The sequence below is a fragment of the Leptodactylus fuscus genome, chromosome 2, assembly GCF_031893055.1.
Source record: "Leptodactylus fuscus isolate aLepFus1 chromosome 2, aLepFus1.hap2, whole genome shotgun sequence".
Classification (NCBI taxonomy): domain Eukaryota; kingdom Metazoa; phylum Chordata; class Amphibia; order Anura; family Leptodactylidae; genus Leptodactylus; species Leptodactylus fuscus.
The window spans coordinates 194,404,304-194,476,392 of NC_134266.1; positions in this window are offsets into that span (position 1 = coordinate 194,404,304).

Below are 72,089 nucleotides of genomic sequence, written 5' to 3' on the forward strand. Positions count from 1 at the left end.
GCAGTGGTAATAGTAACACTCTGAGCCAATGTGGAAGCCCAACACCCAAAAAGCCTACCTGGGGCAGACATACTGGAGGTTTTCAGGGTGTAGGTGCTGACACTGTTGATGGTAGTGGCAGACACATTTCCATTGCTGCTGGTGTTGGCGGCAGCAACTACACATGGTCATCTCCCATGGGGTAATTTTTTTCTGCATTGCCAAATGATAAATCTTGCAATGTGCAAGATCTGCAAGCCATGAAACTTTTCCATGGCAGTTTAGATACAAATGTAAGAATAACATACACTCACTGAAATGAAAAGGTATAAGCATTAGAGATGAGCGATTAGTACACCCCTTGGTGTTCGACCACTTACATGCATTCCTATGGCAGCGAGGTATTCGATCGAATACTACTCACTCATCTCTAATAAGCATCTAATTTGGCAATGGACAAGTGATGAACACACAAGTGCACAGCGAGTTATAGTCACAGCACAGCATCAGACAACTGCAGGGTAACAAGCTTTGCACTTCTGTGTCCATCACATGACCATGGACTGAATATCACATGACCATGGACTACATTTCATCCACTTGGTGTAAGCAGAGTAAATGACAGCAAGTAGAGATCTAGAAAACCAAGAGGAATTGATACAGAAAGTATATTAGAAAATTGTATTTCTTTTTATTATAGAAACAATAATATTTGTCTCTCGATAGTGCTTTGAAAGTGGTCAACCCCTTTTAAAGGAACATGTGCACACATACAAAGCCAGGTGGTTCGGTTTTCAAGGAAGTGTACTATGCCAGAAAGCACAGAACATTGGCGCTACAAACTAAAACTGACCTTTGAAGACAATTATCAACTCCACCATTTACCGTTTTCCTCTGGTGAATCTGTACGGGACTTACAGATGTACAAACATAACTTTTTGTTGATTTGAACATTTGTTGAAAACAGTAATCAACAAAAATCAGTGTTTGATTGAATGATGTCCAACATAAGTTTGGTTATATAGAATTACCATCAGCAGAAGCGTAAAGAAAATGAAAAAAAAACAAAACATGTTCTTCAGAATAAACAAACAAAAAAAATGGACCAGGAAATATGCCAATAATGTAGTAGATAAGCATCGCTTTTTTTTTCCTCATTAAAATTTTTATTGAGTTTTTAAGAATAATATAAACATTAAAATGAAAAATATCAGGTGCTTGATATCAAATACAAGATAAGGGTAAGAAGAGGGAAAGGGAAGATATTAGGTGGGGGAGTCATACATCACTTGGGAGCAATAGAGGGGTAAGGGAGGTAATGGGGGAAATAACACGCTCTGTTACAGCAGAGTAATGAAGAAATATGGGGGGGGGGGGATAAGTGAAGTATCAGCCGAGGCTAATAAGAGAGGATGTCACACTAAAGGAAATGTCTCTCGAGGGAGAATAAGAGGTAAGTTGTAAGTCATACAGGGGTTTAGGGGTCATAGGAGGGAGATTCAAGAAAGTAGGTGAAGAGGAGAGAGGTACAGGTTCTAGGGAGGAGGTATAGGGAAAACGGTCTATAAAATGTTCCCCAACAACCTCACCTGTTGGTAGGGGGCCATCATCATTAGAGATGAGCGAGTACTGTTCGGATCAGCCGATCCGAACAGCACACTCGCATAGAAATGAATGGACGTAGCCGGCGGGGGGGGGGGGGGGGGTGTTAAGCGGACAGCCGCCGTCAAAGCGGAAGTGCCAGGTGCATCCATTCATTTCTATAGTGCGTGCTGCTCGGATCGGCTGATCTGAACATTACTCACTCAGCTCTAATCATCATGTCTAAGTTCCACAAGGAAGTCCTCCTGCAGCCTTGCTGATATAGAAGAGGTGGAGGTGGTTTTCCATAGCCTAAGTATAACTGATCTGGCCGTTACAAGCAACAAACCTAACAGTTTACTGATGTGTTTATGCAATTTATAGGGAAAAATGGAAAGGAGGAGAGGGGCCAGGTCGTCTGCCAATACAATTCTGGTGATCCTCTCAGTTATGTGACAAACCTTGTTCCAGAAGGGGATCAAGCGGGAACAATTCCACCAAATGTGTAGCATGGTTCCAAGATCAGTGGAACCACCTCGTGTAACACATGGAGAGGATTTTGTAGTTCGTTTTCTGCTGAAATGGAAAATTTGTGGCAAGACAAAAGCCAGTGAGCCACACATTTGGTGTGGAAAAAGCCCCAACTTCCACTCCCACTGTGTTGGATATGTTGGTATATTGTTGTCTGATGTGTCTGTGAATAGGCTGCATATTAAAGAGATGGGATGTGTTGGTGGGGAGGGGGACATGCAGAGGCATTCAAACAGAGTTGGTGATCTATGGAGATTACATGATTTCTTCAAAGAAGAGTAAAAATGATATAACTGCATGTATTGCCAATGTAGGCGGAGGTTTCTGGTCTCAGGGGGAATTAGGTCAGTGTAAGGGAAAAGAGAATTCGAGGATACTACCTGACGGAACTCTAAGGGTGGGTGGTTGGAGGTGGGAGGAAAGAATGGGGGGGTGGAGAGCTGGGAAGTCTGGATTGCCCATTACAGAGGTCAGCAGGCCATTATTCATAAATAGGCGAGTGGCAGCACTTGACACATATAGGGCAGCTTGTGTGTGGCCTTGTCCATCCAATGATGTCAATGGAGCCATGAGAGACAAGAGAAGGAGAGCACAGGAACCTCTTCAGGGCAACCCAGAGTTTGGTGTAGACATAGTGGTGCAAGTCTAGAATGTGTGGCATGACTGCAGCCAGGTAGTGCTGTGTGCAGTCTGGGATGGCAATGCCACCTCTCTGTTTTGACCTAATCATGAAATGTTTGGCAAGACTAAGTGGTTTTACAGCCAAGATAAATTTAAGGATGGATTTTTGAATTGAGGAAATAAACTCTTTGGGGAGTACTATAGGAATCGTTTGAAAGAGGTAGAGTAGCCTAGGCAGACATTGATTTTCAAGGGATTTATGCGGCTGAACCACAAGAAACCTTTCATATCCCAGAGATTAAAGTTGGATTGAAGGGTATGTTAGTTAGGGAGGAAGCTCAGTGCATAGATGTCTTTTAGGGAGCTAGAGAAGAGGGGGCAACCCTGTTGGGTGCCATTATGAATTGCCGGGGGAGGGTAGAGCATGTCATTCACCCGTATTTGAGCTTTTGGAAAAGAGTACAGGGCACAAATGCAAGATAGTATGACCATATCTGAGTTAGGGCTGCCAGTCCACCCTATTAAAAGGCATTCTCAGCGTCCAGGGCTAGTAGCATCATCGGGTTACGCAAACATTGGGTTTGATAGATAGCGAAGACCTTCAAGTTGTTGTCCTGGGCCTGGTCAGGGTGTATCAAGTCATTCATATGAGCTCCCTGTATGTAGGGTGTGTTAGGAGAAACTGCATTAAATGATAATTTGATAAGCAGAAGGGAGAGTTCAGTTTTCAGTGATTTCTAAACCAGACTATGACCATGATATTCCTAGATCTAGTTCTTGTGGGGTAAAGGGTGTGTCTATATGGGACACCTCATCGGCTGTGAAAGTGGGGAGAGCAGTGTCAGACACACATTGAGAGAAGAATGGCATAGGGTCAGTCCTCATATTCAAGGTATGGGGAGGGGTAAGTTGTAGAGGAAATCATAGTCGCGGAAGGCCTAGGCTATGTCAATTGTAAGGTGAGAGGTTTTGCTACAGGTTGTTTGATGGACATGATGTTGACCCACCTTGTAGCCCCATTCATACAAGGAATATTGTGCCAATTGGCAAATACACTGTTGCTTGAGCTCAAGGCATGTCACTGTCAGGGCGACTAAGATGGAATGTTGTAGAGTTTGTTTATGCTGAGCCTCCAGTCTGCTGTACGAGTCATGCACAGGAGAATAAAAGGAGTAATCCCTCTCATCTAAATGTAAGAATTTCCGGAGTTTCTTAAGGGAATTGTAGGAAATCTGCATCTTACCAGAAAATGAGTCAAGTAGAAGATTGTAAATTGAGGTCGCCACACAGGAAGGGATGACCACATTGGACAGATTTGATTGCTGCTAGGGTTGTGAGGAGGAAGGGGACCTGGACTGAATTAGGAGAGTATAAATTGGCTATGGTATAGGTATCTCCATAAAGTTCACATATGACAAACAAATATAGGGCATCAGGGTCTGAAAAGGAATCAAGAATTTTAACCAGTAAATTCTTGAGAAATAAGATGGCTACACCTTATAAAATGTAAGAACATTTTTCAGGCATGTTAAAGCCTTTGGTGTTAAGAGATGATATTGAAGTATCTACCATTATGAGGAGGTTATGGTAAAAAGGGATCGGAAAAAAAGGGTAGGGAGACGGGGGAGGTGATAGAGATGGAAGTTAAAAGGGTAACTGTTAGAGTGGAAGGAAGAAGTTGTAAGATGACTGAATTAGGGAGAGAAGAGTGGCAGAGTGGTTGCCCTCAGAGGAGATGCTCCTGTCATAAAGTGGATGGCAGGTGAGTTGGCATAATTGAGAAGAAGTTCCCAACCTGTGAGATGTAGAGTAGGTAGATCCAAGGCTTTCAGCAAGGTAGGGAGGTCCTCTGGCGAAGAGAGTGAGATCAGTCCCTCTTTGAGTAAAACCTTCAGAATACATGGGAAGCCTCAAAGATATAGGATCCTGCTTTCCTGGAGCAGAACAATTAGTGGTTTCTGCATCATTTGTTGGCGCAGAGTATGGGGAACAAAGAGAGTTAAGTTCCATCAAAGTCAATAGTTTTGTGTTCTCTGGCTTTCTGCATAATCTCATATATGTACAAAATGTGGCACTCCAATGAGATATCATGCACTTGTGAATTTATTAATAGTTTTGCAATCCAAATATTCAAAACACAGTTTTGGCTCCATAAGCAACCTTCATCAGGCTATTTGCAGTAGTGAATAGGAAGTCCAAGATAGATGGCCAGATAGATGGCCAAGGGAAACACTTGTGGCAAAACTGTATGGGTCCATTGGAGTGCCAAGTTTTGTATATACTGTATACATTTATCTATATGGAGTGGAACCCTATTTGCTGTACCCAGATGCCAATGGAGTGACATGTATCTTCTAGCATTTCTGCATAATCTCCTCCTTGAGAGCATAGTAGTGAATCCTGCAGATAACATCACAGGATTCCAGATCAGAGCTATGGAGTTGTGGGGATCGGTGTGCACAATCTATTTCGATGCGAGTGTCTGAAGGGTGCCCCAAGACGCCCCATGATGTGTTAAAAATGCCATTGATTGTGGGGATGAGGTGAGAGAAAGAGGTGGCTGAAGATTGCCATCGACCATTCAAATGGTGTGGAGGGAGGAAGGGAGGGAGGGAGGAAGGAACCAGGGTGTGCTGTTGGGCACTCACTGGAGCAAAGGAGTCCCTGGAGGTATGAGGATTGTGAAATGACTGATGATGTAGCACCATGATGGGCTATTCCACTGGAGGTGATAATCAGAGATGTTTGGTGCCGAGGGAGTGGGGAAGATGGCGCCCCTGAACTCGCTTTGCGCTCTGCAGAGTTGTGTGGTTCTCCTAAAGGGACAAAGTAAATAGATATCGGCATCTCGGGTTTGTTGGGTGTTACGGGAGCCAGTCTTCTGGCCCTTGTTTTACCCATCTCCTAGCAGTAAAGTTCCTTTTTTTTTTTTGAACGCCTGATGTGGAGATGTCAGGCCACACACCCTCCCCTCCAAGGTAAGCATCTGTTTTAAAAGACAGATCTAGTTACAGGTATTATTGCCCTTACCCATTTACTACCCTTCCCAGAATTAGATTATATTCACATAACTCTAATAACACTGAAACTCGCATTTGCGCCGTATCTAAAGACCCAAATTTATGCCGGTTGAGGGATTACAAGAATTATAGTTATGTATGCTGCTAGAAGTCTCTGCCTCCCAGCAACATACTGTTCCATAGTGATTACAGTAGGGAACAGTATTTTGCAGGTAAGCAGGAACTGCTAGCAGCATAATAACTATAATACTTAGAAATAATACACACATACAGATCAAGTTTCTGGGAAACAGTTTTTTTCAAAAATGGCTGTGTGACTGTAGCCTTAGTCTAAGTCTCAAATATGAATTGCTTTTGTTTCACACCTTCATATGGCTTTCCTTTTTCCTGGTCAGGTGACCAGAATAATGAACAAATGGACACCAGTGGTTCCTTTCTATGATGGACATGAGAGGAGCCCAATTGACTCATAGCATTTTAGGTATTACTTTCTGTGCACTAAGCCAGACCCCTGCTTCAGTCACCACCATGAGCTTCACTTCTGTTCTCATGATTCCATAGATTGACCCACCACCAATAATTAGTTTATGCAATATTTGAGCCATATCTCATAACATTATGTGAAGAAATAACCCTTGACCTTCAATAAACACATTCAATAATATTCTTAAAATGCACTCCCATCAGGATTTTTTTTAATTGGAGTATGGCTGATCAAATTGAATGTATCTTAATGCTGTATTATGGGATTATTTCCTGTTACATGAACGTATTTGTTATCTATAACGCAATGGAAGCTAAAATATAGATTCCTAATTCAGAAAAGTCCAGACAGTTTTCCTAAAAAAGTGATCCGTTTTTATTCCAACCTGTGATGGTTCAACTCTGTAATTTTTTTGTAAGCAATATATTGCATGTGGGAATAAAGAGGATCTCTTTGTTTGGAAAGCTGTCTGAAATTTCTAATATTGCATCGAGGGGCTATTAGATTGTGGCCTTAAGGTTCTGCATCCTGTATTTTAGATAATACCTGTGCTGTTGCTATTTCTATAAATTTTTTTAGACCCCCTCCAGGGCGTGAAGTCTAATTTACCAATTCACATTGGGAACTGATTTAGATTTCCAGATTAGAACCAGAGCATATAGAATAGAAATTTCTTCCCTAAGACCATGGAAACAAAATTACTCTAAGTTACAAGGTTCTTCTGGCATTTCTCCTTTTATTTTAAAAACTGTTTTGCTTGTCTTGACATCTTTTATTTGTCTTTGTCACATATAGCATTTCCCCATGGGTATTAAATCATTACATTTAATAGTACTTTGTGCTTGCTCTATGAAGCCGTAGCAGTTTTTGAAGTATGCTTGCGTCTGACTGTTGGGAGCACTAGCGTCTGGCATCCCTATTGATCCTGATTTTGAATACAATATATGGTGGAAGCATGAGTTTGGGGTGCGTAGATTGTTTTGTTGGTGTGATTTATGCTCAGTTTGCATCCTGGGTGAAGGGTGAGTGCAAATTTGAGTCAATAGAATGAAATGATCCCTGACAACATCACCCACGTCACTTGGTAGGATGGTGTGTGTGTGACAAATTAGTGAGGACAACCTCTAAAAAGAGTTTTCTATGTTCTCCTGTTTCCTCCGGGTACTACAGTTACCTCCCATACTCCAAAGACTTACTGATAAAGGAGTTTAGATTATGAGCCCTATTTTGGATGGTGTTGACAATATCTCTGTATAGCGCTGTGGAATATGATGGTGCTATATAAGTAAGCAAAATAAATAAATAAATAAATATGTCCAGGGCAAATGAGAAGGAGCATTTTCTCAAAATTAATTTTAGTTACTCTATGCCAAACCAAAAACATGCCATTTTATATATCTTTGCTAGTTGTTACTCACCACTAGTATGATATCTGCTAATAATATTTTGGCAGCACAGGAAGCACCAGCTATGTCTTATACCACTGTCTTACACCCTAAAAAAATATACCACATGAAAAATTTTTATACACAGATCTAGCAAAGTTAACCTGACACTTATAACTTGCTCAGTGTTAGAATAGGGTGCTTAGAATTTATTCTGGTGCCCACCCAATAGCTTATAGGAAATGATCTGCATCATGGCTCCTTTATTGAAATCTTGCACATGTGATTACTACATGTACATGTGCACTACTGTTTGTTTTCTCAGTATTGTCATCCTCTATAGTACTGTGCATATTCCCATAGCTCCATGGTTGAGTCATGTACAGTACTGTAGGATGGATGACACAGCAATGGAGCAGTGGGTGCATGCTCAGCTATAGCACATAGATAATAATAATCTCTATAGCGCCAACATAATCCGCAGCACTGTACAATTTGTAGGGTTCAAGTACAGACTAAAAGATACAGTACAAAGAAATAGTCACTTCACACAATGGGACTGAGGGCCCGGCTCACAAGAGCTTACAATCTATGAGGTAGAGGGGGTGACACAAGAGGTAGCAGAGGCGGCATCAGAGGTAGCATTATTTATACAATGGTCAGAAAATTTTGTAATAGAGGTTACTGTCATTACACAAACATAAAACTGTATGAGCCATCATCAGTCATATCCTGTAATGTGCAGATGGTGACTGGACATATAAAGTTAGTCTGAAACCACATTATATCATGTAGGGTAATGTGGGAGTGGGAACAGAGGAGGGTTCATTTTAGGGATTCTAAATACAGAGGAGGGTTCATTTTAGGGATTCTAAATACGGTACGGAAAATAAAGCTATGACCATGCATATTACATATATAAATATGTAATTGGGTGAATTTTAATTTAAAGGTATAACCATGCCTTTATGGAACATATATAATGGCACTGTGATTAAGCTTATTACATATGTATTTAATATAAAGGCATACAGTGATCTACATTGGCAATAATCTTCCATTATTTAAATATATATATATATACACTATGACCAAGTATGTTCTCCTACCCCACCACTCATAAACCCAATGTGATCAGAGTCTTATGAATGTTGGGATAGGAGAACCCTCTTTAAAGTTGCATCCACATGATCTGTCAGCTTCATAGACATGTTCAAGTGAAATCCCAAGATTATATTTAACCAATTAATACATCTGTAACTTAGTATTTCCAAATCAGTGCTTTATTAAAACCATATGGTGTTCAAAACCAAAATATCATGAAGGTGTCCAGTATTCACACCACAGATTAACTGCAGAAAGTTTTGCGACTGTCATTCATCCCACAAAGCTTGCAGAACTCTGCATATGCTGCCAAAACAACCACTTTCAGATAAATGGAAGTAATACTTAATCTCATTAATGTCTATAAAAAATCTACCACTGTGAATATGGGCCGATACAGTAGCAGCAAGACTTGTCATTTGTGAAAAGGAAGACTGATTATAATTTGCTCATAGACACAGATGTACGTACCCTAAATTAACCTGAAGTTGGATAAAGATTCCAACTTCTCATGAAATCAATGAATACAAAATTTCAACATGCTAGAAAACCTAGAAAATGTCTGCATAAAACAAAGAATGAGTAGCCATATATAGATGGATATCTGTAGAATACCACTTTGGGATACAATATCACAAAACAATTTTATTTCATGACATACATATCTGGGCATGTTAGAGAAAAAGTAGAGAAGGAAACTCCTGTACTTGGCAGGCAAGTGTCAGAAAATAATATTAGGCAACAAAGAATAATTGTGATACCTTCTCTTTATACAGTCACAGTTTTTATAGTGTCTTGTTTAGAGTCTTGTATATGTTACCGGCAATGTATGAAATCCGGCAGTCTATACAATGCCTAGGCATTGTATAGAATGCCGAAAACTAGCTGGCAATGTATGAAACGATTCATCATTTCACATATTTCCTAGGCAGTCTATAAACTGCCGAATGGGAAAGCAGCAAAGTATGAAATACATCTCCAATTGCTATGTTCCGAAGATGATCACAAAATGAGAAAGTGACAAAGTATGAAATACATCTCCGAACACTTCGTTCATTCCGAAGACCACGTGGCAAGGCATGTGACTTTTAACCCACACAATACAGTCGCCTCAGGCTTGGAGACTTTGAACCTGCATGATACGGTTGCCTCAGGCTTAGAATTGGTTTGTTGTTTATGGATGTCCATGAAAATGGAGGAGGAGTCAGCTGTAATGTTACAGAAGGACATGAAACAATGATTCAAAGATGAACTGTCCAAAATTCCAGGGAATGCTGCAAAAAACAATATTTTCTTAACCAAAACTACTTACCAGAAGTTAGTAAATGATGTCCAAAAAGCCAAAATGACTACCAAGAAGGAACCCAGGGACTATTGGTTGCTGAATCGCTATGGTGTTATGCTTGTAGAAAACAAAAGTAAATGAATTTATCCTGTTAAAGAAGGAGTCAGTACTATCCAGTATTACATCACGGACTCCAAGTAATTTCACGTACTTCATGAAGCTCATTTGGCTATTGGACACAGAGGACGTGATCGAATGTTGAAAGAACTTTAAACCAAATACAAAAACCTTACACGTCATCATATTGAACTGTACATCCACCTTTGTGAACCTTTTTGCCGGAAAAAAAAAAAAAAAAAAATAGAAACCAGAAAGGTACTCATTATATTTTTGTTTTTCATACTTTGTCTAAATAGCATGTCATTATATACAATGCCTAGGAAAGTATGTAACGATTCTCACATTTCATACATTGCCTAGGCATTCGATAGAATGCCGGCTTTTCATACATTGCCAGTAACATATTCATTCTGATTTCTTTTCATTCTGATTTCTTTTTTTTTTTTTTTTTTTGGGGGGGGAGGGGGGGTTGGGGGGGGTTGTGCAGCAATGTTTCATATATGTGGTTGGGATACTATTTTAACCCCAATGTAATTTGAGTAATCCCTTCTGGTTTTCTTAGTATACAAAATATCAAGATATAAATAAATTATATCCTTAACCACTTCCGGACCGCCCATAGACTATATACGTCCGGGAAGTGGTTGTCTAGTTCTGCCAGGACGTACCTGTACGTCCATCAGAACACAGCAACTGCACGGAGATCGTGTAGCTGCTTTCACTAGGAGCCGGCTGTAACTTCAGCCGGAGCTCCCAGAGAGAAGACAGGGCAGATTTATTACCTCCCCTGCCTTCTCGGTCGCTGTGTATACAGCGCTCAATGAGCGCTGTATACACAGCTATGGATGCAGCCATAATTCAGCTGCCCTCTGACTCGGCGGACATGTGATCCGCCGGGAGCAGAGTCTTACCAGAGCTGCTGGGTCCTACAGGACTCAGATCAGCTCAGTAAGCTGTATATGCAGCATGCAGGAGGCTGTATTCCTCCTGTATATGAGGCTAAATGTACCAGCCCCAGTTATAGGAGAAATCAGCCTCCAGTACAAAAAAATAAGTGATCAGATGTCCCCAAAGGTCTCTTATCACCTTATGGGGACACAATCTGAAAAAAAAAAAAAAAATATAATAAAAAAGTTTTAAAAAAATGTAAATAAAATAGTAATAAAAAATAAATAAATAATACGCTAATAAAACACCGTTATTAAAGGTTATAGCCCCACCCCCGACGGCACCATACAAAATAAAAATTACCATAACGGAGAGGAAAAACTATATTATAAAGTTTTTCAGTGACACTTTGTGTTATTAAATTTAAAAAAAAAATAAGAAATTGAAAACCAGACACAATTTCCCTCCTATTTTGTTTATATTTTCCTGGATATAAAAAAAATTAAAACACATTCGAAAATAAAGATAACATAAAAATAAAGCCCTATGTGTCCCCGAAAAAAGACGCAAAAATTAGTTGACTGAGACATACGGGAAAAATGTTACAGCCCTCAAAACCGCACATACAAAATAAACCTAAAATGTGTCTGGTCCTGGACCACAAATTGGCCCGGTACTGAAGTGGTTAAGAGGGTTGTCCGGGATAAACTGATCTTTAGAATCTACGCTAACCCGCCTACTTTCTAAATTACTTACTGTACAACATTTTTTAATTACCAGTGTGACGACCCCAGCACATTTTTAAATTTTTTGGTGACATTCCGTTTCTCCGTTTCTGGAAACAGAACGTCACCATTACTAACCCCTCCACTCCATCATACATACATGTCTTCCTGTCCAGATCTTCTGGGAACAGGACATCACTTGTTCTGGGTGGCCAGCACATTTTCTTCTTAACATCTGCCTGCTGCCCATGCCTGTGCAATAGAGCCAGAGGGGGAGCTATAAAGCATGCTGGTACAGAAGAAGTGAAGTCCCATGCCGAGAAGGTCCTGTCCAGAAAACAGTGAAGTATGATGGGGTGAAGAGTTGAGTTAGTTAGGAAGGGCTAGTAGTGGGGAAGGCAAACAGAGAGGGGGGTGTGAGTGAGAAAAGGAAGGAGTGAGAGAGGAAGGGGAAGGGAGTCAGCTCAGAGTCAAGTGTAAGACATCATGGTAGTTCTAGGAAAACAGAACAGGAAGATGTCCATGTAAACAAACGTAGAAGATGCCAGGAGCTCACAGAGTAACCCAGAACTAAAAACACTGCTAAAGGTATTTGGTTGCACTTATTAACCCATTAGTGCTATTCAAAGACCTTTATTGAAAAATATTTTTTTTTTTAAATAACTTTTAAACTAAGTTAAGAACAAGTTCATAAGACATGAGAATAACTTATCAATGTCCCTGAAGTATTTCCTAACTGCACAAAAACGGAATGTTGTTCTTATATAATATGAGAATCTAGTTCCTACATCAGCATCATATGGGCATTGCATTAATGGAAATGTTTCTGTCATTTATCTGTCAAGGATTTTGATTAGAGAACTAAATTGAAAGTGAACATATCTATGCCATTAATGCATAACTTTTCAGTTTGCTTGAGAGAAATGAATATTGTGGTAGATATCTATACTATCATGTCAATAGCTTCTTCTGACTTACAGTATAAAACCACTATTTAGTTTTGAAAACAAACTAACAACCAAGTAACAAGTCAAGCAAAGTAGCAACTCCAAGACTAATTCTGGAGATATTGTATTCTTACACATTTATCATTTTGTTTCTTCAGTGTTAGTATCAACAAAATACTTGCCTGGATTTTGGTATAGAAGAGGAAAATATGATGTAATGTAGTCTGGGAGTCCTTCATGTGTTTTTTGCCAAACTCTATGTGGGCTTTCATATGTCTTGCACTGCTGAGAGGTATCTCTGCCATAAAGTCCCGAATGATGGAGTGCTGCAATGATATTTGACTTTGTAGAACTTTATCCCATCTCCCTACTGAATCTCTGGAGCTCAGCCACAGTGATCTTTGGGTTCTTCTTTACCTCTCGCACCAAGGCTCTTCTCCTACTTTTGCTTAGTTTGGCTAGACAGGTCTAGGAAGTGTTCTGGTCATCCCAAACTTTTTCCATTTAAGTATTATGGAGGCCACTGAGCTCTTAGGAACCTTGAGTGCTGCAGAAATTCTTTTGTAACAATTTTTTTGCAACAATTCTGTCTCTGAGCTCCTTGAGCAGTTCCTTTGACCTCATGATTCTCATTTGCTCTGACATGCACTGTGAGGTCTTATATAGACTGGTGTGTGCCTTTCCTAATCAAGTCCAATCAGTTTAATTAAAAACAGCTGGACTCCAATGAAGGAGTAGAAGGAGAAGCAGAAGGAGAAGAAGCTTCAAAACATATCCCATTGATTTCAATGGGTGCCGGCTTACGCGTGTAACACATTGAAATCAATGGGTCACAAATAGAGATGAGCGAACAGTGTTCTATCGAACACATGTTCGATCGGATATCAGGGTGTTCGCCATGTTCGAATCGAATCGAACACCACGTGGTAAAGTGCGCCAAAATTCGATTCCCCTCCCACCTTCCCTGGCGCCTTTTTTGCACCAATAACAGCGCAGGGGAGGTGGGACAGGAACTACGACACTGGGGGCATTGAAAAAAATTGGAAAAAGTCATTGGCTGCCGAAATCAGGTGACCTCCATTTTAGACGAATAGTGGATTTCAAATCCGGGTCATATGAGAATGTGAACTTTGTGACTATGATACAGGGATAGCTGTACAGGCAGGGATAGCTAGGGATAACCTTTATTTAGGGGGGAATGTTATTAAAAATAACTTTTTGGGGCTCTATCGGGTGTGTAATTGTGATTTTTGTGAGATAAACTTTTTCCCATAGGGATGCATTGGCCAGCGCTGATTGGCCGAATTCCGTACTCTGGCCAATCAGTGCTGGCCAATGCATTCTATTAGCTTGATGAAGCAGAGTGTGCACAAGGGTTCAAGCGCACCCTCGGCTCTGATGTAGCAGAGCCGAGGCTGCACAAGGGTTCAAGCGCACCCTCGGCTCTGATGTAGGAGAGCCGAGGGTGCACTTGAACCCTTGTGCACCCTCAGCTCTGCTACATCAGAGCCGAGGGTGCGCTTGAACCCTTGTGCACACTCTGCTTCATCAAGCTAATAGAATGCATTGGCCAGCGCTGATTGGCCAATGTATTCTATTAGCCTGATGAAGTAGAGCTGAATGTGTGTGCTAAGCACACACATTCAGCTCTACTTCATCGGGCTAATAGAATGCATTGGCCAGCGCTGATTGGCCAGAGTACGGAACTCGACCAATCAGCGCTGGCTCTGCTGGAGGAGGCGGAGTCTAAGATCGCTCCACACCAGTCTCCATTCAGGTCCGACCTTAGACTCCGCCTCCTCCGGCAGAGCCAGCGCTGATTGGCCGAAGGCTGGCCAATGCATTCCTATGCGAATGCAGAGACTTAGCAGTGCTGAGTCAGTTTTGCTCAACTACACATCTGATGCACACTCGGCACTGCTACATCAGATGTAGCAATCTGATGTAGCAGAGCCGAGGGTGCACTAGAACCCCTGTGCAAACTCAGTTCACGCTAATAGAATGCATTGGCCAGCGCTGATTGGCCAATGCATTCTATTAGCCCGATGAAGTAGAGCTGAATGTGTGTGCTAAGCACACACATTCAGCACTGCTTCATCACGCCAATACAATGCATTAGCCAGTGCTGATTGGCCAGAGTACGGAATTCGGCCAATCAGCGCTGGCTCTGCTGGAGGAGGCGGAGTCTAAGATCGCTCCACACCAGTCTCCATTCAGGTCCGACCTTAGACTCCGCCTCCTCCAGCAGAGCCAGCGCTGATTGGCCGAATTCCGTACTCTGGCCAATCAGCACTGGCTAATGCATTGTATTGGCTTGATGAAGCAGTGCTGAATGTGTGTGCTTAGCACACACATTCAGCTCTACTTCATCGGGCTAATAGAATGCATTGGCCAGCGCTGATTGGCCGAATTCCGTACTCTGGCCAATCAGCACTGGCTAATGCATTGTATTGGCTTGATGAAGCAGTGCTGAATGTGTGTGCTTAGCACACACATTCAGCTCTACTTCATCGGGCTAATAGAATGCATTGGCCAATCAGCGCTGGCCAATGCATTCTATTAGCGTGAACTGAGTTTGCACAGGGGTTCTAGTGCACCCTCGGCTCTGCTACATCAGATTGCTACATCTGATGTAGCAGTGCCGAGTGTGCATCAGATGTGTAGTTGAGCAAAACTGACTCAGCACTGCTAAGTCTGCATTCGCATAGGAATGCATTGGCCAGCCTTCGGCCAATCAGCGCTGGCTCTGCCGGAGGAGGCGGAGTCTAAGGTCGGACCTGAATGGAGACTGGTGTGGAGCGATCTTAGACTCCGCCTCCTCCAGCAGAGCCAGCGCTGATTGGCCGAATTCCGTACTCTGGCCAATCAGCACTGGCTAATGCATTGTATTGGCTTGATGAAGCAGTGCTGAATGTGTGTGCTTAGCACACACATTCAGCTCTACTTCATCGGGCTAATAGAATGCATTGGCCAGCGCTGATTGGCCGAATTCCGTACTCTGGCCAATCAGCACTGGCTAATGCATTGTATTGGCTTGATGAAGCAGTGCTGAATGTGTGTGCTTAGCACACACATTCAGCTCTACTTCATCGGGCTAATAAAATGCATTGGCCAATCAGCGCTGGCCAATGCATTCTATTAGCGTGAACTGAGTTTGCACAGGGGTTCTAGTGCACCCTCGGCTCTGCTACATCAGATTGCTACATCTGATGTAGCAGTGCCGAGTGTGCATCAGATGTGTAGTTGAGCAAAACTGACTCAGCACTGCTAAGTCTGCATTCGCATAGGAATGCATTGGCCAGCCTTCGGCCAATCAGCGCTGGCTCTGCCGGAGGAGGCGGAGTCTAAGGTCGGACCTGAATGGAGACTGGTGTGGAGCTATCTTAGACTCCGCCTCCTCCAGCAGAGCCAGCGCTGATTGGTCGAGTTCCGTACTCTGGCCAATCAGCACTGGCCAATGCATTTCTATGGGGAAAAGTTAGCTTGCGAAAATCGCAAACTGACAGGGATTTCCATGAAATAAAGTGACTTTTATGCCCCCAGACATGCTTCCCCTGCTGTCCCAGTGTCATTCCAGGGTGTTGGTATCATTTCCTGAGGTGTCATAGTGGACTTGGTGACCCTCCAGACACGAATTTGGGTTTCCCCCTTAACGAGTTTATGTTCCCCATAGACTATAATGGGGTTCGAAACCCATTCGAACACTCGAACAGTGAGCGGCTGTTCGAATCGAATTTCGAACCTCGAACATTTTAGTGTTCGCTCATCTCTAGTCACAAAGCCTCCCATTGATTTCAATGTGTAGCGCGCATAAGCCGGCACCGATTCAAATCAATGGGATCTGTTTTGAAGTGCCGTGCTCTGACACGTGTATATGAGTCTAAATGTGTGGCGCGTTGCTCCGTGAGAACGGAGCCTAAGAGCGGGATCAGAAGGAAATGGACAGCACGTGAGTTAAATATGAGTGTCACAGCAAAGGGTCTGAATACTTATGACCATGTGATATTTCAGTTTTTCTTTTTTAATACAATTGCAAAAATATCTACATTTCTGTGTTTTTTTTTTTCTGTTACGATGGGGTGCTGAGTGTACATTGATGAGAAATAAAATGACATTTTATAATTTTAGCAAGCTGCAATGAAACAAAAAGTGAAACATGTAAAGGGGTCTGAATACTTTCTATGCCCACTATACACTCACCGGCCACTTTATTAGGTACACCTGTCCAACTGCTCGTTAACACTTAATTTCTAATCAGCCAATCACATGGCGGCATGTCAGTGCATTTAGGCATGTAGACATGGTCAAGTCAATCTCCTGCAGTTCAAACCGAGCATCAGTATGGGGAAGAAAGGTGATTTGAGTGCCTTTGAACGTGGCATGGTTGTTGGTGCCAGAAGGGCTGGTCTGAGTATTTCAGAAACTGCTGATCTACTGGGATTTTCACACACAACCATCTCTAGGGTTTACAGAGAATGGTCCGAAAAAGAAAAAAACATCCAGTGAGCGGCAGTTCTGTGGGCAGAAATGCGTTGTTGATGCCAGAGGTCAGAGGAGAATGGCCAGACTGGTTCGAGCTGATAGAAAGGCAACAGTGACTCAAATAGCCACCCGTTACAACCAAGGTAGCCAGAAGAGCATCTCTGAACGCACAGTACGTCCAACTTTGAGGCAGATGGGCTACAGCAGCAGAAGACCACACCGGGTGCCACTCCTTTCAGCTAAGAACAGGAAACTGAGGCTACAATTTGCACAAGCTCATCGAAATTGGACAATTGAAGATTGGAAAAACGTTGCCTGGTCTGATGAGTCTCGATTTCTGCTGCGACATTCGGATGGTAGGGTCAGAATTTGGCGTCAACAACATGAAAGCATGGATCCATCCTGCCTTGTATCAACGGTTCAGGCTGGTGGTGGTGGTGTCATGGTGTGGGGAATATTTTCTTGGCACTCTTTGGGCCCCTTGGTACCAATTGAGCATCGTTGCAACACCAAAGCCTACCTGAGTATTGTTGCTGACCATGTCCATCCCTTTATGACCACAATGTACCCAACATCTGATGGCTACTTTCAGCAGGATAATGCGCCATGTCATAAAGCTGGAATCATCTCAGACTGGTTTCTTGAACATGACAATGAGTTCACTGTACTCCAATGGCCTCCACAGTCACCAGATCTCAATCCAATAGAGCATCTTTGGGATGTGGTGGAACGGGAGATTCGCATCATGGATGTGCAGCCGACAAATCTGCGGCAACTGTGTGATGCCATCATGTCAATATGGACCAAAATCTCTGAGGAATGCTTCCAGCACCTTGTTGAATCTATGCCACGAAGAATTGAGGCAGTTCTGAAGGCAAAAGGGGGTCCAACCCGTTACTAGCATGGTGTACCTAATAAAGTGGCCGGTGAGTGTATATATATATATATATATATATATATATATATATATATATATATATATATATATATATATGTACACACACAAAGCACAGAACCAAAAGTTTGAACACAACTTCTCACTCAAATTGTAGATTCACACTGAAGGCATCAAAACTATGAACTAACAATGGAATTGTTTACTTAACAAAAAAGTGTAAAACAACTGAAAATATGTCTTATATTCTAGGTTCTTCAAAGTATTCAAAGTAGCCACCTTTTGCTTTGATTACTGCTTTGCACAGTCTTGGCATTCTCTTGATGAGCTTCAAGAGGTAGTCACTGGAAATGGTTTTCACTTCACAGGAGTGCCCTTTCAGGTTTAATAAGTGGGATTTCTTGCCTTATAAATGGGGTTGGGACCATCAGTTGTGTTGTGCAGAAGTCAGGTGGATACACAGCTGATAGTCCTACTGAATAGACTGTTAAAATTTGTATTATGGCAAGAAAAAAGCAGCTAAGTAAAGAAAAACGAGTCACCAGCGAGAAGGGGATAAAATAGAGGTTCTAGAACAACCATCATTGGTATTTTATAACACATCCCATGCTCTAGATTATTATTAATATTAGAAAACTAATAAAAATACACCTAATATGTTCATGGAAGTGTTTGGTGTCTGCTAGTATTCTGTTCATATATGAAGTACTATTCCATGTTTGTTTCATATTTATATGTTGTAATTATTTGATTTATTTGCATTAAAAGCTTTTGCATATCTATATACAGAATGCAATCTGTCATATCCGATCACATCCATCAAACATACCATATCATTGCTGATATAAAAAGACATCAAACCATATTCTGCTATATGACAACCCTAGAGGAAGACAATAGGCTAAGCATGAACCTTTCAGGGAACAGTAATGGTTTTACTAATGACTTTATTCATGCATTTCTACAATAGAACAATCCTGTTAATGATTTACCCTTGCAGTAGTTCATTGTTGTTTATTGTATATACAGCTCTTTGTATTGTGACTCCATGAATTGATTTAAACCCATCAAGGATTTACAGAGCATTGTATATACCCTCTTTAGTCATCTGAGAGAGTGTATTGTTTTCGGCTGGTGCAGAGTCTGTTGCTATCTTTTTTCAAGGTTCAATTCTGTTGCATTCACATGGACTATTGATTATAAAGTTCACATATGAATATCACCATGAATCCATGGCATTTCTGTATAAAAACATGTACATGGATTTCTCTACAGTGTTCCCTTTGGGAAAATACTTGTAGCACCCCAAAACAAATTTAAATAAAAGTTAACCCTCAATAGTAATAGTTAAAATGATGTAGGCTACAAAAATATACGGTAAGTTAAAGGGGTTGTCCAGGATAAACTGAGAATTAACCCCTAAACTAAACTCCCTCCCTCCACCTAACTTCTAATTTACTTCAATAAAAAAAATCTATAATTACTCATATCCCTGGAGCGTGGAAATCCAAGCGTTTACTCTATAAATTTAATAAGAGAAAAAAAAAACCTGCAATTATTTCTGACATAATTTGTGCCAAATTTTAAAAATGGTGTAAATGCTGTGGTGAAATTTGCACTGCCCAAATGTAGCAAAGTTAGGCCGGTTGAAGACGATTTTGCTGCAGCCAGCCTCCTGTGATTTAAAAGCATGGGCTGCATATAGGTGACACGGGGATGTCCGCATGTGCCACCTGTACACAGGCTATGATTCTGCTGCTCCTTCGTTAAATGAATAGGAGCCACGGAAGCACAGGACGCAAAATAGGACAGGAATAGAACCTGACCTATCTGATGCGGCCCAGACTGTTGGCCCAAACCCAGGACTGTGAAAATCATGGTCATATGTATGGGCCCATAGAAAAGAATGGGTCAATGTGCCCTCCATGAAATACACGAAGAGCTCACTGACCCAAAGCACGGTCGTCTGCAAGCGGCCTTAACTTGACTTTTTACAGTGTGATAACTTGCTGCAAGATGATATATTATCACAGAGGGCAACAAATGCCATGTCTTGACTATCTTCTTAACATTGTGTGCCACAACGTTGTGAACAACTTAAGTGTGATTTTAAAGTTTGCTATATCTGTATTAAAACAATAAAAAATAGCTGCCTACGTGTACTCTAAAAAACTAGAGGTTGGCAAGAAATGCCAGCAAAATGAGAATACTATTTTGAGACCCATTCTGAATAGTTTGTACAGATAAGTCTCCATAAATGTTTGTTCTTAGCAGCAAATATGCGGTACTAAAAGGACAGCAAAAATAAAAGCTTTTATTGGTTGCATTTTTATTATGGAAAATAAACTCTTCTCCATTATTAAATGACAGTACAGTACAGTATGTGCACATTTCTAGAAGGAAAAGAGCAAAATGCAGCGCTTTCCTTTCTCAGCAAAATATTCCCATTACTCTGCAAGCCTGGCCTTGAAAAGACACTCACAGTTGAAACATATATGCATTTTTTTAGTTTAAATGCTGTTTAAGTACTACAGGATTTCAATTAGTAACCTAAAATGCAGAATAAAAGTAGAAGCCAACCACACTTTAAGCACCATACTGAATGGCTCCTAGGCAGTAAGTCACAAGGCCATTTTGTCGGAATCTATAATATTGAGCCAATAGACTGCATATAATGTACCTCCTTGGACATTTAATTGGGAGCTTTGTTTTAATTGATTCCTGTATTATTCTGCCATAAAAGTGTTTATTCTAAGGGACAATATGGTGACGTACGGAGCATCATATGGCACCAAATAGAATGCCTAAGGTTCTACATTATGGAACCATAGGAAGCCTATGCGCGTCTATTTAAAATTTATGCCCATGGTGGCAGTGAGTGACACGTTCACATGGCAGCCATCAGGACAATTAATGAAAGTTTATTGTAGGAAGTGAAAAATGCTCTCAAATGTGAACAATAGCCATAGCAAAAGCTTTAACAAATATTTAGCAACATTGGTATAAAAAGATTTCATATTATGGGAAAAATTGCACTTATCCATAATTTTATTATTTGGTTTCTAGAAATGTGAAGAATATTAACATTATATTGTATATTGTATTAAATTAGCATAAGTCATGAAAAGGGATATATCAGTTTTTAGGCAACTATGAAATATGCATTACAGTATAGAAGCAATGATCATTCTGGCAGAGATAAGAAAATGTATCTCCCCAGTTCACTCATTTGTTTAGTTCTGCAGGGCACACAATACAATAGATGAATGAATTCATGTTTTTATGTTTTGATTTTTTTCTTTAATTTATAGTAATTAAAGCCATATCAGTTTCCCCAAGCTAAATGTATGGAGAATGTAAATAGATACAAAAATTAGCATAACTTAAATGAGGCAAAAATGTTCTCATTCTAAAACTTATCACATATTCTTTGGCCATATTTAGGGATGGGTGAACCACTGAAGATTCATTTTGTTTCAGGTTCAGATGGTTTGATCCAAAGATTTGATTTAAGTAGACTTAGTTTGGTAAGAACCAGAGCTTAAATTGGCTTAAAAACTAGTGTATAAAAAAGTTAATATAATAAATTTATATAAATCTATATATGCTGAGACAGACCACATTAGACTCGTGGAATCGCAACTCCTCACCATGTGGCAGGGCAAACACTCCGCCGACGAGTATTGCTTAGAGTTCTGTAAGTGCAGTGTGTGTAACTGCAGGTTGGTGTGAGTTGGCTCTAAAGCCTTATTTTCAACAAGGTCTGTGTGATTGTGTTAAGGACGTTTGGGTTGGTCACCCAGATACCCCCACCTCTTGAGCAGGCCATGACTTCAGCCGTCTGTATCGACTGTAGAATCCGGGAAAATTTTAAACAGAGAATAGAGCCTGTTTACTCAAAGTTTTCTATCACTTCTTCTCTCTCCTGAAAAACTTACATTTTCTCCCATCACTCTTGGTGAGAAATCCATGCAACTGGGAACTGTGGACGCCAAGACACGATGAGAGCATCGTCTCCGGAATAACCTGTGCCTGTACTGTGGTGCTTCAGGTCATATTGTTATGACCCGGTCTCAGCAGTCTCAACCTGTTAGGTTCAGGCGCAGAGTGTCCGGACGGCATTCAGCGCGTGAATCACCTGATGCACGGCAGGGGAATGTTCACACCAGACATGCTGTTTCTGCTCTGGCACTCGGGCATGGCTTACGTGGGGAGTTGCCTGGTGGATCAGTGCCTGGTGTGTCTTGGTCTCTGAAGGGGTTAAGTTCTCTGCAGTGCTGAATACTTTACAGGCCATGGGCGAGGCCTTCTCTTCACTATATAAGGCTGTTGCACATGCTATCTGATGCCGGTCTTAAACTTCTGTTCCTGTGCTCATTAATGGTCTGTTGTCTGAAGCTGCTACCATCTGCATCCCGGCTCGTCCAGTTTCTTGCTCCTGTTCACACAGGACTGGTTCGTTAAGTATTGAGCTTGTATCCAGACATAGTGTTCCGGGTGCAGCGAGCCCTAGGTATTTTTCTGTTTGGAAGTTTGGAATTTTGGTAGGGGTTTTTTGTGTGTGATCCTAAGTTCTGTTTTTTCCTATCCCTTGCTTAGTTCAGTTTTTCTGTGTTTCACGTTTATTCTCTGCCTATGCTTTTGTGTTCTCATGTTCACCGTTAGTCCGCGTCTGGACATCCGTGGGGGGCTTGTTCTGTATCTGCCTCTCCTTCGTAAACGTGAAGCTAGACAGGGGCTCTATTTCCCTTGGTAGGTTAGCTACTTCTCCGGCTGTGCTCGTGCCCATTCAGGCAAGTTAGTCGGGCCCACGGCTACTTCTAGTTGTGCGAGGCAGGGTGTAGGAGGATCCACACTAGAAGTCCAAACTGCTCATACTTCTGATTTTGTTTTCTTTTGGTGTGTTTTTCCTGTACTGTACTGAGAAGTTATCAGTCAGGGGCCAGTCCGTGGTCAAGGATCCCCAGACTATAACACATATCATCCAAGACTGCACAATCAGATCCTGTACATCAGTGGAAAACCTTCAGTGCCTGAATGGTATTCAGAAGAACCACTCAGGTGACCAGGTATTTACCGGAAATAACAGTAAGATGTAATATATGTCTCTGTCCTCTGGGGACAGACCTGTTTCTGGCCAGGCCCTAGTTAACTCTAGGGCTGTGGCAGACTTTGAAAAATTTTCATTTGTCTCAGCCTTAAGCATTAGAGATGAGCGAACACTAAAATGTCCGAGGTTCGAAATCCGATTCGAACAGTTCGACTGTTTGAACGGATTTCGAACCCCATTATAGTCTATGGGGGGAAATGCTCGTTTCAGGGGTAGGCAAAATTCAATAAAATTATACTTACCAAGTCCACGAGTGACGGTCGGGCTGGATTCTCTTTGAAGTCTTCTCCCGGCGCAGCGTCCCCGCGTCTTCTTCTGGCTGGAATTCACTCTGCCTAGGCATCGGGGCCTAGGCAGAGCCGACTGCGCATGCAAGGGCATGCCCGCGCATGCGCAGTCGGCTCTACCTAGGCCGAATGCCTAAGCAGAGTGAATTCCAGCAGGAAGACGCCACAGGGACGCTGCACGGAAAAAACTTCTAAAGGTAAGAGAAGAACCAGCGTTGATTGGCAGAATGTATAGCATTCTGCCAATCAACGCTGGTTCTGCATCGAACCTTAAACTTTGAACAGCTAGTAGTGTTCGATCGAGTACGAGTATTTTGAATACCGTAGTATTCGATCGAACACCTACTCAATCGGACACTACTCGCTCATCTCTATTAAGCTTTTGCTGCTCAATACTCCGCTGTCTGTTACTGGGGCGGATTTTGCCCAACTGGCCAGGGGTAAGGTCCATTGCAAGACCCCCTTAATTACATTGCTAGTGGGCTCAGCACATTAGGAGGTCATAAGCTTTTTTGTTATGGAGCATCTGTCTTCTGATATTATTTTAGGGCTCCCCTAGTTGAACCTCCATAACCCTATTTTTGATTGGGCTAAAAGGGAGTTGGTAAAATGTGGAGATCAGTGCTAATCCCACCGTATTGCTTTGCACATCTTAGACTATGTCAGTCTCGGCAACGAAAGGTTGGGAACTCCCCCCCCAGCCTTAAAAGCCAAAAATATCGGAAACGCCAGGTGAATAAAAAACGTTTGCCTGGTCCTCAAGTGCCTGATGTTGTTGTTCGGGGAGATCTAGAATACAAGGCAGAGAAAATTCTGAATCCCTCTAAATTTACTTTGTCTGGTGAGGGTTTGGTCCAATCTCATACAATGGGGGATACTGTAACGTCTCTGCCAGTTCAAGTCTCTGCACCACCCTGCGGTGTGATGTGATCAGTTTGATTGTTTGCTTAGAGTTTTTTTGTTGCTCTGTGTGAAAATTTCTCTATTACCTCTCCTCTGTAATTGAATTTCCACCACACCCATCTTCTGCACCTTGTTTTCCTCTGTGCATCAAATAGTTTTAGCCTTGTCTGTTTGATTGACTAATTGATCTACTAATCATGTTTGGGGCTGGTCCTGGACTTCCTAGATACAGGTCATCAACCCACACATGTTTGCTGGCTATTGTGACTCTGTCCTGTGACTTTGTCCCTGCTAAGCTCCTCTTTCTGTTACTATTGTACTACTGACCTCTGGCTTCCTTTGTGACTATTCTTTGGATTACGATTTGGTACTGCTTTGTCTCTCTGGCTTTGACCCTTGGCTTGCTGACTTATCTGTGTCTTGTTCTGTGTGCCATTTATTTCTAGGAAGTGTTTTGCTGCCCAGTTGCTCCTGTCATAGGGACAGTGTGGCAAATTGGTAGGGACAGGAGCTGCTGCACCAGAGCCTTAAGCTCCTATTTCTCTCCCTCTTTTGTCATCACTACTTCCCATGTAATGTACTCCACGACCTGTCACTGTTATAGAAGCTCTTTTCATTTACTATGCTTCTGATGTATATGGTTTAGAAAATTTTAATAAAAACCTTTAATGTTAAAAATGGATCAGCATTACTATGTATGGTATTTTTCTACGCTCTGGTATAATTCATTCTTACTCCAGCCTAAAGTTCTGTACCTGTGTTTTATAAAATATCATCTCAAGAAAAAAAAAAAAAAAAGTATGGTCTAATTTTTCTTTATTTAAGTCTTACTATTCTACTATTTTCTAACTTTACATTTGCTTTTGTTAAAAGTGTCCTTGAATTTAGGATACATGCACAGGAAATTCATTAAATTATACTGTATTACCAAATAAAAATAGAGAACAATACAAAAATATGGCAACAATTTCATTAAAATTAAAAAGACTGGATATATGGTTGCATTTATGTAATAAATTAAATCAGTACTTTATTGTATATGTCTAATAGCTTAAAAACTCAGTCACCTTAACAAATGAGCACATATTCAAAGTAAGTGCACGCTAACCTACAGTATGAGTTATACTTGGTTGTGTTTTAGTCTGATTAAATAAACTAAATCTTACAATTTTAATCTGCTAAAAAGACTTTTCTCTCCTAAACAATATTTTTTTACTTCTTATGATTAATTTACCTGGTTGCTAAAATAACAGCAATACCACAAACTATTTTTGAAAAATTTACAACTTTTACTACACAGTAACCTGACATTAGATAAAACAAATTAAATCACAAACATTTTATATTTTAATTCTTAAATCACATTTATCACATATAAATTACATTAGTAAACAGGTCCAAACTTGTAGGCCAAATATATGTAAATGATTCTGTAACAATGGATGCAGCAGAGGTGCAAAATGACCATTAGGCTGAGGCTCCACGTTGCGGAAAAGCTTTTTTTGTTATTGCAGATTTTGCAGCTTTTTTAAAGTCAAGGTCAGGAGTGGATTGAGCAGAAAGAAGAAATCGAAGTGTTTCCTAGAAATTTCACATTTCTTTTGTAGCCACTCTTGGGTTGGACTAAAAAAAAAAAAAAAAAAAAAACTGAAAAATCCCTAAATACAGACTGTATCATCTGTTTCTCACAGAATATAATAATATAATCATGTGCATGTAGCCTAAGGCTCTGTTGACGAGTTGTTGAGATTATATATATGTATATGTATATATATATATATATATATATATATATATATATACACCTACACATATATACACTGTATATATAGTAAGCCAATGGCTGGTCAGGTAATGGAGGGGGTGTGCATATCACCCAGACTACTAAGGTGGGTGAGATGAGAAAACATCAGAAGGAATGTTTTTTTCTGAGCATTTTGGTAAATGCTCAGTATTGGGCTGGATTTTTAGGAATGGCAGGTAGGTTGGTAGTGGGACCTGTCATTCCACCCCCTCCAGTCCACACTTTGGGGATGTTCCGGCAGCGACTCAGCTGCAGAGAGTCTGCTCATCAAGGGAGCTTAAGAAGCTAGCTCCAGCAGCAGACTTTGGGCGGAGCTTGGCTGGAGAACTAAAGAAAGAGGTCATATTTTTGGAGCTGTGTCCTGAGTGATTCAACTGGCTTTTGGATTTCTGTTATTCTAGGTGAGGTAACCTATTCTATGTTTAGTTAGAGCCTAGCTGGGCAGGTATTTATTTTTGTATTGTTTCCTTTTGTTGCTGCACTACCTTTTTGACTGAGAATAAAAAAACTCTACCTTTGTTTTGGACTAAAGAAACTGGACTTTTGTGTCTATGCTACCTCACCAGCAACCCCAGACCCTGACAAAAAAAAAAAAAAAAAAAAAAAAAACCTCGATTTCAGGCACAAAATAAACAAAACACAGCCTTAACTTCAGGCAAAAACAAAATAAAAACCTGCTCGTCTGAGCAACTAACTAAACAAAACTGATAACCTAACTATATGTGTGGCTTACTTCCAGCCACATGAACAAAACAGGAGCAATATTGTCTCACCAGACTCAGGGTTACAGGACAGAACCATACACCTCCTTTCACTCCATGGAACTGCACACAGTGCAAGAGCTGCAGCCTTTTCTGGCTCAGTAATGAGCACAGGAATCTACACCTGGGCTAAGGCCTACTCCAGATCCGCCCTGGACCACACATATGTCAGAAACCTGGGGCTGATATAAACAATCCGGTCTGTCAGCAACTTGTATGGATGGAAAAGGCACTTGACAAAGGTGGACCGATACATGGTATACGGCTTTTTCCAATAAAAGGACATTTTCCATCCATACAAGTTGCTGACAGAACGGATTGTTTTTTCTATTGCAAACCCTTTTGCCTGGAGAGGGGTTTCTGCCGTGCAATTTGTGGGATAATCCCCAGATTTGCTGGTGCTGCTGTGATTATTTTTCTTTGAAATTATATATATATATATATATATATATATATATACACACATACATATATATATATATATATATATATATATATATATATATATATACACACACACACACACACAGATTTATCTATCTATGGTAAGCCACCAGATGACTTCTCTACTTTTTCTTGATCTACTACTTATTGTCATATTTTTTAACTTTGCATATCCTAGCACTTGCCAGAAAAATAGTATAGCAATAGAGTAGCAGCATAAAGCACTAAAGGAGATCATGTTATGGCTATGTTATGAAGGCTAACACATTTGACATGAATAATATGCAGGAGTTTTTATGGCATCCCATTTTAAACAAAGAGCAGCATGGTGGCTTACCGGTTAGCACTATAGCCTTGCAGTGCTGGAGTCCTGGCTTCAAATCCTACCAAGGACAAAATCTGCAAGGAGTTTGTATGTTCTCCTTGTGTTTACATGGGTTTCCTCCCATACTCCAAAGATATACTGATAAAGAATTTAGATTGTGAGCCCTGTATACAGTGATGGAGAATATCTGCAGAATATGATGGCACAATATAAATAAGCAAAATAGATCAATAGGAGTGAAGTTTGTCCCCCTTTGAAGCTTAAACAGCTCATGCTCCTATCAGAGATGTGTGTGTGGAAATGGTCATTCACCCAGACTTTTTTTGGGCATACTTTTCGCAAGTTCTTATACTTCTCCCTTCTGCTCAACCCACTTCTGACTTTGACTCATAAACCCGCAACAAAATATGCAACAAAAAAGCTGTGTTTCTGCAAGGTGGGGCCTCAGCCCTAAAGTGAACATACTGTTTTTCAGAAATGCACATTGCTGCATTTTCCATAACATTTATTTATTTATTTTTTTTGCAAAGTGAGACCAGAAACAAAGTCATATTCACTTTATGGAGATTGTACATTTTGCACTTGTTTTCAGCTGTTTCTGCAACAGAAAAAAAAATGCTATTTTTACGCAACATGTGGCCTTAGTCTAAAATCTACTCTACAGACTGAGTAAAAGACTGACTTGATTACATACTACAGAACTGCCAACACAATAACCCTGAAGGGAAAACACATGAATTGAATTTTCTGCATTCTTCATGGCTATCAAGGTCTAGCACTTCAGCCTCTGAATAGGATGAATTGACAATGACCGCCAAAAAAAAAAAAAAATCTTTTATTTTTAAAAATTAGGATCTTTTTATTACTTCACCTTGAAATACGTGTTCCATAGATGTTTAACTTATCCCTGTCCATTCATATACATTATGTGTTTGTACGTAGGAGTTGTGGACAGAAAATGTATGAATCCATATGACAAAGGAGAAATAAAATTGACAAGACCAACAATTGAAAAAAGGACAGAAAGAGAGAGATAGGTGAGCAATCTGGTCTGTTCCAGCTGTGAGTGAAAATGTATTGAATCACACTAATGTCACAGACAGGTATGAATGAGGTCTTAGAATGGAACAGACACAAAGTGGATGCTTTGTAATAGCTGAATGATTAGTCTGACTGAAGTACTTTAGATAGGCATCTTGATTATATACAGCAATCTAAAAGTGTTACGATCTTTGGCACAGTTTGCTTGTATGAAAATACATGGATTTAGAACTTTACAAATTGTGCTGTTCTATCCAGTGAAATACTGAAGGCCACACAGGAAACATTGAAAGTTTTACTTTAGTAATAGATATAATTTATGACAAAAGAAACCAATTATAGGGAGAGCTAATACAAAGGTTCAATGTACATTAACCTGGAAAAAAAACCTTATTTATGCCTGCCAATCTACTAGTCGTACTTTAAGAAAACTAGTCCCCTTACCAATTAAAGGGGCTCTATCTTTAAAATATCAACTTTTGAGATAATCATGTCCCTGAATAGCCTTTAAAAAGGCTATTCAGGTGCTGCTAATCATTTTTTTCAAAGACCCCCCCCCTCCTGTTTTAATAAGATACTGATAAAACTGATATGCTAATTAGCCCCTTCGTGCACCCCCCAGCGTCATACAGTCCTATGAAAAAGTTTGGGCACCCCTATTAATCTTAATCATTTTTAGTTCTAAATATTTTGGTGTTTGCAACAGCCATTTCAGTTTGATATATCTAATAACTGATGGACACAGTAATATTTCAGGATTGAAATGAGGTTTATTGTACTAACAGAAAATGCGCAATATGCATTAAACCAAAATTTGACCGGTGCAAAAGTATGGGCACCCTTATCATTTTATTGATTTGAATACTCCTAACTACTTTTTACTGACTTACTGAAGCACAAAATTGGTTTTGTAACCTCAGTGAGCTTTGAACTTCATAGCCAGGTGTATCCAATCATGAGAAAAGGTATTTAAGGTGGCCAATTGCAAGTTGTTCTACTATTTGAATCTCCTCTGAAGAGTGGCATCATGGGCTACTCAAAACAACTCTCAAATGATCTGAAAACAAAGATTGTTCAACATAGTTGTTCAGGGGAAGGATACAAAAAGTTGTCTCAGAGATTTAACCTGTCAGTTTCCACTGTGAGGAACATAGTAAGGAAATGGAAGACCACAGGGACAGTTCTTGTTAAGCCCAGAAGTGGCAGGCCAAGAAAAATATCAGAAAGGCAGAGAAGAAGAATGGTGAGAACAGTCAAGGACAATCCACAGACCACCTCCAAAGAGCTGCAGCATCATCTTGCTGCAGATGGTGTCACTGTGCATCGGTCAACTATACAGCGCACTTTGCACAAATAGAAGCTGTATGGGAGAGTGATGAGAAAGAAGCCGTTTCTGCACGTACGCCACAAATAGAGTTGCCTGAGGTATGAAAAAGCACATTTGGACAAGGCAGCTTCATTTTGGAAACAAAAATTGAGTTGTTTGGTTATAAAAAAAGGCGTTATGCATGGCGTCCATAAAGAAACAGCATTCCAAGAAAAACACATGCTACCCACTGTAAAATTTGGTGGAGGTTCCATCATGCTTTGGGGCTGTGTGGCCAATGCCGGCATCGGGAATCTTGTTAAAGTTGAGGGTCGCATGGATTCCACTCAGTATCAGCAGATTCTTGAGAATAATGTTCAAGAATCAGTGAAGAAGTTGAAGTTACGCCGGGGATGGATATTTCAGCAAGACAATGATCCAAAACACCGCTCCAAATCCTCAGGCATTCATGCAGAGGAACAATTACAATGTTCTGGAATGGCCATCCCAGTCCCCAGACCTGAATATCATTGAACATCTGTGGGATGATTTGAAGCGGGCTGTCCATGCTCGGCGACCATCTAACTTAACTGAACTTGAATTGTTTGTCCAAAATACCTTTATCCAGGATCCAGGAACTGATTAAAAGCTACAGGAAGCGACTAGAGGCTGTTATCTTTGCAAAAGGAGGATCTACTAAATATTAATGTCACTTTTCTGTTGAGGTGCCCATACTTTTGCACCGGTCAAATTTTGGTTTAATGCATATTGCGCATTTTCTGTTAGTACAATAAACCTCATTTCAATCCTGAAATATTACTGTGTCCATCAGTTATTAGATATATCAAACTGAAATGGCTGTTGCAAATACCAAAATATTTAGAACTAAAAATGATTAAGATTAATAGGGGTGCCCAAACTTTTTCATAGGACTGTATCTTGCTGACGCCCACATCTGTTGCTTGAGCTCCAAAAGTCCAACAAAGTGCAAAAAAGTTCAAAAGCAGCGGCACCGTTCTGTGGGTGTGAACATACACCAAATCACTGGATCTTAAACTAGATGATCTGGCATTCAGGTGGTGCTCACTGCTAAACAAATAGTCCAATATAGTGCAAAAAAATAGAAAAAATCAGGGCACTCACCACCCAGTAGTAAAATTCACCAAACTTTAATAATCTTCCATAAAAATAGGTACTTGAACAGCATTTACAGACGGGGGTAGGGTAGATGGAATGTAGAAGAAATGAAGCGACGACCGTTTCGTGCTAAATGCACTTCATCAGGCTTCATCAGGTGCTGGAGGCGGTTACTGGCTGGGAGCAGGAGGACTTTTGGAGCTCAAGCAACAGACGTGGGTGTGAGCAAGGTATGATGCCGGGGATGGACACAGAATGTCCAGGATGCACAAAGAGGCTAAGTAGCATATCAGTTTTACTGGTATGTTATTAAAAAGGGGGGGGGGATCTCTTTGGAAAAAAGATTAGAAGCACCTGCATAACCTTTTTAAAAGCTATCCAGGCATATGATTATCTCAAAAGGTGATATTCTAAACATAGCGCCCCTTTAGAATATATTACATTCTGAATTGAGCTAATGTATATATTTCCCTGTCTCAGACTGGTTGGATCTGTACCACTGCTTCTACTGAGGTTCACACCTGCGTTCTACTCTCCGTTCTGTGCTTTCCGTCTTCTACATGCAAGAAGAAGGAAACCACAGACCGGGTCCGGCCGTGAGCGACGATGAGCGTTTTATGCTCTCCGCCGCAAAACCGGTTTTTTAAATCCGGACACAGAGTACTGCATGTCCGATTCTGTGTCCGGATTAAAAAACCCGGTTTCGCGGCGGAGAGCATAAAACGCTCACCGCCGCTCACAGCCGGACAGCTTTCTCACCCATTCAATTAAATGGGTGAGAAAGAGTCCTGCAGGTTTTCGTCTCCTGCTCTGTTTTATGCAGTAAACGGAAACCTGCAGAACGGAGTTCCGGGTGCAGATGTGAACGAGCCCTGAGCTATCTTCCCCGCAATGCACAACAGTAAAAATGTAGGAACTATTATCATGCAAACGAATATATATTAATAAATAAAACTGAGAGTGCTTCCTCCAAACCTATTCACATTATGGTAAGCTGTGAAAAGACAAGAAAATGATTTAGTACACCCAAACAATCGCTCAACATTCCCTTCTTTTTATGCAATTTTGACCAAATTCTTATCTAATTCCTTTTCTTATAATTTGGATGAATAATACAGTCCATCTGCCACTGCACACCAGAACAAGAGACTGAGAATGTAATTTCAGTCTCCCCCATTCAGCCGGGCCTACACAGGAGTGGGATGCCACGATGCAATGCCGATGCTGCATCGGCATTCCGTCGCAATGAGCGGCGCGGAGTGTCACACGGCGGAAAAGGTTTCTGCAACCTTTTGCTCCGTGGGAACATACCCTAAAAGGTACTTGAATTAGATTGATAACCAATTTACTGATGATAGAGTCCCTTTAAGGCCAAAACAGATTTCATTCTTTAGGCGTAAAGGTAATACAAACATTTATAAGTTTAATGGTTCCACATTTTTTATTTCTCTTTCAACTGTATTCTCATCATACAATACCTAAAGGCTTAAACACAGACTATAAATTCTTTGCGCTTGTGGGTGGCATATTTTCTTATGTTCATTGTTTTTTGCCTGTTCAGTAAAACACTTTATAATGTATGATAGACTTGCCAAAGAGAGTAAGAAAAAAGAAACTGAATGCTATGAAAAATCTTTTCACTTTTAAAGTCCTTTCAGCTACTGACCTAATGCTACTAATTGTATCCTTATATTACAGTATAATATTGTATTAATACAATATAATTGTCATTTGGTACCACTACAATAGCAATGCATATTATCTGGAATTTTACATAACTATCTTTGACTTTTGTAGTAAAGCTTGGCATTGAGAAGACTCGGCAGGCAAAGAGCTCCACAACTCTTCTAGTAGATAAAAACTCTACGGGTAAGTTCACACAGGGTTTTTCGGATTGGAACCTGAGGCGGAGGCTACCTCAGGTTACAATCCAAAAACTGGGTAGCCGCGACTGAAAGCCGGTGCACTGCATCATCATCCAGCTGCGCACTCTTCTCCGGATTAGGCCCAATGAATGGGCCAAGTCTGGAGGAGGGAGTGTATACAGGCGGAATCGCGAGGCAACTTGGCTTCAAGAATGAGCATCTTGCTTCTTTTTTCTGGGAGCCGGAAGAAAGAACTTGGCGGCTCCCATTAATTTCAATGGGAGCCATCATTTTGGTCAGGGTTTTGAGGCGGATACCCTGAATCCACCTTAAAATCAGCCTCTAAAAAAAGCCTCCCAATAGAGTCTTGTTAAAAAAATAAATGTTTCAATTGTTTTTTTTTTTGGTTTTTTGTTTTTACTTTTTTTTGCAGATGAACAGTTCAGGTGAATCTCCCTCTTGCCTGGTAAACTACTTTTTTTTCTGAAGTCTTCTTTTATTATAGTCTATGGGGTCCGTGTGATTTCTTAGTTAACCGCTTTTCTACGCATATAGGTTTCCATTCGGAGGGTCCCCAAACAAACTCTCTGAATGGAATACCAAATGCAGATGTCAACAAGGCCTAATCTGAAATGCCATGGAAGGGTGATTGTGTATAAATTTTATGAGTTAGAGCATTGGCATATTGGCAATAGTGTCAGTAATAGAGATGAGAGAACACTAAAATGTTCGGGGTTCAAAATCCGATTCGAACAGCCGCACACTGTTCGACTGTTCGAACGGGTTTCAAACCCCATTATAGTCTATGGGGGGAAATGCTCGTTTCAGGGGTACGCAACATTCGATCAAATTCTACTTACTAAGTCCATGAGTGAGGGTTGGGCTGGATTCTTCTCCCTGCGCAGCGTCCCTGCGTCCTCTTCTGGCCTTGAATTCATTCTGCTAGGCATCAGGCCCGCACTACAAGCAGACATGCGCAGTCGGCTCTGCCCAGGCCCGATGCCAGACTCCTTTTGGTAGTGTATCTAAACCAATCTGCCTATTTGTTATCCGATCTGGAAACATTAGTCTTTTTATAAGATCTTGGTCATGTATGCTTTCTGACAAGTCTATACCATAAGTAAAGAAAAGAACACATAAGCCTACTTACAATGTGCTGGGAACAAGATTGCACACAGTCTTCCTGAGGCTACAAATGCACGGAATGAACCCCCTTCAGCTTGAGGCATAAACAGAAAGCAAAACACTTTTTGCATAAACTCCAGAAGGCTGATGGCTCAGGACATCCAATAAAATATAAATTTTATTGTATTCACAACATGAAAAAAATTAAGAATCATGGAAACATCCCCCATGACTAGCAGGAAAGAAGGAACTAGCTTACGCGTTTCAAGGACTAGATCCCCTTACTCATAGCTAAGGAAGAACTACTTCCTGTCAACTATTTAAATGATGCATAATGATCCAACCAAAAATACATTTAACTCTTACTACACCAACATGAACAACATAGGGACAAAACAATATAATATGAAGATCAGCAGATATGAATGAAAAACTGTACAGAAACACTTGTATGTGCATATATCTGTTCATACAAAATTCAAATAATTGAGGACACATTTTTCTCTCCAAGAACTATGCTATAAGGAGATCTGAAATGCATCTGAAAACATACGTGATGAAAAAAAACATATAAACATTATCAGAGCACATTTCTCTATAGAAAAATTACCTAAATTTTGTTACCTGAAAAATATACATAACTTATTAACAGGATCCTAATAAAGATGGCTACTTACAATTTTGCCAAGAGTCATATATTCATTATTTTATTCACTGTGGAGTCATCTTGCAGTCAAGACTTACTCAGTCTCCAGTACCAATAGTGCAGTGTCAGGGATGGCAGAGAAAGTGTAAGGGCAAGTTCACACCTGCGCCCAGTCTCCACTTTGCAGGTTTCCGTCTTTTGCCTGAGAAACTGTACAATAGACGGAAACTGGCAGGAAGTTTTCAAACCCATATTTTGGGTTTATTTTGTATGTGCAGTTTTGAGGGCTGCAACATTTTTCTCATACGTCTCATTCAACTAATTTTTGCGTCTTTTTTCGGGGACACATAGGGCTTTATTTTTCTTTTCGATTGTGTTTTATTTATTTTTTTTATTTGGGAAAATATAAGCAAAATAGGATGGAAATTGTGTCTGGTTTTCACTTTTCTTTTTTTTTTTATTTAATAACACAAAGTGCTACTGAAAAACTTTATAAAATAGTTTTTCCTCTCAGTTTTTATTTTGTATGGTGTTGTCGGGGGTGGGGCTATAACCTTTAATAATGGCATTTTATTGTCGTATTATTTTACTTATTTTTTTTAATTTTTTTAAAACTTTTTTATTAATTTTTTTATATATAATTTTTTTTTTCAGATGGTGTCCCCAAAAGGTCATAAGAGACCTTTGGGGACATCTGATCACTTTTTTTTTTTGTATTAGAGGCTGATTTCTCCTATAACTTGGGCTGATACATTTAGCCCCAGTTGCAGGAGGAATACAGCCTCCTGCACGTTGTATACACAGTATACAGAGCTGATCTCAGTCCTGTAGGGCCCAGCAGCTCTTGCAAGACACTGATCCCTGCGGATCACGTGACCGCCGGGTCAGAGGGCGGCCACATGTTTATACAGAGCTCATTGAGTGCTGTATACACAGCAATCAAGAAGGCAAGGAAGGGAATAAACCTTACCTGTCTTCTCTGTGGGAGCTCCGGCTGAAGTAACAGCCGGCTCCCATTATCAGAAAGCTGCATGATCTTGTGCAATAGCTTTTTTCTGACAGGACGTACCGGCACGTCCTGTCAGAACAAGGCAACCACTTCCCAGTCTATGGGCGGTCTGGAAGTGCTTAAAAAAAACACAGTTTCACTGCGGGGACCAGATGATGCTCATGGGCGGACACTGCCCGGTTTCCGTCTCCTGTCCAGTTTCTCAGGCAGAAGATGGAAACCTACAAAGCGGAGACCGGGAGCAGGTGTGAACCCGCCCTATCCAAGACTGAGGAATTGTCTGAAACACTAATACAACCAATGCAATGTAAAGTAGCCTGTACTCTTTTTAGCACAGCCTGTGTTACAGTAGAATTCTCAGAAGAAGAATCTAGTGCTGGATTTAACATTATTTTTCACCTTCAATAATCACTTCTCCTTTTACAACAAGACTCAAATCCAGGAGGGTTTGTGGCAACCGTGTTACCTGCTTATAATTTGGGCACAGATAGAAGCTAGCTTTACTGGCATGTTGGCTATAGTTCTTTAATGAGAGATATCTGCCTTCCATATGTGACAGCTGCTGTTGGCATTTAAAAGAAACACTTTTATGGATAACTATTGTAACTCCCTTGGAAGCAGATATGGGGTCACAACTAAAGAACTATTTGTCATACTTGGGTAGCGTTGGGATTTTAGATTCCCTAATGTGTGTTTCCTGAAGAGTAGGCTGAGCTTAAGGGTTAAATTGAAAATTCTTTGTGGTTTATTAGGTACAGTCATTCCCATCACATTGAGGGAGGTCAGAACTAGTGAGTTCATACTAGAGCAATGTGTAGTTCCTCAGTACTGTACTGTAGGTTGTAGGGTAGGTTCTAGGACTGTCAGGTTGGGAAAGGAGGTGATAAAATGATCTAGGAATAATAGTCAGAAATGAAAAAAAAGTAAGAGGGGAAGTAAGAAGGCCTGCTCTACCACCTTCTCAACTAATAGTCACAATGAGTTACTGTGAACAGAGGTGGTATGTTCAAGGAGGAAGTAATGAGACTATCAACTTGTACTCAAAGCGGCTCAGAACCTGGTGTGGGGTGAGAGTTATTCCTCATCGCCTCTTGAAACCTTTTAGTCCCTCACCTTAATATGAGAGTAAGAAGTAGGATGAGCTTTTTCATGGCATAGTTGAAGAATTGCTGAGATAAGTTAAGCCGCTGACATCAACAACTATAGGCATTTACATACTTGCGAACATATATCTGTAGATCATTTACAAACATGAAGTAGTTAAGAGTTCGAGCATCTCTAAGGAAGGGCAAAATGCACTTAATAGTCCTCATCCACAGATTGTCGGACTGCAACTTGACAGTGCCTCATCCCTTGATACTAATAGGTCCAACAAAGAAGATCAATGGCGGAAATTGGTTTAGTCTTTAAGAGCCTGAAGATGAGTTGTTGAGCATCTGACAAACACAGAACATATTATATAGTATACACATGGTACAAAGTATATAGAATACATAGTATACTTGTAGGAGGAGTGATTTACCACAGACACTATATGGATCTATAGATTAGGGAGGGCGGCAGGTTTACCACTGCCAATTGTCTCCCGAGTATGTATAAGTAGTCTGAACAAGGAATCCACCATAACAATAAAATAATGAAGAATGCATATAAGATATAGAAACTAATCAGTTTAAACTATAACTGAGTGATCACAGCTGCGAGGTCATAATATAAGATATACATGAAAGAGTCCTATTATGATACATCAAGGTTGTCTCGCTGAGCTCTCATTTGTGAGGGACTTAAAAGGCTTTGTGTAATGGAGCTGCAGGCTGAAGCATCCATTGCAACTTGTGGTCGGGTTCCATTCCCCTGTCCTGGTAAACTATTTATTTCACAGACAGATGTGTCTATACTATGAAGATGATTTAGGTCACATATCAGATTACATTGTGGTCTATGGGAAGGGGAAGCAGAAGGAAGAGCCCAGTGAGGCAGAAGCTAGCATAGAGGAACAAACTGCTAGACCACATTGTAAGATATATTTCTACTATCACTTTTAATATCAGTTTTTCAGCAATCTTACTGGGATAGAGTTGTATATATGTGAATAAAGCTTGATTGAGAGAGAGAAATCTGAACCCTAATTCTCATTCACTCCCTTTCTGCTCCCACTCCATAGAATTGTATGAACTGCAGCTTGTCTTCAGTGAAGACAGGTTTTCTTTTACTGAACTGAGCAGTTTGCCAGGCAGACAAGGAGATGATAACAGCAGATAATAGCATTTTCCTCTAATGAGATTTATTACAAAGTTTGTTATAGTCACCTGAACTGTTGATTTACAAAAAAATATTTGAAACCACATTATCTATTTAAATCTTGTGAAACATGACAGCCACACCATATGAAACAACACAAAGTTCATGGTGTCATCTGTAGTGCGGGGAAGGAGCTCTACACAGCTCACCAATATTATTACTTATTGCTTGGTGATTTTAATTCCATTACAGTGTTGCCAGGTACTTAGTTTCAATCTGGGTTTCCATCCTGCATTTAGTAATAGTTTTAGAGTGTTTTTGTTTTCTTATTGTATGTTTCTCTAACAGAACAACATAATTATAGCACATAAGACAGAAAAACCTTGTGACTAAATGTGTGGATACACGGTCTTGACTGAGCTGCTTTTCTCCCATCCTACGATGTACAATAAATTCAAAGTTGTTGCTGCAAAGTCTGTTCCTGTAAGGCTAAGTTCACATCATGTTTTACTATATTACACATGCATTTATTTAAAATGAAAAAGAAAATGTCTGGTAAAAAAGACATGTAAAGGGCATACATTTTACATAGATGCAAACCCAATAAGTTTGTGTCTGTTTTTTGGAAGAACAGGGAAGCATAGACGGAAGTATGAACTATATAGTGAAAGAGTGATGTGAACCTAGTCTAATCTGGGATTCACATGACCGAGTTCAACCAGTATATACCGACCTAAACAGTATGCCCGAAGCAGGACTCCTAGCACCATAGTTATCTGTGCTGGTAGAAGTCCCTGCGACCCAGAAACATACTGTTACGTACTGTAATCTGTATGGGACAGTAGGTTGCTGGGAGAGAGAATCTCCTAGCATCATAGATAACTGTCCCGCTCCTAGCATGAAGTTCAGGACGGTAAATCTGGTCAACACATGGACCAAGTTTCACGGGAAAAATTGGTTGTGGGAATCTAGCCTAAACTTTGCACCACTTTTTTCTCAGCCTTCCTTTAATCAGATTCACTCCATCTATTTGTCATATACAGTTTATATGTCATGTTAGGTCATTTGGCACAACTCACTATGGCTGTTTTATTATAGGACTGTGTATGAGCTGGCTAAGTTCACTTTAGGCTTCATATTCAGGATCATATTTGAGATCCATATTACACTGCTATGGGCCCCATACTGTATAATTTTACCTAAGATACACAGAGGTATGTCATAAATATTTCCCATTAATCCATGACCTAATAAAATGTTTGCATACATTATGAAATGGCAGCAGAGGAACCGTAAAATAATACAACGAAAGTCCATGATATCTGATTCTGTATAAGGTATGTGAATCATCACAATTCACAAACATTGCAGCCCAGAATAGTTACATGACCTGCTATTTGGCAGCTGTGCTTATTTATTATGCCATCACAAGCCAACATCATTATCAGAGCTTTAATGTAAGTGTAAAAGGGTGGCTTACAGCAGATGATTTATACAGTGTACAGTGGCGGGTTGTGTTCTTTGCCTTCATCCTATGCATTTAACGTGCCCACATTAAACTTTGAGATTTACTTTAGACTCAGGATAATCCTTGTTTAAATGGCTTGGTGCATTAACAAAACTGAAAAAATAAATATGTGAAAATAAATCCGCAAATAAAAACATTAGAATATCTTTTTAAATATATATATATTTATGTGTTTATTTATTTATTTATTTATTTATTTATTTATTTATTTACTGCATGACTTTTACTAGTTTATATGATAGAAAATCATTTGCTGTGGTTTTTTTTTTCATATTAATTATTTAAACTCTAGAAAACTTTTGGGAGCATATAAAAATATTGACCCTTTAATGCCAATCTGTAAGTGTCAAATCAGATTTGTATCTTCAAAAAATTCATTTTCCTTGATTAACCTCTTCTAACCCAGCCATTTTTTTTTTTCACCCCCTTCTTCCAAAAGCCCAAATTGTTTTGGTTTATTTTTCTGAAAACATAAAGCTACAGTAGGATTTTTTAGGGACAAATTGTACTGTGTAATAGCACCATTTCACATGATGATATGGAAAGAAAATTCAGAGTGGGTTGAAATTACAGAAAAATTGCTATGTTTTAACACCTTAAAAAATAATACAAAACTTTGAAAATGTTTTTTTTCTTCTTGGAATTGCCTTATTCTGACAACTTTTGTTTATATTTCCATATATAGGGCTGCATAAGTAGTGATGAACGAATTTTTAAAAATTCAAATTGGACACTTTGGAAAAATTTCCCAAACAATTTGATCCAAAATTGCGTTAAAAACAGGTATTTTCTAGCTGCATAGAGCCTGTATAGTGGTGTAGAACACTGTGCCTTGCAGTAACATACATAGGAAGTCAGATGTGCTAGTGAAACAATACTGTGAGTCAGTATGACATGCACATGGCAGGCGTCGCTCTTAGAAACACTGCACACTTCACTTATTTGGCCAGTTATGGGGCTAAAACTGACCAACTAACTCAAGTGTGAACTCAGCCTTACAGGTTTATGTTAGTGCCAAGTGTAAAGAACCATGCAGAGGCTCAAGATCCTACTGTAGTGTGAAAGAGCACACTCCTTTTACACCACTGTCTGGTGATTCCACATAGATGTCTACAGAACCTGTTCTATTAAAAGGTTATACAAGTAGAGCCCCCCTGACAGAATGGAGGGGGGTGTCAGCAGAAAGGTTGTGATGACATCACTGATTATTTTTCGCTTCCTCTGATTCATCAGAACAATAACCACCAAAAAATGGATCCTGTCTATTGAGCATCCACCTTCACTTGGTCAGGATTTGGTCAGTAATTCATCAGTATTGCTGGTACCAAAAATAAGCAGGAGTGGATCCAAAACAGATGACATGTGAATTAAATATTTGCATGTCTTCTGTGTTTTGTACCCACTCCTGCTTTTGGCTACCAAATCATAAGTCAGTTCTGAGGAGACCATAGCCTTACATCTACAACACAGACAGGATCCATTGTGCATCTCATTTTTCATTCCTTCTGATAGATAAGATGAAGGGTCAAATAAATGATGATGTCAACCAGGTCAAAAAGGCAAAATAGTGGCCCAGTCATGGAGTGGAGAGGGTGTGAACAGCATGAAAAGTGACAGAGTGTTGAGGTAGCAGCAGCATGAGGAGGCCACAGAGTGACAAGGTGACATAATGTGGAGGTAGCAACAGCATGAGGAGGCCATAGAGTGACCTGTAGACACATCTGATACCAGGCCATAGAGCACCTGGCATCAGATGTGTGGCATAAGGCGGTTGGCATCAGAATAGTAGCTGAGGCAGGTAGCAAGGAGAAACTGGTCTCTTTTGTCAAGGTTTGGGTGAGGCAGCATGGATGATTTAATCTGATGTATCAGGTATTGGTTAGTGGAAATCCTGGTTGATCCACACCTGATTAATCATGATAGGAGCACATTCACGTTCTGCACCATTGGAAGAGTGCACACATACTGTTTTCTCTTAGTAATCGATCACCAAAGCAATTTCGGACACAGTGACTGACTAGGAGGAGGAACAGGAGCATCAGGATGAGGAGGCTCAGGATAAACAAGGATCAGACAGCCAGAATAATCAGGCACAGGATGGAGTAAGTTGTGGGTTTATATAGGACTAGCTAAACTATAATTGGCCACAGATGATATCCATAAACCAATTACTCCAATGGAAGAGACCAGACTAGGCAAGGCACAGAACAAACAGGATTCTCAATGGTATAAGGGTCAAGGCTGCAGAACATAGCCAGGAAGTCATGGGTTCAAGACCCAGTAAACTCAGTTTGTGACATCTTTAAAGCAGGTAGTCTACCCCAGGCACATTTGGCTCCCGACCTCCCACTGCTGACTCCTGGCCACACTACCGACTTGCTGGCTCTCCTGCTGTCTCATGCGTAAGCTCCCACCCTCTTCTCCCAATTATGATGAAGACTCTTTGTCACCCGGCTCCCATTCCGCTATATCATCATCGCGTACTGTGTGCACATCACTGATGTCCTCCTCAATGGTCTTTGAGCCAGGAGCCTATCCGCTTGGAAAACCAGCTCCCATGCCACTCTCCTCGTCACTACTTGCCTGCCTACTGTAGGAAGTGGCGGATGTCTCCTCCAGATCTTGGCTGGGCACTAACTGCTGACTGTCTTGTAGTAGGTCATCCTCACTGTATAGTGGCTCTGAACCCACAGCATAGAGTGCTTCTCTATCTGAGGGAGCAGAAAAGAACAGAGACAGGTTCAGGACATCTGAGGGTACTGGGTCTGCTCCCCCTCATGCCTACTAAGGGTTGTGTCTGACGAACCCACCGACTCTTGGATGACCGAGTCAACCATTCAAGACACAAACACTTGATGACACTGTGAGCTCAGGCCTCTGAAAGTGACCCCTGCTGCCACATACCCTTACCCTGTTGTGAACTGTGCCTGCACTAGAAACATTTAGTGCAGGGCCTGTTGCTTCTCTGTCTGACATACTGTTAGAGCAAACAAGTAAATGAAAAGAAAATTAATACAGGGCAAAAGGCCTGTAATTTTCTCACTTCAACATACAATGGTGAATAAGTCACTTATTTTTCCCGCACTAATAAATGCCAAGAAAAGGCATTATAACAGATAACTGCAGAGATTAATGGATAACAATCCTTTTTTTTGACCACTAATGAAGTGAAAAAAAAGGCCTGTAATTTTCTCCCTTTAACACACAATGGCAAATAAGCCACTTATTTTTTCCCCCACTAATAAGCGCCAAGAAAAAGCATTATAACAGATAACTGCAAAGCTTAATGGATAACAATCCTTTTTTTTGCCATTAATTACTGCATTATTATAATGCAGCAAGGTGTTGTAGGAATGTTCCTATTACCCAGGCTGCAAACAGCCCAAATGAACACTGTTCTGCTTCAATACTTTGTAAAAAAAATTCCTCGCTGTCCTTTCCCTACATTTTTAATGCTCTTTCCCTGAACTTCTATTATGCAAAATATTAGTTTTCAAGTGTTTTCTACCACTATCCCTAGCGTCTGCTAACATCTCTCCTTGCACTAAGTTTAATGGAAATTGCTTGAACCTAAGATAATGGAGGGTATTTATAGGGCATGAAAATCAATAATAGAAAAATTGATTGCTTCTTACCACTAAGTTGTAGTGTTGCGGGGTGCTAGACCAGCCTCTGGACCAACGAGGACGTCCACAATGGAGAAAATGTAAGAAGAAATGGCCTGCCACGCTCCGGTACTACAAAATTACTTCTTTATTTAGTCCATTAAAAACAGATCCACATAGAAGACATCAGAAAAAGATAGAAAAGATACACATGGTGCTGTAAAAATCGCTTACGCGTTTCGGGGGTAAAAAGACCAGAGTTCATTAATTTTCTTCATTTACAGTCATTTGGTTTAAAATTTACTTTTTCACATAATTTTTCTTCTATTGATTTTTTAGATATCACTTTGGTGGGCTCGGTGGAAACAGGTGAAGTAATTACTCGACTACATAGGAAAAAAACTGCGGGTAATGCCATCCTCAAAGCTGACAGTTGTCACCCCAATCACACTATAAAAAGTATCCCAATAGGCGAGATGATAAGAACTAAAAGATCTTGTAGTAGACAGAGCGACTATGATCAGATAAACAGGGAAACCATAGAACGTTTCAAAAATAGGGGATACCCCACTTGGATGCTCAACCGAGCACTTAAGAAAATCAATAAAAGAGATAGAGATACATTGTTATCTGGAACAAAAAACCTATCAAAAACAATTTCAGTAGATAACTATGCTAGAAGAAATAAAGACAATATTGTCTTTTCTACCAAATACAGTCCGCAGTTTAATAAAATCACTGCAATTATTAAGAAAAATTTACCCATCCTTGAAATAGATGACGTCACAAAAAGGTTACTTAAAAACGGTGTTAGTTTTGTTCCAAAAAAAGCAACTACTTTGGGGAATATCCTCTCACCAAGTCATCTACCATCAAATTCGGAACAAACTTTAAAATCTGGGTTTTTTAGATGTAAAAGCCCTAAGTGCAAGGTGTGTAGTTTATGTATTCAGGGAGACGAGATAACCAGCTTTTCAGGAAATTTTTTACATAAAATCAAAACCCATATTAATTGCAACACCACCAATGTTGTCTATTGTGTTAAATGTATCCAATGCAAATTGGATTACATTGGATGCACATCTCGTAATGTAAAAACAAGAATTATCGAACACATTAGAGACGGCAATAAAGTTGATAATACAAACATGTCCGGAGTCTCTAGACATTTCGCCATATACCATGGCGGCAGTATTCAGACACTGCGTTTTTCTGGAATAGAGAAAGTTAATACATCTACAAGGGGCGGTGACTCTAAGGCTCTATTGTTCAAGAGGGAAGCTTGGTTCATTCACAAGTTTAACAGCAGGACCCCACAAGGATTAAACATTAGAACTGATCTTTCATATATTTATTAATGTGCATACTAAGTGTTCTCCCTTTTCTTTTCTGGCAAATTCACATATGGATAGAGATATTAACTTACTATTATAATATCACTCCGCTATGTCAGAGGGTTTTACCCCGTTCGCTATATCAGTATGTTAACTGATTTAACAGCAGCCGATTGGTTCTTTTGTGCCACGTGACCCGGGAGGCGGAGCTACAGATCCATTCATGGATTTATACATGTGTCCGGTCTGACTGCGCAGCTTATCGTTTAGTATCAATGGATCGACCATAAAACCATAAGGTAGTTTTGATTTGGCTTCTTTATTTTCTATCTTTATCTATATGGGAGTTATTTCCTCCGGTTTAGTTATTGAAAAGTCTTTTCTTAATCGGAATTATATTTAATTGTTCACATGTTGAATAGTATTTATCCGCTTCTTCTTTCGGTTTGCATTTACTCTTCAAATCTTTCAAATCTTTTACATATTTAAAGATTCAAGGTATAAATCTTTGTTAAACTCCATGAATGTTATGGTTCTTTTAAGTTATAAATCGAGTATTTATTAAACTCCATGTATGTTTTTGAACAGCACAACTTTATTATAGACAGAAACTAACAACGCAATTGCAGCTGTGACTAATGTGATTAATCAGGTAAACCCAATGAGTTGGGTACTGGTCAGTAGACTATATAAAGAAGTCCAGTCTGAATATGTTGTATGCTATGATTAAGGGGGTCTTTTTACCCCCGAAACGCGTAAGCGATTTTTACAGCACCATGTGTATCTTTTCTATCTTTTTCTGATGTCTTCTATGTGGATCTGTTTTTAATGGACTAAATAAAGAAGTAATTTTGTAGTACCGGAGCGTGGCAGGCCATTTCTTCTTACATTTTCTCCATTTATAGGGCATCCCAAGGCTGGCTTTTTTTTTGCCCTAAAATACGTACTGACTAGAGATGAGCGAACAGTAAAATGTTCGATATTCGATATTCGTTACGAGTAGCCCCGCAATATTCGACTACTCGAATCGAATATCGAATCCTATTATACTCTATGGGGGAAAAATGCTGGTTTCAGGGGTAGGCAACATTCGATCAAATTGAACTTACCAAGTCCACGAGTGAGGGTTGGGCTGGATTCTCCGAGAAGTCTTCTCCGTGCAGCGTCCCCGCGGTGTCTTCCGGCTCTGAATTCACTCTGCCAGGCATCAGGCCTGGGCAGAGCCAATTGCACATGACTGCACTACAAGAAAATGGCCGCTTACAGTCAAAGCAGCCATTTTCATGTAGCGCGGGCATGCGCAGTCGGCTCTGCCCAGGTCCGATGCCTGGCAAAGTGAATTCAGAGCTGGAAGACGCCGCGGGGACGCTGCACGGAGAAGACTTCTAAAGGTAGGAGAAGAACCAGCATTGATTGGCCGACTGTATAGCATTCGGCCAATCAACGCTGGTTCTGCATCAAATTTTTCCGTTTGAATAGCGAGTAGTATTCGATCGAGTACGAGTATTTAGAATACCGTAGTATTCGATCGAATACCTACTCGATCGAATACTACTCGCTCATCTCTAGTACAGGCAATTTCAAAATTGACTAAGACATGGAAATATTCTTCAGAAAACTGCGCCTCAAAACACAAATTAAGGAGGAAGACTCCATATGGGCACAACCAATAATACCTGTTGACAACTCCCCATTTATCACAAGATCATCTCATCTAAGGATGGTGAGTCGATAAATCCCTCCTAGGAAATACCCTTGTATAGAAAGTTTTGCTATGTTTGTTAGAATTGACATACACAAACTTCTAGCCAATAAGACTTCACCACAACATTATACTAATTTATTAAGAACACAATAGGAAGCATTGTTCACTCCTACAGTATAATGTGACAGTTGCCCCCCACACAGTGTAATGCCACATTAGTCACCACTGGTACATTGTAATGCCATATTAGTCGCCTCCCGCAGAGGATATTGTCACATCAGTCACTACTTGCACAGTGTAATGCCAGTTTAGTCGCCCCCACTCAATACTATTTTTTCTTGTGTAAACCTGGGGTTCATCCTATAGTCAGATGCACCCTAGGTTTACACTGACCTGATGATAACCGATTTGCTGATTTTCATTTTTGCAACAGGTTTGGAATCAGTTGTAATGACTAAGGGACAAAAAAATGGACACTGATGCAACTGATATAAGTGAATGTAACCTTACTCATTTAGTCAATCACGTAAATCAGCAGCCTGAGTTCTCTTTTACATCATTCAGTCTATTCACTACACTAGAGTCTATGTCAGAAACTGTACTGGTTCACATCCACTATACAATACAATTTAAACTTCTCATTTTTACCCATTAATCCGGGGCCCCACGGACCGAAAACGCCGTGATTTGCCCATGGCGTTGTACAGTGCTTGCAAAGTGGATGGGATTCATGCGAAGTGTTAAGAGAAAGTCCGCAGAGGAAAACTCTGTGAACTTTCTCTTAAAAGCTGTGTGGAAAGAACCAAAATGCGTTCACGCAGCGGTTCTTCCCGCAGAGCTTAGTGCTGCATATACGGCCCATGGGGCCTTAGCCTAAGATCTCCACAGTTCGGCAACTTTCTTCTTCACTTTCATCTCTGTCTACCACCCTCCCTATGCTTTGATCTGGGTAACTATACAAGACTAACATCCTCAATAGTAAGCAACTCCCACTCCCTCCTTCAAGATTTCTCTCAAGTTGCACGGGTTGTCTGAAATGTACTACTCCATGCAACTAAATTAGAGCTCAACTGCCCTCTAAATGTATCTTTAGATCTATATCTTAGACAGACTTATCACACTTCATAATCTAAATCTTCTAAATTTACTCTCCTTAAACTAAGTCTTCTCTGTTTACTCCTTCCTATTACAGTATTCCTTAATCATATATCTTAACAGTATGCCCCCACAATATGCAATTTTATCCTATAAAGTAAAATCTTTCCAGAAGACCAGAATAAGTCTCAAAGTCACAAGGCATGGCATAGTGAAACAAATGATATAATTTAAGGCACATAAATTGGCAGTTTGGTAGAATCCTACTAACAATATCCCTAAAATATTACTTTTATTTTTAAGAGCACATTTATTAATGCTGTAGCCAACAAACATGTAAAATCTACTGTGGTGTAGCCCTATAAATGTACTATAATGAAGTTTCTGAATTCATAGGGATGTTTCCCTTTAAATTGACAATTTATATTAAATTGCTCAGTAAAAGTAGGTTAACTATATTTCTGTTGGCCATAAAAGCACAATATCCAAACACTGTGACTTTAATTAATCAGTTGCTCTGAGATAATGATTGTCCAACTACAAAGTGCTTTACTCATCTGAAATCTCTATCTTTATATGGCTATAATGAATTCTAACTAATATAAACTCTTATCCCTAAATTGTATTCAATCTAGTAGCACAATCAATATAGACATTAAGGATTTCTGAGTAGTAGACCTTTGATTAATACTATCTCTGGGATACAGCACCGATCTAAAACCTAGTAAGAGAGCCCCACGACATGTTTCACCAGCACCCTGGTGTCCTCAGGGATGCAAAGGATGAATAATACATTTAATATATGTATGCTCACAATAATAGATTCATTGTCTATTAGATCATATATCAGTAGTGCTTATTACATGATTGTAAACCTAGTGATTCACTGGGGGAGGGGGGTGATAATTAGAGATGAGCGAACACTATTCGAAACAGCTGTTTTGAATAGCATGCTCTCATAGAGATGAATGGAAGCGGCCATCACCCAGACTTTGCCTTTCTATGAGAGCGTGCTATTCGAAACGGCTGTTTCGAATAGTGTTCGCTCATCTCTAGTGATAATCATTAGCAATATTTATGTCCATAATGATAAGACAGCTAAGAGTTGTACAGACCATTTCAACAAGATAAAATAATTCACAAACACACACAAAAAAATAAAAGTGCTATGGATATTTATGATAATTAAACCCTATGATGCCAGCAAAGAAAATTAAATTTCTTGTAAAAGATTGGATGGTTTAATTATACTGTATTAACTAGAAAATACTTCCATTCGTGGTACAAATAATTGATACCGACGTCAGACTCATAATATAAGAAAGCAGTTGATGATCAGTCATTTATACCAATTTTCATATATATCGATAGCAGTAATTTCTTCCTTGATTCTGTTCATAGAATAAAACAGTTTCACATAATGATTACATAGTTACATAGTTGATGAGGTTGGATAAAGACATCAGTCCATCAAGTCCAACCTATAACCCTACAATCCCCTACAGTGTTGATCCAGGGGAAGGCAAAATCCCCATGAGGCTTATGCCAATTGCCCTATTTCAGGGGAAAAAATTCCTTCCCGACTCCAAATCTGGCAGTCAGTATAAAGACCCTGGATCAACGTGTCCTTAAAATCTAGAGACCATAACCCGTTATATTTTTCTCTTCAAGAAAGGCATCCAGGCCCTCTTTGAACTTGTTTAATGACTCTACCATCACCACTCCCTGGGCAGAGACTTCCATAGCGTCGCTGTTCTTACTGTGAAGAATCCCCTTCTATGTTTCTGGTGAAACCTTCTCTCCTCCAGACATAGAGGATGTCTTCTTGTCACTGTCACTGGCCTAGGAGTAAAAAGATCCTTAGAAAAATCCTTGTATTATCTCTTCATGTATTTGTACATTGTTATCAGATCTCCCCGTAGACGTCTTTTCTCTAAACTGAATAACCCCAAGTTTGTTAATCTATCGTTGTACTCCAGTCCACCCATTCCCCTAATCATTTTGGTTGCCCGTCTTTGCACTTTTTCAAGTTCACTTATGTCTTTCTTGTATATCGGGGCCCAAAATTGCACACAATATTCTAAGTGTGGCCGTATCAGTGATTTGTATAGAGGCATAACTATGTCCTTGTCATGAGAATCTAGACCTCTTTTGATGCATCCCATAATTTTATTTGCCTTGGCAGCAGCTGCCTGGCACTGGTCACTAAAGGTAAGCTTGTTGTCCACCAAAATCTAACGTAAGTCTTTTTCATTAGCAGTCTTACCCAGTAATTTACTATTAAGTACATAGTCATACATTTTATTACGTCGACCAAAGTGCATTACTTTACATTTGTCAACATTAAACTTCATTTGCCAAGTCTCCGCCCATGCTTCCAGTTTACTTAGATCCCCTTGTAATATTCTACTATCCTCCTCATTATAAATTACCCTACAAAGTTTAGTATCATCTGCAAATATGGACACCCTACTTTGTAAACCCTCTACCAGGTCATTAATAAAGATATTAAATAAGAAAGGACCCAATACTGATCCCTGTGGCACCCCACTGGTGACTGTGGCCCAGTCTGAATATTTGCCATTAACAAGTACCCTCTGTTTCCTATCAGTGAGCCAGTTGCTAACCCAAATGCATATGTTTTCCCCCCAGTCCCAACATTCTCATTTTGCATACCAACCGTTTATGTGGAACAGAATCAAAAGCCTTTGAAAAGTCCAGGTACACCACGTCTACTGCATTACCCATGTCCAGTCTTGAACTTACCTTATAGAAATACCAAATGGTAAATCCTTCATTTATCCCCTGAGAACTCATACTATGTGTCAGGAATGTTACACCTGTTGTTGCTGATTTAAGGTTGCAATGGCAACACTGGGAAGCTTCCTGTTAGGATTTGTTGTTGTTTCTTTAAGGTTGCCATTACATTGGAAAGCTTCCTGTCCTAGACTTTTATGCCTTAATCAATCAGTGCCTGAGCAGGCCTTTATAAATCATTCCCTTATTACCCAATTTTGCCAGCTAATTAGTTCCCAACTCCAGTTTGGCTCCTGACTTTGCATTGACCACACCTTTACTGACCTTTGGCTGCATTCTTTGATTCCCCTCTGTTTAGTGATTTTGTTATGGCGTTCCCAAATGGATTTGACTTCTTTTCTGGACCCGTCTCATCTCATGATTTGGTTTCCCATTGCCCTCTTCAGCTGCTGACCCATGATTAACCATTCTGAGATTTGTGATCCTGTGAGTAAGTGTATGGATTTGGTATTTGGTTTCTGCTGCGGTGTATTTATTTTTATAGTGCATTCGTCTGTTTTGATGACAATTCAGCAGAAGTCCATCTCTTCTTGTAAAGCGCTCTGGTGACGATGTCTTTTCTAGTGTTCGCTCACAGCAGTGTGTAATGTTTAGGAAGCGTTTTCTACTGCTCGCAGTTGTCATCCCATTTCTGCTGCTGCTCTCCTGAAGACTAGTACATTTCTAACCTTGTTATTGTGGCCATGCATCTGAATCCTAACACTTCGGAGCCTAAAAAAACCCAAGCATACTTCCAATCTCAAGAGTTTTTGATCAAGGTCACCATGTCTTGGTACCACCTTAGAATGACAAAGGCCCCAAAATCTAACAGCTTGTAATTTACCATTATGTACTATATGTATATGAAGAGAAAGAGGCTGTTCTTAACAGTGTTTTTCAACTGAAATTCACCTGCGTAATTGTTGGCTAGTTTTACCAACATATATATTCAGACAGCTACACTTTGCTGCATAGATCACACTAGTGCACTTTCCATTAACAAATATTTTAGTGCAATTACCTCATTATTAATTGGGTTAATAAATTCCTTTCACACGAGGTAGTAACTGACTGAGCAGGATCCATAGAACCTGTAATATTACATCTTAACCAAGTTCTTACAGTATATGCACATCCATTTCTCCTACATGGTTATGGAGTAAGATTTTGACCCCTCCTGAAGGTAATACTTGGTGATACTCCTACTACATCCCTCAAATCACAATCTGAAGTAAGAACTGGCTAGAATTTTCCCAGTATCCAGTAGACCTCTGAAATGTAGGCATTGTAGGTTCCTACACAATAGTATTCTGTGATATTCATAACTCATGTTTGGTTAATAAAGTTTATCTATCAGTAGATTTTGCTCTTGCATAAGCTTTATGTAATGCTTTCTTAGGATAGCGGAATCTTTGATCTAATATGCTACTTTCACTTTCAAAGTCATCATCTTTCCAACAATTACGTCTAGCTCTTAAATATTGGCGTGTCAGAATGCCTCTTTTTAAAGTCGGTGGATGCCAGTTTTTCCAATTAAGAAAACTTAATTGCAGCAGATTTCTGATACATATTTGTTTAGAGGTGACCAGACCGATAGAGACCACTGAAATTGTAAGGTCCAAAAAATGAATTCTATTGTGGTGGAATCTGGTGATAAATTTCATCCCAATTGAATTATTATTCTATATTGTGATAAAGTCTTCAAATAAATTGTGATTACCTTCCCAAAAAATCAATATATCAACCCCAATAAAGAATGTGATTGGTATAAAAAAGTAAAACTTTGACAATCTTCCCATCATTCTAAGAATAAATTTGCAAAAGTCATAGCACATACTATCCCTGTGCCAGTAACCTTAATCTATAGTAAAAGGTATCCCCAAAGAGAAAATAATTACGTGTCAAAACATAGCAAGATAGTAGTAGTAGCAAAATAATAAATTCATTGTGTTCCCTAAATTGTAAACCCTTGGTGTTCAGAAAATATTGCACCCAGTTCAGGTCAGGGGTGGAGCTATAGCTTTTAATAACGGTGTTTTATTGGCGTATTGTTTTTATTTTTTTTTTACATTTTTTAAAAAATGTTCTATAATTTTTTTTTATTTATGTATTTATTTTTTTCCATTGTGTCCCCATAAGGTCATAATAGACCTCTGGGGACATCGGATCACTTTTTTTTTGTATTGGAGACTGATTTCCCTGCAACTGGGGCTGGTGAATTTAGCCTCAGTTGCAGGAGGAATACAGCCTCCCGCATGCTGTTTTAAGGCTACTAGAGCTGATCTGGGTCCTGTAGGACCCAGCAGCTCTTGTAAGACTCTGATCTTAGCAGATCATGTGACTGCAAGGTCAGAGGGTGGCCACATCATGGCGGCGCCCATAGCTGTGTAATAAATCTTCCCTGCCTTCTCTCTGGGAGCTGTGGCTGAAGTTACACCCAGCTCCCAGTTTCAGCAGCTGCATGATATCGTGTAGCTGCTGAGTTCAGCTTGGATGTACCAATACATCCTGGTAGAACAAAACAACCACCTTCTGTATATACCCAATAGGTAGTCCGGAAGTTGTTAATAAACGATAATCATACCACCCAATCTTTTACAAGTAATGACGTTCTCTTTACTGGCATCATAGGGTTTAATTATTAGAAATATCCACAGTACTTTTACTTTTTTATGTGCATTTGAGAAATGCCTTATCTTTCTGACATAGCCTTTACAGCCCTTAAATATCGTATTATTCTGGAAATATATATAGGTAATGTTTATCATTTTCCCCCCTTTGATAGTAATGATACGGCAATCAGATATGAATGTCAGGAAGGTGCACAGAAAGCGATTCGACCCCTACTAAACTAGCAAAATAAGTCTGGCTCTCATACAATGTATACAGGTAAATCCACTTCAATTTTATTAGCATTTCACAAAAATGTCAATCTGACATTTTGGTCTTCAAGACCTTTATTAGAAATCGGATTGTGAAGAGGACTGCTGGAAAATACAAAGATCTAAGGCACAAAAAGGTAAAACAGCAAAAGCTGTAATTTGATGTAAAGCACTAGATTTAGCATTCCGCATAATCACTAGTAAGATATGGTCTAATAGAACATTGGTCTATTATTGTGAACACACATATATTAAATGTCTTATTCGTCACTTTGCAAAAGCTAAGTTCAGGATTTTGAACAAGGACAATTGAGTGGATGAAGAAATGTAACATTGGGAGCATGAGCAATGACAGATATGCATATGCCAATACTATATTAAGCAAGTAAGTAGCAAGCAAGTAGACACACACACATGAGCGGTGTGACTTCTTGTTGTGTGCTAATGATTTTGTGTGCTAATGGCCCAAACATCTTGGGCCACAGCATCTCGGAGTCTCTGAACGGATAGGGTTGATAATTTTGAGGAGAAGATTAATAGGGATAGGAGTTTATACTAGAATTAGAGTTAGAATTCATTCAATCCATATACAAATGGAGATTTCAGATGAGTAAAGCACTTTGTAGTTGGGCACTCATTATCATTGAGTAACCGAACAATTAAAGGCACAGTGGTTGGTTATTGCAATTTTATGACCAAAAGAAATCTAGATCAACTTTCCTTTTTGGCATATATCAAAATATTTAGTGAATCAGTCATAAGTATAGTAGGTGTCTACTGTTACTTAGTTGTCAACTGCCTTATGGTACCATAGCTTCTAAGTAGTACTATCTTGACACTGTTTTAATGTTTTTTTTTTTGGGGGGGGGACAGCAGAAATGTTTATTTTAGGCAGTTTGTTGAATTATTAAAATTGTTATTGAGCAATTTAATATACATTGTTAATTTAAAGGGAAACATCCCTATGAATTTAGGAACTTAGTACATTTATAGGGATACACCACAGTAGATTTTAAAAATTTGTTGGATACACCATTAATAAATGTGTTTTTAAATATTCCTAATAAAAGTTTTGTGTTGTGTATCAGTGAACTACAACAAGCAAACACAAAACTTGTAAAGGACATCAGGGGGAACACATCATATGCATCACAACAGGGCAGAAAGTCCATGTTAGGGTCAATGCAATCTGCCACCGAGGGGATAAGAATAGATGCCAATAGTCCCAATTTTGCCTTGTCAGTCTCAGAAATTGTGCCTTAAAATGAACTCTGCAACAAAATGAGCATTCTTGTGTGTTTCTGTGCCTTAAAAGGGACAGGTTTTAGGCATACCCCTCAACAAAATGAGCATTTTTGTGTTTTGTGTGTAAGAGGGACCTTTGAGGTGTCTTCAGAGTTCAGGGCTTCATAGTGACTTCTATGTCTGCACCACCTGCATGTTGGGGTCTAAAAATTAAAGGGCAACTATGCTAGGAACCAGGAATGAGAGGGGTAGCCATGCTGGGGTCCTGGAATTGGACAATGCTGAAGACTTAAATGGCATATTGTGCTGTAGACTTGGAATGATATGAGACTATGATTTAAAGGGATACCATGCAGGGCACCAGGAATAGGAGGGGCATTATACTGTGTGAGGGGACATTAACATGGAAGTATACTGTACAGGGACACTATTGTGGCATTATACGCTGGATGGGGCACTAAGGAGCATTAAACTTTGTGTGGGAACATTAAGGAGCATTATATGGTGGGTGGGGTCATTAAGATGCATTATACTGTGGGTGAGAGTACTAAGAAGCATTATACTGTGTGTGGGTGCATTAACCCCTTAGCGACCCTTGACGTAACTGTACGTCATGGGTCGCATGGGGATGTATGGAGCGAGCTCACACGCTGAGCTCGCTCCATACACGGCAGATGCCGGCTGTATCATACAGCCAGGACCTGCCAATAACAGCAGCGGTCGGTGCCCGAGCCGATCGCTGCTGTTAACCCTTTACACACTGCGGTCAAACGTGACCGCAGTGTGTAAACGGCGCCGGCGGCATGGGCGCCGCCATGTTTCGCCGATCGCCGCCCTCCTGAACGTCACATGAGGGCGGTGATCGGTTGCTATGACAGCCGGAAGCCTATTGAAGGCTTCCAGGCTTGTCTCTGCACTAGATCTATTAGACGATGCCAGAGGCATCGTCTAATAGAAGTCCTGCGATTTTGCTATTCACTGCAATACTGTAGTATTGCAGTGAATAGTATGAGCGATCAGACTCCCTAGGTTTCAAGGTACCTAAGGGGTCTGATCATAAATGTAACAGAAGAAAAAAAAAAGTTTTTAAAAGTATTAAAAAAATAAAAAAAATATAAAAGTTCAAATCACCCCCCTTTCCCTAGATTAGCTATAAAAGTAATTAAAGAACATTAAACATAAACATATTAGGTATCCCCGCGCTCCAAAATGCCCGAACTATTAGAATATTAAAACATTTATCCCGTACTGCGAACGGCGTAGCGGCAAAAAAAAATAAAAACCGCCAAAAAGCATTTTTTTCAACACTTTGCCTCCTATAAAAAATTGAATAAAAAGTGATCAAACCATCAGATCTTTCCCCAAATGGTATCAATAGAAACGTCATCTTGTCCTGCATAAAAAGACACCAGAACCAGCTCCATACATGGAAATATGAAAAAGTTACAGGTGTTAGAACATGATGACACAAAATTTTTTTTCTATTTTGCAAAGTTTATCATTTTTTTAAAAGTATCAAAACATTTCAAATACTATATAAATTTGGTATCACCGCGTTTGTACTGACACGTAGAACACAGGTAACATGTCATTTGTACCAAACAGTGAACGCTGTAAAAATTAAACCCATAAGAAAATGGCGCAAATGCATTTTTTCTCCAATTGCACCTCATTCTGAATTTTTTTCCAGCTTCCCAGTACATTGCACAGCATATTGAATGATGCCATTACAAAGTACAATTTGTCCCGCAAACAATAAGCCATCATGTGACTCTGTGAACTGAAAAATGAAAAAGTTATGGCTCTTGAAATGTGAGGAGGGAAAAACGAAAATGCGAAACCAAAAAATGGCTGGGTCCTTAAGGGGTTAAGGAGCATTACACTGTGTGGGGCACTAATGGAACATACAGTACAATGCCCCATTATTATGCCTCCAGGAGAATGCTACTTAGTACCTCCCACCCCACAATATAATTCCCCATATATAATTTAGATTAATATTTACCTCCTGTCCGCTGTCCCCAAGCCCTGATCTCTTACACTAAGCAGTAGCAGCAATTGGCAATAGTCACTGCTGTCTGCACAAGAACTCCTAATGTGTGAAGGCAGCAGGGATGAGTATCGATCCCTGCTGCTGCTACTGCAGGAGATCAGGGCTTAGGGAGGGAAAGAATATGGGAGATGAAGGTTTCTCCTGCCCATTGTCATAATGAAGGTGTCAGGAAGAAGGTGTCCGGACAGTTGACACCCCCCTGGTACAGTAGTGAAGCCAGCAATTGCAAGTAGCAATTTTCCATCCAACTAAGGTGCATATGCCTCTTTTGCCAGAACCTTTCCTATAGAAAACTATGGGATACGTTCTGGTATCAGTTTCCCTGATATTAAACTAATAATAAGAACATACATATGTAAACGCACCTAATATTTAAAATGATCCAAAAGTTACCCATTTGTTTTGGAAATGTGCATGCCTGTAGTTATTTTAGACACACATTGCAGTAATTTTACTAAAAGCAATAGATTTGTAGGAATATTAGCCCACTTTGATGGCTGCTAAGTACTACTGGGACTTATTGTTATTTGGGAGACACATTTGTTTTGTGAGTCACTTGAAAAATGATGAAAAATGATGAAAAAAAAGCCACAAAAAATTATCCCGCGATCAGAGCAGATGTGAAATCAATCTTGTTTATTAAATATCAAGACTGTGGTAGTACCATCAACAGTGTGCTATAATGGAATGTTATGGTAGATTAGGCTGCAGCACATGTTTGCCTAAGTGGTAGCAGTTGTGGTAGGCACTAGGCAGGTTTGGCAACATGAATAACAGTGTGGCAGGGCATAGTATGATGGACCAGGCTGCATGACATGTCTTACTGAGTGTTGGCAGTCATGGTCGCTGTGAAAATATATGTGGCAGGGCGTTATATGATGAACAAGGCTGCAGCACATATTTGACTGAATGGTGGCAGTAGTTTTAGTTATTTTGGAGTCGAAGCAGCCAGCACCAACAGCAGTACAATAAATGGAGACGATGACGCCACGAATCCTTGTCTGATTCATTTTGATAAGATTATTTTTTTCCATGCTATATGTTGACAATTTCATCCTTTTAAGGGTTACAGTACAACAAGCAACACTGAAAAACCTCTTGGCCATAACACTTGAGGCTGGGCAAGAAAAAACTCCCATGGCAAACTGGGCCAGTGCCTTCCACTGATCTAACCTTTCGGCCCAGAATTCCATGGGATTAGAATTATCTGCTGGACTATAGGTACACTCTAGGTACGACTATACCTGTTGGTGCAGCTGGTGGATGTAATTTGCCTGTTGTGGCTCCAGTTCGTGCTGCAGGCTGAAAAATTTTAAGTTTGGCCTGGTTGGAGCTTTATTTACTCTTCTTGACACTTGTGGTACTGGCAAAAGTGGTGGAGTGGTGACTGAGTGAGGTGTACTGAGACTGAACAGAGGCCATCTAGATATGCATTCAACAGTTGCAGCACTCTTTCCATATGCTTCAGCAAGCTGGATAAGCCTAATCTAATAATATTCTATTTTTTCTTCCCTTTGAGAAGCAGGGAAAATTCCCCAATTTTGTCTTTATAGCATGGATTCAACAGCACTGCTGTCCGCTACTCTTTCCTCTGCTTGATATTAATAATACACTTGCTTCTGTGAAGAAGAGCATACAGCCTGCGGTGTTTACTAGCATGTTCACAGACCCAGGGAACTGCCATGGTTGTTGTTCTTGGCAGCATGGCCATTGCCATCATCATCTTCTTGATGAGTGACAACCTCCACCCCTGGCTGTGCTTCTGACAAATCAAAGGGCCCCTCTGCATCCAAGAGAGTGTCTTTCTCCTCTTCCAGTCTAGGAATCCTAGTCCCTCTACCATAATGACCATGAACTGGATCCTCATTCTCCTTCAACAGCACAAGGCAATGACAATGCTTAAGAGATGGAAAATATTCATCCTATTAAATATCTTGGTTACATGAGTGTAATGGTTTTCTGTAAGATATAATGTAGAGGAATCACATCGCTGATGCTGCAGGCATTCTTTCCTGCTGACAAATTTGGTGGCTTCTTCATAGGGCTTGAGAAGCCAGCACACTTATTTCATGAGCCTCCAATGATATATCTCAAAGTAACACATTGTCCCTGTGGTCTGCTGCATGCAATAATTGTTCACCCCCATCTCCTGCTCACACAGATGTACCAGCATGTTTAAGATGGAGTTCTACTGCAATGGAACATCGCAGATAAGGCGGTGCAAAGGCAGACCATTTTGTCAATGTAATTTGAGCAGGCTTTTTTTTGCTATGTAAAAATGGCTAAAATTCACAGAGATTTTTCTGGCAATGAGGAGCACCTCTTTTCAGCTACCAAACAGGTTAATAAAGCGGTAAACCACCAGATTAAGGACATGCACCATACAGGAACAATGTGTTATACCTCCTAATTGCAGCGCAGCAGCAACATTGGTGCCATTGTTGCTGGCAACATTGACCAGTTGGAGTTGGCGAGGAGCCATCCAATGGGATACTTACTGTAGGATAAAGCGAAGCATCTCCTTCACTGTGCTCACTAACTGTGCTCACTAACTGCAAAACTTCATTGTAGCACTTCTCCTTACACCCATGAAATGAGTGTGGAGAAGGAGGAGGTTAGAGGAGTGGAAGCGAAAACTTGCCTTGGTGAAGATGGTCTTGGGAAACGGTTCAGAGAGGAGGTGGATAAGCCCTTAATGGTGTCAAACCTGGACTTGCACATTCGGGGTGGAACTTGCGCCTGATTTTGCTGTGTTTTTTTATTGTGGTCACTGCCTCTGAAAACATTGATCCAGTTGGTTGTAAAAGCCATGAAGTGTACTTGACTGTAATTTCTGCTCCATGTGTTGACAGTGGTGTGCACCTTTCCCAAAACTGACGTATTAATGGAAAAGCCTATGTTCTTTGACACATTACAATATATGTTGACATGGAAGAGGAGGACGAGGAAGAGTCCAGGTTCGTAACTTGAGAGGGTGCAGAGGGTGCAGTCGCACCGGCACCCAGGAGCCTTTACTAGGCCCATAAGCACTGGCATCAGTATTAAGATTGCAGCTTCCATCTGGCCCATAAGCTAAGGAGACCCACAGGAGACTAAGCTAAGGAGACCTTAAACACACTAAGGTTGAATAAACTCCTTAGCACCTGTAACCATCACTATCAAGAATTGGCTGCAGGGATGAGGTAGGGGGCCCCGGACAAAAGATTGCATCGGGGTCCACAAGACTTTAATTAAACCACTGGGAGAAACAGTAATAATGTTGGTAACACCGACCATGTGCTAGTGTTATGTGTAGATATGGCCTGCCTACCAGGAGGATCATGTGGAGGAGTAGAAGAACAGCCTTGTTCATTTATCCTGCCATTTCCACTGTCAAGTCTAGTTTTCCAAAGAAGAGAGTAATGCCTTTTCATGTGAGTACATAGAGATGTCATTCCTACATTTGTTCCACAGCTAAGTTTCTGCTTGCAGATCTTACACTTCGCCATGGATTTATAGTTTGGAAATGTACAAAAAAATGCACGAGAGATGACAGTGTGTAGTTGCTGCCACTAGCAGCATCTAAAACAAGTCTGTCACTGCCACTAGTGCCACAAAGACCACTCCGAGATGTTCCTCTAAGTCTACCCCAGGAAGACTTTTTGGAAGTTGGGACTCTGCAATAGCTGCAATTACTATCACCACTGTCATCTGATTTCACCTTATCACCCTAATCTGGTTACCGGAAAAAATAAAAAGATCAAATCAAAGATGGAAAATTTGTTGAATAACCCAAAGAGAAAAAGTTGTAGCTCTCAAAACCTCATGTACGAATGAACCCAAAAATGTTTATGGTTCTTAACCAGAGAAAATAACCCAATACAGAAGTGGTTATTAGTTCACATTAGTGAAGAATACACTACTAGAACCACGGCCACCATTACTACTATACAGTATGACTGTATGTGACGTATATATAGGATTATATGTGCATTTGTGCACACAGAGAAACACTTCAAATATTTTGGTCAGATTAGCAACAATGCTGCTTAAATTTAAAAAATGATAATTCTTTCCCCAAAAAATATTTTTTCACTAACAAGATTGTCTTCTTTAGTACAAAAGTTTTAAAGGTGGGGGCCACACGGTGGCTCAGTGGTTAGCACTGCAGCCTTGCAGCACTGGAGTCCTGGTGTTCAAATCCTGCCAAGGGCATAAAACCATCTGCAAGGAGTTTGTATGTTCTCCCCGTGTTTGCATGGATTTCCATCCCATATTCCAAAAAAAAAACATACTGATAGGGAAAAATGTACATTGTGAGCTCTATGTGGGGCACACAATCTACATTAAAAAAAAAAAAGTAGTTTTAAAGGCATGTGTATAGAGATGAATTGCTCTATTGCCAGAAATCAGTACTGTCAGACAATAAAGATAATTGCCTGACATTGAAAGGGTTAACAGTCTGCAGCAGACTCACTGTCCTATATCAATCTATTCAGTTCTATTCTGACACTACTAATCTGCCTATGTATAATTATTACTTGATTCTCTAAATCCTCCTATAGATACTGTTCAGTTTTCTGACTTGTGCTACTTAGGGCCTAGCTAAGGATATGAGATGCAGTGAGATAGAGCACAGATGTATGTAACAGACTATAATATGAAGAAAAATGTGAAGCTCTAAACTCACCAATACATTTGAGTCCAAAAGGGGTGCACGATCACATATCCTGGGTCTCAAGGATAAACTCCAAACTGAAAAACCTCTCTTCAATAAAGTTGGTCCGCACTCCTGAAGTCTCGTATTTTTTCTTAAAACTTAACTTTTAATCATCCATAAAAAAGGTATACAGTCCAAAACAAACATAGAAAGTGAAAAGAGTGGAAAAAATTAAGTGTCCATAAAAAACGCCAACGCGTTTCGGGGAAGAAGAAACCCCTTAATGTATGCCATGATTAAGGGGTTTCTTCTTCCCCGAAACGCGTTGGCGTTTTTTATGGACACTTAATTTTTTCCACTCTTTTCACTTTCTATGTTTGTTTTGGACTGTATACCTTTTTTATGGATGATTAAAAGTTAAGTTTTAAGAAAAAATACGAGACTTCAGGAGTGCGGACCAACTTTATTGAAGAGAGGTTTTACAGATGTATGTACTTGTTCACAGTACAATAACTAAAAGCTGATCACAAGTGCGCAAGCTTATATAGTCATTATGACATCAGCACTGTCAGATGTTTCTATCACGTGATGTGTCAGTCACTGCACTTATGACATTTTCTGCTCTGTATTTCCTGGCCAAACCATGGCAGTGGCCATTTTCTTGTAGTACCTTTGTCTGCGCAAAGCGAATCGCCATTTGTACAGTTTCATTAAAAATTGAAAAATTTTGAATAATCGGGACGAACCCAGCTTGTTTATGCACCGATTCGCCCATCTCTCCTTATCACTAGTGAAGGCTATGTTACTCCATCAAAGATTTTTTCAGATATATACTCTTAACATTTTTGTGTCAATTAATGGAATCTGAAGGTTTAATATTTTTACATCTTTGTATTGGAATGCTCATATTTTGAAACAGCTGAATATGTGTTGTATACAATGAATCATAGTTATAACATTATTAATTCAGTACAAATAAAATTAGGGCAGCTGTATGTGTAGAGGAATTCTCCCCAACCCAACCGTGCCTGTACTGTATCGTAGCACATATAGGCTGTGTGGCTCTGTACAAGTGAGCAATACAGCCCCTGGGTAGTGCTATACAAGCACTATGTACTCTGCTAAGTGCATGGAGCCATGGTGTACTGTATGGTTGCTCTCATATACCCACTTGCATTGCGTACTCTAATTTTCATTTTATCAAGCTTATCACAATACAAATCTAACTCATCAATTTATTAATCAGACAAGTTTTGAGATTCAGGTTGTTAATTTAACATAATACACGAGATATAAAGAAAACCTTTCTGCTCTGCAATGCTTCTTTCCATTGAAGCTGTTTTTGTGCAGAGGCATTTGAAATGCACATTAAACTATATAGCCTGTAAGCAGTGTATTCTCTAGTGTGCATGTTCAGCCTTCTGGATGGATGATGATTCAGTGAATGATGTTTAGCTGAAACAGAAATAGTGCACACATTTTTCATTAGGTTAATGACAGCTGTGTTGCTTGCATCACAAGAGTAGCATTTGCAGCATGTTAAATTGAACATGATTTTAATCAGCTCTCCACTATAACATTGATGGTCCACTGGAGTTTGATTATAGTCTATATTACAAGTTTGTGAAGTTATAGCAAAAGTGAAGTCAGTAAAACAAATGAAGCACAACTATTACATCTATTGTATTAATTGGGACACTAAACCCTGAAAGAAACCCTGAAACTCTAAACAAAATGTCTGCAGGTTCAACTGCTAAAACCGCAGCTCTGAAAAGTTTGGCAAAAATCTTACAGGCATAGATTGGACATCCAGTGCTTTCTGAGACAGAGGTCCATTGAGTGTAATGGAGACTGTGCAGCTCCAGAGCATGAATAACACTAATAAAGAGGTTCCTATAGGTAAATTTTTCTTCAACAGGAGTCTTTATTACAGCATTTACTGCTATATGATGAGAGATGGGCAAAATTATTCAATCCAAAAATTACAAATAGTTTTTAACTTTAAAAAAAAAAAAAAAAAACAAGCACCAATTTGTCTCAGACAATCTAAAATGGCCATCACCACGTATACACTGTCTACCAAAAAGTATTTGGACACCTTTGGTAGAATAGAAAAATAACACTTATTCATATTTAGAGATGAGCGAACAGTAAAATGTTCGAAGTTCGATATTTGTTTCGAGTAGCCCCTCAATATTCGACTACTCGAATCGAATATCGAACCCTATTATAGTCTATGGGGGGAAAATGCTCGTTTCAGGGGTAGGCAATGTTCGATCAAATTATACTTACCAAGTCCACGAGTGAGGGTCGGGCTGGATCCTCCGTGCAGTCTTCTCCTTGCAGCGTCCCCGCGGCGTCTTCTGGCTCTTCATTCACTCTGCCAGGCATCGGGCCTGGGCAGAGCCGAGTGCACATGCCCGCACTACAAGTGGACATGCGCAGTCGGCTCTGCCCAGGCCCGATGCCTGGCAGAGTGAATGAAGAGCCGGAAGACGCCGCAGGGAAGCTGCACGGAGAAGACTTCTAAAGGTAGGAGAAGAACCAGCGTTGATTGGCCGACTGTATAGCATTCGGCCAATCAATGCTGGTTCTGCATCGAATTTTTACATTTGAACAGCGAGTGGTACTCGATCGAGTACAAGTATTTCGAATACCGTAGTATTCGATCGAATACCTACTTGATCGAGTACTACTCGCTCATCTCTATTCATATTCAATAGTTGGTAGAACCCAGCAGATGTACTTCCTTATGGATGGTATTAATCGACACAATACTCCCGGATGCCTGTTGAAACTCCTGATCTATGTGAGCCATTGGTTGGGTTCAGTTTCTCTGCCCAGCATTTGTTGGACTCTATCTCCCAGTTTCGGGAGTCTGCCGACTCGGGGCACATTCCAACAATCACCGTTCACCTTCCACTTCTTAATCACATAGGCCACTGTCAATTTTGGGTAATTCAGTTCACTTGCTATGCCATTTAAGGATCGATCATTTCTGTGTTACCCCACAATTACCCCTTTGTCAAAATCGGACAACTGTGCAGTTCATGGCATCTTAAATGTGACTAATGCCAATGCTGTTTCCTACTTAATGGTGGAAGACGTGACGTATATCACGACCGCAGATGTCTTCATTTGCATGGGTGTCCAAATGCTTATTGGTAGACATTGTATTGAGCAGGAAATACAGAAGAAACGTGTCTTGTTAGTCAGTCTATGATGTTCTAGCACCACCTAACAACACCCTCTTGACATTGGTAGGTGGACAATTTACAGTGTAGACTATTTAAAGAGGACCTTTCACCATTTTGCCCACAGGCAGTTCTATATACTGCCAGAAAGCTGACAGTGCGCTGAGTTCAGCGCACTGTCGGCTTTCCCGATGTGGGCCCAGTGTGAAGAGCTTACGGTCTGGTACCATAGCTCTTCTATGGTCAGAAGGGCGTTTCTGACACTCAGTCAGAGACGTCCTTCTTCACAGCACAGCCAATCGCGCTGTGCTGTGAGAGCCGGGAAGAACACTGGGCCCACATCGGGAAAGCTGACAGTGCGCTGAACTCAGCGCACTGTCAGCTTTCCGGCAGTATATAGAACTGCCTGTGGGCAAAATGGTGAGAGGTCCTCTTTAATGTGCTGTAAGCTTGAACATGAGGCATTACAGTAATGGTGGAGATATGGAAGGGTCTGTGACTCATTTCACTGCATCGTACATAGCACAGTTCTGAAAAGCTTAAAAATATACCAGCAAAAGGAGAAATTATTCAGATGTGAGGTACATTTCTGGAGGCAAATATAGTATTCAGTATTCCTGATTACAGCTCAACATGCTATGATACAATTTTTCCAGAAATCTGAAAGGAAAATCATGCTAGCTTGGGATAAAGGAGATTTATTTTATATTATATCACTTCCAGAATTAAGCATATTTGTATTCAGCAATCCCTTTACAGTATTACCTGGTATTTTACCTTGTTTTCCCAAGACCCTGAAAAGTAAATCTGGCATGATATTACATACTATTTAATACATATAGTATCAGCACAATAGTGAGGTCTTGTATTCAGAATTGTTACTTCCAAAGCTCCTGAAAACTAAACAGGAATAGGGGGGAATTATCAAATCATAACTATACATATTTGCTATTGAACAGATTTGGGTGAATTTCCCTGTGGAGCAGTACTGAGTTGTATTGTTTTCACTATGAGTTAGTATGGTACAGCAGGCTCGTGTCACTGTATGCATCCTTCTGTTGGCACTGTAACTTCTTTTAGTAGTGGTACTACTATTGTTATCTATTTCCTACTATGTTGATCCAGGGTGTTTATACTGACTGCCAGATTGGAGTCGGGAAGAATTTTTTCCCCCTGAAATGGGGCAATTGGCATGAGCCTCATGGGTTCTTTGCCTTCTCCTGGATCAACACTGTAGGGATTGTAGGGTTATAGGTTGTACTTGATGGACTGATGTCTTCATCCAACCTCATCTACTATGTAACTATCAGTTTCTCTCCATCAAAATGGCCACACTCACTGTATAAACAAAACATGTGTAGCCTAAACACTATTGTCTCCTAAACCTCATGGCTCACATACAATAGTATTAGACAGGGATCGGAAAGGGGAGGACATGTCTGCTGCCATACAGGAGAATATATTGCTTTTCTTAATTTTCATGCTCAGCAATTATAATATAACAGATAAGAAGGATAAGAAAAATCAGGAGATGATGTGAGGTGTCATGTAGGGAATGATTTATTCTTTTTATTTGCTTGGATTCTGGGTTTAGTGGTCCTTAGCAGAAGTATTAATTGGATTAATACAGAAATGTTCAATAATGACATTGAAAAAGCTATTTATATAATCATGTTTACAAAATGTTATGATGGTGTCTGTACAGAATAAAAAATAAAAATGCAATGCAAACATAATATTCTGACTGCTCTACGTGGTTTTCATTGATATGGTGTATAGAGTGGTTTAGTTGTTTCAGGGCTCTGGTTTCCACTGGTTTAATTGGGATCAACACAGTTCTGTTCTAATATGTTACCATAGAAACAATGTGATATCATTATGATAGAAGAGGCTTCAGGGGCTGAAGAGAAAGGTCAAGGTGTGACAACCGTACCCTACAACTGTCTTACAGACAGTCTTGTTGATAACATGTTTGACTTTGATACAGAGTACTGTACAGTATAGAGTTAGATATGGCTTCAGATGATTCATCTCCACACCAAAGGTACAAATCAAATAATAATTCTTGTTGAACATAAGCAGTCACATATATCTTGATGTACAGTAGATGAAGTTTCAGTAATATTTCAATATAATGGCGTATTCAGTGGGTATGATTCAATTTGTTAGATCATAATAGGATTATTATTATTATTATTATTATTATTATTATTATTATTATTATTATTATTATTATTGCTAGTCATGATTTTTGTAGGGGAAAGTGCACAATTTAAATTTTAATATGTGTGTGGTTATTATACTTTTTTAATTTTTTTAATCATTTTCCCACCACCACCACCTTCCCTCCAGGAATTAAAAGAGCATTGTTGGATTGTTTATACTATAGACTATAAAACCACAGAAGGAGAGTGTATGGTAAAATTGATAGGTTTACGTTAGACTCTATGTGCAGGATTCAATACAAACTTAGTATTGCCAGGCCTGGGATCCTGTAGATAGCTCCTGGTTTCCATGCCAATCAAATGGCTCTCTCAATCTCCCCATGGGGAAGTGAAAGCAAGGTCACCTCTGATCATGGCAACTGATGGATTACAGGTCCATGATTGGAGTTGTCTCTGATCACAGTCTCGGGGGCAGATTTATTGATACTGCCTAACAGACAGTGCAAACTTACACTAGACAGTGTTAAACTGCGCCAGATTGATCAAACTGTCAGTTTGCTAATCAATCAAATTCTTAGACTGTCTAGTCTAACTTTACAGTGTCTAAGGCTCTGTTCCCACGGAGTAACACGCCGCACATTCAGACATGTATACACGTGTCAGAGTGTGAGCATTCAAAACAGATCCCATTCACTTCAATGTGTGCCAGCTCATGCGCGCTACAGTCCTATGAAAAAGTTTGGGCACCCCTATTAATCTTAATCATTTTTAGTTCTAAATATTTTGGTATTTGCAACAGCCATTTCAGTTTGATATATCTAATAACTGATGGACACAGTAATATTTCAGGATTGAAATGAGGTTTATTGTACTAACAGAAAATGCGCAATATGCATTAAACCAAAATTTGACCGGTGCAAAAGTATGGGCACCTCAACAGAAAAGTGACATTAATATTTAGTACATCCTCCTTTTGCAAAGATAACAGCCTCTAGTCGCTTCCTGTAGCTTTTAATCAGTTCCTGGATCCTGGATAAAGGTATTTTGGACAAACAATTCAAGTTCAGTTAAGTTAGATGGTCGCCGAGCATGGACAGCCCGCTTCAAATCATCCCACAAATGTTCAATGATATTCAGGTCTGGGGACTGGGATGGCCATTCCAGAACATTGTAATTGTTCCTCTGCATGAATGCCTGAGGATTTGGAGCGGTGTTTTGGATCATTGTCTTGCTGAAATATCCATCCCCGGCGTAACTTCAACTTCGTCACTGATTCTTGAACATTATTCTCAAGAATCTGCTGATACTGAGTGGAATCCATGCGACCCTCAACTTTAACAAGATTCCCGATGCCGGCATTGGCCACACAGCCCCAAAGCATGATGGAACCTCCACCAAATTTTACAGTGGGTAGCATGTGTTTTTCTTGGAATGCTGTTTCTTTTTGGACGCCATGCATAACGCCTTTTTTTATAACCAAACAACTCAATTTTTGTTTCCAAAATGAAGCTGCCTTTTCCAAATGTGCTTTTTCATACCTCAGGCAACTCTATTTGTGGCGTACGTGCAGAAACGGCTTCTTTTCATCACTCTCCCATACAGCTTCTATTTGTGCAAAGTGCGCTGTATAGTTGACCGATGCACAGTGACACCATCTGCAGCAAGATGATGCTGCAGCTCTTTGGAGGTGGTCTGTGGATTGTCCTTGACTGTTCTCACCATTCTTCTTCTCTGCCTTTCTGATATTTTTCTTGGCCTGCCACTTCTGGGCTTAACAAGAACTGTCCCTGTGGTCTTTCATTTCCTTACTATGTTCCTCACAGTGGAAACTGACAGGTTAAATCTCTGAGACAACTTTTTGTATCCTTCCCCTGAACAACTATGTTGAACAATCTTTGTTTTCAGATCATTTGAGAGTTGTTTTGAATAGCCCATGATGCCACTCTTCAGAGGAGATTCAAATAGGAGATCAACTTGCAATTGGCCACCTTAAATACCTTTTCTTATGATTGGATACATCTGGCTATGAAGTTCAAAGCTCACTGAGGTTACAAAACCAATTTTGTGCTTCAGTAAGTCAGTAAAAAGTAGTTAGGGGAATTCAAATCAATAAAATGATAAGGGTGCCCATACTTTTGCACCGGTCAAATTTTGGTTTAATGCATATTGCACATTTTCTGTTAGTACAATAAACCTCATTTCAATCCTGAAATATTACTGTGTCCATCAGTTATTAGATATATCAAACTGAAATGGCTGTTGCAAACACCAAAATATTTAGAACAAAAAATGATTAAGATTAATAGGGGTGCCCAAACTTTTTCATAGGACTGTACATGTTTAAATCAATGGGTTAAAAAGCCTTCCATTGATTTCAATGTGTAGCGCCCATAAGCTGGAACACATTGAAGTGAATGGGATCTGTTTTTAGCGCTCACACTCTGACTTTTGTATATGTGTCTGAATGTGTGGCGCGTTACTCCATGGGAGCAGAGCCTTAAAGTGTGTCTAAGTGTCTAAAAGTGTCTAAACACTTAGATAAATGTGGCACACAGCATGTTAGATGGCAGTTTTTTGGCACTAATTGCACCAGAATTCTGGCAAATTTTGATTCACAAATTCCCCCCTCTGTATCAGTAATCAGTGTATGAATTCCTCCTTGCAGCTGTCTCTTTAACCCATTCCCGCTGGAGGAATTTTTCAATTTTCATTTTTCGTTTTTGACGGTACGGGCACCAACCATGGTATTAGCGCTGGGTCTGTGCTTCATAAAACAACAGAGGCGCAGTAGCTATGGCTGCCATCCGACTCCCAAGCGGCCACGATAGTTAAACACCATACATCTGCCGTACCAATACGGCGGATGTCGGGAAGGAGTTAAGGTTACTATGACCACCAATCAAACTCTGCCCGAGTGTGCTTAACCTGTCAAAACCTTAGGATGCAGACCCAATGCTAACTCTGCTTCCAATCCTGGTTTGAGGTGGGTATTTATATTTGGCTTTAGCACAGACTTTTTTTTTCCTGAGATTGATTCTGCAGTTATGTTCCTTGGGTCTCTATGTTTACTCCCTTAGGCTAAGGACCGGAGGGGTATCCTGCATCAAAAAATGAAAAACTACGGCGGCAACGCATCACGGTTCTTCCCACATCGCTTTGGGCAAAAAGTTCGCAAAGGTTTCCTCTTCAGACTTTCTGGTTCAATTAAACCTACAGCATTTCTGTAAGTTTAATTGACATGCTGTGATTTTCAAAATCGCCCAGCTTGAAAATCTGGGTGTGCCTGCACAGCAGTTTTTTATGCAAAGTGGTCATGGGATTCAATAGAATTAGAATTGGGTCAAATCCAGCATCCAACTTGGTATGAACTGATTCACCCATTTCTAGTTTGGAGTTGATTCCAGGTGTGGCATTTGCATTTGAAAACTGTTGATGTGAACCCACAACATGTGGTCAAAGGAGCTCTCAAAGGAAGTTAAACAGACCATTATTAGGCTTAAAAAACAAACAAAAAAACCCCCCATCTATCAGAAAGATAGCAGAAATGTAAGGAGTGGCCAAATCAATTTTCCTAAATCTTGTTGGGCATGCATCCTTGAAGAGTAAGGCAGGGTTCACACTACCATTGTATTCCATTATGAAGGTGTCCATAAAAAAAAATAAAAAAATGGACACCTATCATAACATGTGTTCAATATTTTAACTGAGTTAGCATCAGTTAGTGTCCGTTTTTTTATACTGTCCATTTTTTTGCTGTGTTTCTACTATTTGAACATGAAAACAACGGACAAAAGATGTCGGACATCAGTTACTGTCCGTTATAAGTCTGTAGCCCATAGGCTTCAATGTTAAAAAAATAACAGACACCTGACATCCATCAAGAATCCGTTTTTTCAAACGGACACAAGTCCTGCATGTAGGATTTTTTGTCTGCTGAGAAAAACGGACTTCTTATGGATTGTTGTTTAAACGGATACAAACGAACTCTAATGGACACAAGATAAAATCCCATTGCAATGAATGGAAATTTTAATGGACAGTTCAGCTAGTGTCTGTAGCTAAAATCTTGTAACGGACAATAGTTGTGGACACTACTGACAGTCACTAATGGCACTGTAAACGCCCCCTAAGGAAGAATTACACTTATTTATAGTTAGAGTATGTGTACACGAGAGGCAGAGCTGTTTGCTAGGAGACTTTACCATGAGTTTCTGCTTAGCCCCATAAATTATTTGGCGTTAAATGGGTTTTCCCATCTCAGTGTTTCGGCACTAAGCCTACAATGTCTTCTGCTCACTTCCTGTATTTCTCTTCCCCATCCTCTGTCTTGCTGAACGGGATATCCAACACTTATACAGATCAGATAATATGCAGTTGCTTGTACAGAATGGACTCAGTGTTATCTCTGTGTTTACATAGAGAGATAGACTCGGTAAACTGCAATTTGCTGAACGATTGTCCTGCCAGCAAGAGCTGTAAGTGACATCATTGGTTCATGGTTATAGCAATGCTGTGTAAACAATGGAAGGAATAAGATCACATACCAGGCAAACAAAGCAGAATTTTTAAAGCAATATATTTAGGAAAAATTAGTATAGATAGGATCCTTGAGATGGGACAACCCCTTTAAGCATTAATTGCTTTGCGTGAGGAACTTTTATTCTCAAGATAGTTCTACTGGACCAAGGACCAGTTCTTTTTAAATATATTTTGTTATAATGTTCCTACATCTATTATTGACTTTTTCCTGTATACTACTACATAGTTTTTTTTATTTGTTTTTTAAAGAGAAAATTGTATTGAAATCTGTTATTATTTTCTAATACTAGTTTAATAGTACAAATATATTTCTGCAAAGTGTTTGCATTAGTATAAAATATACAATATTATGCAATATATTACGTATATAGTACGCTTCCTTTTTCTATTTGCCTACAGTAGGAGCAGACATTCACCAAATAAATTTATTATTAAAAAAAGGGAAAAAAAACCCTGCTAATAAATTACCAATATATCTGTTCTCTTAAATGACATGAAAGAAGTAAATAGCTTGTTCACATCAATAACACAAGAGTGTAAAAAAAATGCCAGTGCTCCTTCCAGAAATATTCACTCAATACTGTAGTGTCATATCTCTTGTATAGCTGTTCAGGATGAAAATGACCTTTAATTTAATTTCAGCAAGCGTGATTCAAAGAGTGATAAAGCCCTTATACAACAACTTGTGACATTAAGATTTCTCAACGTTATTTTTGTTGCTAAATGTTCCTAACACATTGTAAATGGAAGTTTGGAAATTTGTATTTCATTTTATAGCGTGTCCTTTACCAGGAGAGCATTTGGTAGACATTTTGGAAAATAACAATTTTATTATCTTTTATTATTATTTTAATTTTCATACTACAATAACTTGCATTTTAAATCTAAGGAAAATAACACATTTTTGGTGAGCCTGAATTTATTATGAATATATTTTTCAAATAAAAGTACATGTGGTGCCAAAAATATTTTAATGTACTGTGGTGAATTTGAATGACTTTAGCGTGTTTCATACATGGATTTAAAGTATGCACCATTTAGTTTGCTTTAGTTCATTTAATAATAGGGCCAAAACTTGAAGCTCATGGGTGCTAATATTCTTCTGCTATAGCCCTGACCACTTCAGTGCCACTAATACTGTGGTCTTTGTATCTCTGTACTGTATGCCATGAGACCATTAAAGGGGTATTCCAATGTCCCTTGCTCACCAGTCTTCTCTGCTGCAAAGATTTCTCTCTTCCTGGTTTTCGGCGTCAAT